The 72,089-nt window shown below is 40.0% G+C and overlaps 4 protein-coding genes across 5 annotated transcripts; 3 read left to right on the top strand and 1 right to left on the bottom strand.

The window, feature by feature from the left end:
* Positions 1 to 1,177: 1,177 nt before the first annotated feature.
* On the bottom strand, positions 1,178 to 1,977 carry LOC128743192 (uncharacterized). The gene is made up of 3 exons (XM_053839720.1): positions 1,633 to 1,977; positions 1,452 to 1,553; positions 1,178 to 1,387 (listed from the first exon to the last, which is right to left on the bottom strand). The coding sequence occupies exons 1-3, from the start codon at positions 1,879 to 1,881 to the stop codon at positions 1,247 to 1,249; spliced, it is 492 nt and encodes a 163-aa protein (XP_053695695.1). The 5' UTR covers positions 1,882 to 1,977; the 3' UTR covers positions 1,178 to 1,246.
* Positions 1,978 to 2,522: 545 nt separating this feature from the next.
* LOC128744646 (zinc finger protein swm) lies at positions 2,523 to 17,609 on the top strand. 2 transcript variants are annotated; one of them, XM_053841800.1, is made up of 4 exons: positions 2,523 to 2,634; positions 4,541 to 4,650; positions 4,726 to 5,651; positions 13,672 to 17,609. In XM_053841800.1, exons 3-4 carry the CDS (start codon positions 4,986 to 4,988, stop codon positions 16,351 to 16,353), a joined length of 3,348 nt encoding a protein of 1,115 aa, XP_053697775.1. In that variant the 5' UTR covers positions 2,523 to 2,634; positions 4,541 to 4,650; positions 4,726 to 4,985; the 3' UTR covers positions 16,354 to 17,609. The 2 variants fall into 2 exon arrangements, with proteins under 2 accessions (XP_053697775.1, XP_053697776.1); XM_053841801.1 differs by lacking the exon at positions 4,541 to 4,650.
* A 9,104-nt stretch (positions 17,610 to 26,713) lies between these two features.
* Positions 26,714 to 52,561, top strand: LOC128742289 (G1/S-specific cyclin-E). Its single transcript, XM_053838615.1, has 8 exons — positions 26,714 to 26,824; positions 27,589 to 27,824; positions 42,578 to 42,671; positions 45,170 to 45,737; positions 46,068 to 46,255; positions 46,348 to 46,775; positions 46,840 to 47,071; positions 52,187 to 52,561. Exons 2-8 carry the CDS (start codon positions 27,811 to 27,813, stop codon positions 52,388 to 52,390), a joined length of 1,728 nt encoding a protein of 575 aa, XP_053694590.1. The 5' UTR covers positions 26,714 to 26,824; positions 27,589 to 27,810; the 3' UTR covers positions 52,391 to 52,561.
* A 3,266-nt stretch (positions 52,562 to 55,827) lies between these two features.
* On the top strand, positions 55,828 to 56,319 carry LOC128740233 (keratin, type I cytoskeletal 9-like). Its single transcript, XM_053835766.1, has one exon. The coding sequence runs from the start codon at positions 55,828 to 55,830 to the stop codon at positions 56,317 to 56,319; it is 492 nt and encodes a 163-aa protein (XP_053691741.1).
* The last annotated feature ends 15,770 nt before the right edge of the window (positions 56,320 to 72,089 follow it).

Below are 72,089 nucleotides of genomic sequence, written 5' to 3'. Positions count from 1 at the left end.
ATACAATGATATCAGAGTCAAAGGAATCAGAATCAGAAGGTACGGTATAGTTTTTTAAAGTTTGTTTTTGAGTTTATCGCCTCGTTTATCACTGCCATCGAAAGTTTGGTGAAAATCAATTTTGTAGATAATAATTTTCCTTGGTTGTTGAGAAAACTCTATTGCATTGATATTCGGACCAACACTTATCAATTTATAAAACAGTGATGTCCGAGAAAATCGAAAAAATTTTCCCCGGCCAAAAAAGTTGGCAGTTTGTTTAGCGGTAGCGGTACATATATTTAGCGGAAACTAACAAAAACGCTAACGATTATAAAAATTAGCGAAAACGCTAACCGATAACCAAAATGTTAGCTCAGCTAATTAGCTATTAGCTAATTAGTGGAATTGTGCCCACCTCTGTCTTTATGGAACTTCAAATTTAAAGTAACTGATAAATATGATACACAGCGCACAGGCAGTTGGATAATTTATTGTGTAACAAATTTTTGAACATTTGTAAACGTTCAGTCAGGTTTAACACTTTCTTTTGCTTACTGCATCTCAGCCAAGAAAAATTTGAAAAAGTGGTTGAATGCCCTCATTTGTAGAGCTAGAAATTATTTACAAATATTGCTGAAGAAAGTGAAGTTTTATCTTTTATATTTACGGTGCTATAGGGCTGCAATGCCTTTAGCAGCAAAAATAGCATACTTTTTGCTACCAGCAGGATAGCAGCTTTAAAGCACCATAAATACAAAAGATAGCAATGCTTACTCCAACAATATTGCAGATAATAACCAATTCTACAAATGCCCCACACACTATCTTTTCAAATTCTGCTTGTCTAAGGTGCAGTATTCAGAAGAGTAAAATCGAAACGAAAAAAGCGAATCAACCCTGTCGAGCATATTTCCATTCGTAGTTCTACGTCGACCATGCTCCTAGGCTAGCACAGACCTTCATACTTTTGAATGTTTATAAGACCACATTAATGTGTTTCCTGGTTCAAGCTTTATGGCAAAAGTATTTTCCAAGCATCGAGATAGCTGGAATCATTTTTACTTCATCATGTGTATTAAGGCCCAAACAGAATACTGCGTCAACGCGTCCGTCGGCGTCATTCTGACAGTTTTCCCATGGGTTTATTGTCAAATTGACGCTGACGGATGCGTTGACGCAGCATTCTGTTTGGGCCTTTATTGACAAACCAATACACAATATATTCAATCAAGTTTATTCAGAAACTAACAATATTTGGTCAGGTTCAAATCGGTGACTTCTTGAAACCGCGGTTGGCATAATCATCGGGACCAGAGCGTTGGGGAAAATTGGGATAGCCTTCATCACCAGGAACTACAGCTTTCCTAGAATGAATTACGCGCCAGCCACCTTTTCGGGTCCAATCCTACGAATAAACATTCATATACGTGTGGCAACAAACAATTTATTAATAAAACATTTATACATACATTTTGATTGTATTTGAAGTAGTATGCAGTAGCATATATCGCAAATGCTGCTAACGCCGTTTTTCCTGTCCAATAGCGCACAGCATGAGCCCAGTCCATACCCTAGGGAAATAACATTGTTTGAATTATGAAATTACATAATCGCAGACAAGCCAAAACTATTTGATCTGTAATTTTTTACCATAACTGGTGTCAACACTTTTTGAACCACGTCCAATGGAGCGCGATACGCGCGGCGAATCGGGTTTAGCCTTTCTTTCCAGTATTCAGGAACGTAACGGGGTTCATTGTGGGACAACACTTGATCCTTTAGCCATTGCGCTCGCCAGGCGCGCTCTTCCGGAGTCATGTTGAGCAGGCGCTCCCGTTCACGGACCATACGACCTGTGATGGTCATAGGCCTAACGCCACCCGTATTGGATGATGCCATCGTACCGATCAGAAACGCTTGATACTGGAACTAATAAAGATATTCCGCTTCCGATGATTTCTCGGTGCCACAGTGATCGAACTCGCTTTTACTTGTCACCACTCACCAGTGCAAAAGAAAACAATCAGAAACAGCCCTCCGAGTTTTTGGAGCCAGGGAGATAAACTTGGCATTGGGGCTATCGATATAGTACGTTTCATCTCTAATCACGCTGGATATTAAAAAAGTTACGTTTTAGCAGAGTAAATATAATAATTTAAAATGTACCAAAAAATCGATAATCGAAGGTCGTGCATCAAGATCTGTATAAAGAAATAAAAAAAACGCATGTCGCCTATTTATTCTACAATGTTAAAATCAGTCACTTATGACATCATATATATTTTTTAATTATTACGTTATATTCAAATAGCTCATTTAATGAAAAACTTAACGAAGAAACTTTTAGCACTGGACAGCTTGTTTGACATCTCAAATCGCCATTTTTCGGGAATTTTCGGGGCGATTCGCCTTTGCTTGCAGGCTGAGCAAAAATAAGAAAGACAGTAACTAAAGAGCAAGTGAGTGAAGTGCATTTTCTTACTACATTGTCAAGGTATAAATATCAGAAGAACACAGTGAAAGGTTTCTCAAGGAAAAAAATAGTAGTTCTATTCTGCGCCATTATTGAAATTACAATTGGCAGGATTTGCTGTCGTTTTTGCGTGGCAACGGATAAGTGCGAAGATTATCTATCAACCGTTGATCCGGCAGGTGAGTTTTTATCGGAGTCGCAGCATGGAGCCATTTGTTTATCGAGCTATTTTTATGTAACAATTCAACCTCCCTGGTCAGGCATATACAATAAATTTTTGATCGAAGCAAGAAATAAGAATGACACGAAGGACGGACAATTGCGAAGAGATCAGTGTTGCCATTATTCATTCATATCTTTAGTATGCATTATAGAAAAATATTTTAAATCTATTTGGTCTATTCCGATAAAGCCATCTGTTATCTGGGATATTTGTTAATTGATAACAGTTGATACTCATACGCTCGTGTATATAGTAGATTGCGTATTAGTACATTTTGAATATTTTCAATCATGAAATGGACCATTGGAACAATTTAGAACCCTCTTATATTGTACAAATTTGGGTTCTGAGCAGTTTTAGTTCAAAAATTGACAAACTTTTTACGAGTAGGTTATTTTTCACCGTGAATAATTATTGCTAGCTACAGTAACTAAAACGATAAATCTGCTCCGAATTTTTCGCTTTAAGACAATTTAATCCCGACAAATTTGTGTGAAAATATTTACGAGTACAAATAATATGTGATATTCATACAGTCTTATTGCTCATTCAGGAGTATTCGTGTTAAAATTTTCACGTGGTCCACGTGTCATTCAGGCAGCTTATATGGTATAGTAACATCGGGTTACATTCCTCAACAGATAATATAAAAGCCAAGACAGCAAACGTGACATTAAGGATTATTTTCAACTAAACTAAAGTAAATATGTAAATTACATACATCATCCAGAAGTTTAAAAAAATGCGAAGACTTTTTTTTAATATTTTTGATATGCTTTTGCATCTTGATATACGTTTAGGCAGATAGATAGACTGCAGTTTTGTTGTACGGTTCATACTACAAACACAACACGATTGTAAGGAACGTGCTATTTGAGCCACAAATAAACTTCGTTTGCGTATATGTTCATGCAGTTTGCAGTCATCATTGAATTTTTGAATTTGTTAGGTTCTTTTTGTTGATGAAATTAATTTTAATCAAATGCCGTGTTAGGAAATTTGAAATTGTAGACGTGCACGCAGGAAACTAATTTAAAAATGCAAAAGTATTCTGTATAAATTCAACAAAAAATACTGTCGACTCAGTGCTTACTAGAGATGGTCGGGTAGCGGAAAATTTGCCCGAAACCCGCACCCGTACCCGTACCCGCCGGGTTCGGGTCGGGTTCGGGTATTGAAAAAAAATAATTTGCGGGTTCGGGTCGGGTACGGGTTTTTAATTTTTGTTTTTGAAGCCGGGTACGGGTCGGGTCGGGTATCTCTATTGACCACATTTATCACTAAAGATGGTCGGGTACCCGGGCCCGTCCCGTACCCGACGGGTTGCGGTCGGGTTCGGGTATCAAAAATAATAAACTTGCGGGTTCGGGTCGGGTACGGGTTTTAAATTTTTTTCTTAGTCAGGTTCGGATATTCAAATTTTCATACCCGACCATCTCTAGTGCTTACCCTGATATTTTTTTGATTTTAATTGTTTGACCTTTAATAAGGTTTGTTATTTCAATAAGGTTTGTTATTTATAAAAATAGCTATTTATAAAAAGAAGCTACAGCTTCTATCAAAAAAATTGTATAGTCAAAAATAAGTATTTTTGGTTTTATTAACGATCTAGTAGAAACAAAAGGAATATCAATTCAGTTTAATTTTTTTTATTCAAAAATATGATACAATAACTGATATTGTTGTTTCTAACTTTCATCATTTTTCTGCGTGTAGGTATTTCTTTTTAAACAAGAATTCAATAAAAATAAATATATTTGTTACATTTATTTTACAAATAAAAAATGCGAGTTGAACGTATTTATTTCTCCGATTTCTTCTACGCAAATGTCTAAACTTAAATTGGCTTGTTTATTTGGCAGCACTGACTCGCGACTAGGCTGATAATCGAAAAAGACACGAGTGAACGAGTGTGGATGGAAAATCTTTTCATCAATTTAGCAAGTTCTTAGTGCGTTGATTAGAGATAAAGGTTACTATTTAGTTAATTGTTTTGCTGGTGGTGCGAATTAAATAATTATGCTTAACAAATTCATTTTTATTTCAGATTGGGCGAACATTTAGGAATCTTTCGGTGCGCTTTTACTAAAGTGGAAGAAGAAGAAGTGCGAGTCGTAGAAGGAGAAATTTTTTGCAGCAGCTGCACGCATACACATTAACGGGTGAGCAGTATTACACAATACAACGAAACTACCGTGCGGATTTTCTTGCTGACGACCAACGTGTTGTGTTTTGCGGGAGAGTAGTTGATTCGTCATTCAGGAGGTCAGATATAACATCGAGAAGCAAGGAATATCAAAGGCAACGATGCACATCAACAATCCGGACGCACTTAAGGCCTGGTTAACTGAGGTCTTGGAACCGCTATGTGATGCAGACCCCGCAGCGCTGGCTAGATACGTGCTAGCCTTGCTGAAGAAGGATAAACCGGAAAAAGATTTACGCGATTGCATGAAGGAACAGCTGGATGTGTTCCTAGGGCAGGAAACTGAACCGTTTTTAGAGCGACTGTTTCGTTCTATCAAAAGTGAAGAATACATCAAAATTGCACAGGCTAAAGAGGCCGCAGCAGCGGCTGCAGCGGCAGCAAGTGCACAACAGCAGTCTTTGGTGAATCAAGCACAGCAAACCCCAATTACGACAGAAGATGCTAAAGTACGCATTAAGCGAGAATTTACGCCGCCTTTACACGAAAATCACATCAGCAGCAGTAACAGTACCAGTACCAGCACCAACAATACCAAGGCCCCCAAAGATGCCCCGGTGGGAAATGTTCCCTCTGGAGAGAAGCTGAGAGATACTGTCAACAATGCACCGGTGGACAACAGCAGTGAATTGTCCAGCAGTGCCAGCAGTGGAGTGTTGTCCATTTCTGCCGCCACCACCAGCCTAATTTCAACTCCAAATACCACCACCACCAGCAGCGGCGGCGGCAAACCGCTGGTCAAAAGTTCTAGCAGCAAAGATGATCATGTAAGTAACGATATTGAAATGTGTTAAATTTATTCTAGCGATCGAGGTAACCCTTTCAAACTCGGTAAAAAGTTATTCTTTTACTATGACCGAATGTGTATAAAATTTTATACTGTCTGTTCACCATTTTAACGGAAAACTACGTTTTTGTTTACTATTTTGGGGTGCACTTTAGAAGTAGGTATAAGAAATGAACATGAAAAGTGGTTACGTTTTGCACACTTATAACTCAGCCGTCTTAAATGGATTTTCAAGATAAGTACATATTTGCATCGATCGATCAGAAATTTTTCTATGCATTGATTGATATAGAGAATATAATAAGAATTAACGAGCTACTATTGAAATAAACATTAACATCAGGCACACAAGAATGAAAGAATCAGTCAATTACATGTAAGCACGATTTTACCTCCCAGGCCTGATACGACAATGTTATACACTTGCGGTTTGGCTCACTTTGATTCTAAAAAAAGTGACAGAATCTTTCCGTCCCATACGGTTAATGATTATTTATTCAAATTTGATGTTGATATCCTAAGGCTGTGAACCATTTCGCGAAATTTTTAACTTTTTGGTTAAAATTTGACAGTTCGATGGTTATTTCTCCTTGAGTGGTTAAAATCTGTTCAGAATGTGAACCATTTCATATTTGACGGATTGATAGTTTTTTTGCTCAATGAGAGCATATAAGGTGAGGATGAAAATATTGTTTTTTCTGTCCGAGTTAAAATCGGAGGAATTTTTGATGTTCATTTGCTTTTATTTGATAGATAAAATTCATCTCATTTCAACCCGGTTTGTTTGAACAAATTTATAATGCGATAAGCATCCATACTAATGTAAATAAAAATCTAACGAAAAATCAGTGAAACTTGTCGAAGCTCTCTTCCTCACCTGTGCATATCTCATTGGCTCTCAGAACTTGGTTAAAACTAACCATGCTCTCGAGCAGGGTTATTTTCGGAAAACCATCGAACTGTCAAATTTTAACCAAAAAGTTAAAAATTTCGCGAAATGGTTCACAGCCTAAAAGTCAATAATTTTGCCAAGGTCTAAAACTATCCTCCTGGGTGAACGTGATGTCACGAAAGCAGGGCTGTCCTGCACTCAGTGCACCTATTTTGGTTATTTAACTGTAACACCTCAGCTAAGCAAAATTTGAAAATGTTGTTTGGAGCATTTGTCGACCAACATTGGAGAAAGGCGGATAAGCCAAACGTCAAACAGACCGAACGAGAGTTATTTTTTGCTAGAGCAGCATAGGAAAATGAACTCTGTTTGACAGTTGGCTTATCCGCCCTTTTCTAATGTTGTTCGATATTTATAGAGTCAATTGAAGATAGAATTAAGAAAATGGCGAATGTCGCAAGCGTAAACAAACCGAGTGAGGGTTGATTTTCCTATGCTGGTCCAGCAAAAAGTAACTCTCACCCGGTTTGTTTACATTTGCGACATTCGCCCTTTTGTTAATTCTATCTAGAATTATTATCCACCAGATTGCTGAACTAAGTAAGTATTGCTATATCTTAAGTATTAACGGCGCACTCTTACTTCACACTGGGTGGTGCGCAGAGAGCGCTCTTGAAGCACCGCTCAGTGTGGACTGGGAGTGCATCGTAATTACTTAAGATAGAGCAATACTTAGTTCAGCAATCTCATGGATAATAATTGACTGTATGAATGCCCCATACATAACATTTTAAAAATTTTGTTTGGTTGAGGTGTTACAGCTAAAAAAGCAAAACAGGTGCCCTGCAAGAAAGTAAATCCTTTCCTTTCAACCGATTACCGTGAGCCCCCGTTAATATGGAAGACATCTCGTTCAGATTAGGCGAGTTCATTTTTAACATGAATATTGTCATTTTTTTTTTCACACGCGCAAGGCGAGCACCATCTGATTTTTTTTTATTTAATGGAAACAAACGTTTTAAAAAACGTATCAGATGTGGGTGAATTCTCAGCGTCCAGAATGTAGAGGATAAGAAATTTTTTCGGCAGTTTCAACTAAAACGGTCTATATTGTGTGCTGGAGAGAGGTAAGTTGCATATGAACTGCTGGGCAAATGAAGTAATTTGCGGTTTCGTCACTAACTAGAATGCCATTAGCTTACTTACTTATGAGTCCACGTCCGCCGGTCCGGCAGAACAAAGGGATGAAATCAAAGATCTCCACTGCTGACGGTTACCCGCCACGGCTTTTACCTGTCGCCAGGACAGGTTCTCGTCTACAGCCCGGATGTCGTTGGCTAATCTCCGTCGCTATGAGCCTCTGGGTCTGCCTCTTCTACGTTGTCCTTGTGGATTCCAGGCGAGTGCTTCTCTGCAAACCTCGTTCGCTCCTTTCCTCAAGGTGTGTCCGATCCACTTCCACCTACGTTCACGAATTTCTGTGGCTATCGGCTGTTGATGACACCGACGATGGAGTTCCTCATTGGATATCCAGTTATCAGGCCACCAGGCACGAATGATGTATCGCAGGCACCGGTTAATGAATACCTGCAGTTTTTGTGTTGTCTTCGCTGAGACGCACCACGTTTCGCAGGCATACAGCATTCCGGATTTAACGTTTGAATTAAAGATTCAGGTTTTTGTACGTAGAGTGATCTGGTTTGAGCACCAAATGTTTCGCAGACCTGCAAAGGCACCCCTGGCCTTCCTGATCCGTGTGGCTATATCAGTTTTGGTACCACCATCGGGCGTTGTCTGGCTACCAAGATATTGAAAGGCGTCTACCTGCTCAACTTGTTGTCCCGTTACTGTGAAGTTGGTGGAATTGTCATTGTTCACTACCATAGACTTAGTTTTCGCTACATTGACTGTAAGACCTGCTGCCTGGGAGCTCTCGGAGAGGTCATCTAACTTGCTCTGCATATCGTTTCGGCATTGTGCGAGCAAGACAATGGCGTCGGCTAGGTCGAGGTCATTTAGCTGCTCCATCGTTAGAGGATTCCAAGGCAATGCTCGATTTGGTCTACTGTCAATTGCTCCAACTAATATCTCATCCATAACGATGAGAAACAGAAGCTGTGATAAAATGCTGCCCTGTCTCACGCCAGCAGTAACCCTTATGGGGTCGGACAAGACGCCGTCGTGCAAAACCTTGCACGAGAACACCTCGTACTGAGCCTCGATGAGATGGACTACGTTATCTGGAACTCCTCTACGCCTAAGTTCGCCCCAGATGTTTTCGAGGTTGAGTCGGTCGAACGCTTTTTCGAAGTCAACGAATACCAGCAGAAGTGAGTCCTGGAATTCGTTAATCTGCTCCAATAAATATAATGCGGAGCGTTGCGATATGGTCTACACATGATCGGTCATCACGGAATCCAGATTGCTGCCGCTGGAGAGAAGCGTCGATCTTCTGGATCCGGTTGAGGATTACCTTACAGAGTACTTTGAGAGTAATACAGAGCAACGTGATGCCACGCCAGTTACCGCATTCAGTTAGGTCTCCTTTCTTAGGGACTTTGACCAATATGCCCTGCATCCAGTCCACCGGAAAAGTTGCGGATTCCCATGTATTGCTGAAAAGCTGATGCATCATCTGAGCTGACAAAGATGGGTCAGCTTTGAGCATTTCGGCTGAAATACGATCTATCCCTGGCGCTCTATTGGATTTCATACTCTTAATGGCTGCTACAATTTCACCTAGCGATGGCGCCTCCGCTGCTGGTTTTGTTGGTCTCTGACATTTGAAACTCGGAAGAGTTGTTCAAAATGTTCAGTCCATCGCTTAAGCTGTTCTGTACGGTCAGTCAGTAGCTGACCAGCTCTGTTCTTTAGCGGCATCTTTGCATTCATCCTGGCACCACTAAGGCGACGACAAATATCGTACAACAAACGGATATCACCATTGGCGGCAGCGGTTTCCCCTTGTTCGACCAGGGAGTTAGTCCAGGCTCTCTTGTCCCGCCTACAAGCACGTTTAACAGCCCTCTCCAGTTCGGCGTATCGTTGACGGGCAGCTGTCTTAGTCGACCTAGTTCGCGCTCGCTCAATGCCGGCTTTCGCCTCTCTCCGCTCGTCGATCTTCCTCCAAGTTTCATCCGAAATCCACTCCCTCCGCCCGCTGCGCGCTTTGCCGAGGGTTTCATCACTGGTCGTGATGAAGGCGTTCTTGATGCCGGTCCGTTGCTCTTTGACGGTTCCACTAGGTGGCAGTTCCGAGGCTCGAGATTCAAGTTGTTCGACAAAGGTCTTTTTCTCCTCAGGATTCTCCAATCGGCGGACGTCGTAGCGGCACCCAACTTTCTCCTCCCGTCGTTGGACACGTGCGACGCGCAGACGTATCTTAGCGATAACAAGATGATGGTCGGATGCAAAATCAGCGCTGCGTTTGTTGCGTACATCAAGAAGGCTCCTTCGCCATTACCGGCTGATGCAGATGTGGTCGATTTGGTTTTCCGTTCGGCCGTCGCGGGAAACCCATGTGACTTTATGTACTGGTCTATGGGGGGAGAGCGATCCACCAATGACCATGTTGTTATTACCACAGAATTCTGTAAACAGCTCCCCGTTTTCGCTCATCTCTCCTAGGCCATGGTGTCCCATGACGCGTTCAAGGTCTGCGTTGTTTGAGCCAATCTTCGCGTTGAAGTCGCCCATGTGGATTTAGAGATCCCCCTTCGGGATTTTCTCAACCGCGCTGTTCAGCTGGCGCATAGCACTGGATTGCTATTTATTAATTGCTTCGCTCATTTATCGGTTCCCACTTGATCAGAGCCGCATGTGCCCCTGGGCCTCTCAGTAGGAATCCAACTCCTCTTTATCGAGTAGCATTTTCACCTCGTATGCCAGAGTAGAGCAAGACTTGCCCGGATGATGTCCTGTGTTTGCCACTACCCGGCCAGCGGACTTCGCTCAGCCCCAGGATTTCAAGCTTCAGGCGGCTAGCTTCCGTTGCAAGTTGAGCCAGCTTGTCCTGCTTAGCAAGGGTCAGTATATTCCATGCTCCGATTCGTATCCGTGTTTTCATGCTAAAGGTCGTTGCCAATAATCCAGCGGGATTTCTTAATTTTAATGTGGGCGGGAGCCACTGTGGCCCCTTTCCTGTTACCATAATGACATTCGCTGGGGCTGGTTTATGTAGGAGTGAGAGGGGAGCAAAGAGTGGAGAAGAGGATCCGGGAGTTTGAAATTTGATGTTGCTGATATTGTTCCTACTGCAAACAGCCTCAGCGAGGGCCCCAGCTAATGTCAAAAAATCTTTATATGTGTACGTGGTGGAATACTTCATGGAAACGTATTAATATTGCGGACAGTCCACCTTCTTAGACTCCCACGCGAAAATTATTGGCGTGATTATTTTCTGCGTGTCCCACACATGTTTGTAATTTAGCAATTTGAACAATCAGGTTTTCGTTATTGCCTCCCCACTGCACCCCTCCTTCCTAAAAAGCATATTTTCAATGTATTTGATAGGACTGGTTGGGTAGGACTCGTAAAATTGCTGAAGGCACAATATTTTTTTGCTTTTTTTTTTAATTTGGTCAATTAACGTGACCGTCCATTGCATATGATGCTTGATCATTTTTTAATATGATCGCATTCATATTACCAGGGTTTAGATTAAAAATGTTGAGTTGGCAGGACACAACGGGGCATCACGGGGGACCAAAATATTATAAGATTTTATTCGAAACTGAAGTCTTGTATGAAAACGTGGTTCACTGACTATTCGAGCATGTGACGTGTGGCAGAAATTTTCAGAGAGGAGAAGTGCACTCAAAGACTGCTGTATTACCTGACTTACAAAGGATATACGTGCAGGGTGGCCACGTATTCGAAAAAAAGTCGGGAATTGTTATTACATTAAACTTGTTAAAAGTTGCACAAATAACTATTCGATGTAAGAACAAGATCAGAGGTCATCAAAACGATTTGAACCAACACGAAACCGCAAACTTGCTTATGTGTGCATGTCCGCCAGTCCGGCAGAACAAAGGGATGAAATCAGAGCTCTCCATTACCGACGGTTACCTGCCATGGCTTTTACCTCTCGCCAAGACAGGTTCTTGTTTACAGCCAGGATGTCGTTAGCTAAGCTGGGTCGATATGAGCCTCTGGATCTGCCTTTTCTACGCTGTCTTTGCGACTTCCAGTCGAATGCTTCTCTGTAGATCCATTTGGTGTATCCGATCCACTTCCACCTGCGTTCACGAATTTCTGTTGCTGTCTGTTCTGTTGATGACATCGACAATGTAGTTCCTCATTGGATATTCAGTTGTCAGGTTACCAGGCACGAATGATATATCGCAGGCACCGGTTAATAAATACCTTTGGGTGAACTAACCACCGATTGAAAGCCACAATAAAAAAGTTAATAAATAAATAAATAGTAAATACCTTCAGTTTTTGTGTTGTCTCCTCTGAAATACACCATGCAATACGGATTTAACGTTTGAATTGAAAATTCGGGTTTTCATTTGTCTGGCTATATCATTCTTGGTACTACCATCGGGCGTTGTCTGGCTACCAAGATATTGAAAGGCGTCTACCTGCTCAACTTGTTGTCCCGCTATTGTGAAGTTGGTGGGATTGTCAGTGTTCACTACCATAGACTTAGTTTTTGCTACATTGACTGTGAGACCTGCTGCCTGGAAGCTATTTGAGTGGTCATCTAACTTACTCTGCATATCGTTTAGGCGTTGTACAAGCAAGATAAAGTCGGCTAGGTCGAGGTCATTTAGCTGCTCCATCGTTAGAGGATTCCTTGGTAATTCTCGATTTGGTCTACTGTGAATTGCTCCAACTAATAATATATCATCCATAACGATGAGAAACAGAAGTGGTCTCACGCCAGCAGTAACCCTTATAGGGTCGGACAAAATGCCGTTGTACGAGAACGTTCCGTACTGAGCCTACAACCTCGTTTAGTAACTCTCCAATTTGCCGTGTCGTTGGCGGGCAACTGTCTTAGCAGTTTGCGCTCGCTCAATGCGGACTTTCGCCTCTCTCCGGTCATCGATCTTCCTCCAAGTTTCATCCGAAATCCACTCCCTCCGCCCGCTGCGCAATTTACCGAGGATTTCAACACTGGTCGTGGTGAATGCGTTCTTGATGCCAGTCCATCACTTCTAAAAACGTGATTCAAACTTCGAACATTTTAATTTATCTAATATTTTGAAATTATTCAAGAAATATTGTATTTCAACTATGTTTAGTACATATATATTTTGCACTTATCTGATAATCGCGAAGTGAGAAAGTAAAGGTTGGCGTTTGCTGTATAACCCGCACTGCGTTTATTCTTGCTATAATCGCTATTGAATTTTATGCGATATGCTTATTGAATTTTATGCGTGCTTGTGTGTAATTGGATATCCTTCCTTCAATGCTTTTCTCTACTTTATCCATCCCGTTCCACATGACAGCGCTGTCCCCAATTATAGCACTGGCGCAAATAAGGGTTTAATTTTTGCACTGTCAATAGGCCATATCAGGATAACATAGAATTCAGCATGAAGAAAGGGTGGTAAGGGGCCTGAGAATAAACCCATGCTAAAGTCACTTTGACATCGAATGGCCTGATTCTATTAAGATTCGAACCCATGACCATTCGCTTGTCAAAGCAGACATGGTAACCTTGCGGCTACAGAGCCCCCGTTGTTCGAAGTTTGAGACTATTCTAAGTTTGAATCAGAACGGTAGTCATGCGCGTTATTGAAAAAAATTGAAATAAGTCAAATAAAATATGATGTTAAAACTCCTCACGTTCAAGCCTTTTCTGGGGACTCTTGCAAACTGACTTTAAAAGTAGTTTTGGGAACAGCCTTTAACTCTTTGAAGCGCTATGATATGTCATTATAAACTCGTCGAACGTTGAAAGTCTGAGCAGTCTGATATTGCAACAATTTTAAAAACACCGCAGGGAAGTAACTTGGTATTAACGCTCTTTTGGCTGTTAATCCACTTGCAAAGTGGTAATAATCTATTTGTCAAGCGTTCATTCTGTCTATCTATTCTGGTCTAAGTTCCCACTAAGTAAATGATTTTATTTCGTCTAATCTTCTTACAGAGCAAAGAGAGCCGAAACCGAGGCCGCCGAATATCGAATCGATCCCGATCCCGTTCCCGCTCTCGATCTCGCTCGTTTGAGCGATCTCGGGAATCGAGACGTTCCCGTTCTAGAGATCGTCTTCCGGCACGAGATTTGGTCCGGGAATCGGCGCGAGAATCTGCTAGAGAAAAGTCCAACCGTCAGTATCGGAACAAGTCGCCGGTTGGTCGCGGTAGTGGCAGCGGCAGTGATTCATTCCGACGCTATGAACGTAAAAGTCACGCTTACGAGAGCCGTCGTGGAGGTGCAGGGAACGCTGGCGGTACTGGCAGTGGTAGCGGAAGTGGCAGCGGAGCGAGGGTTGTTAATAAAAGCCTGTCGGGTAGTCGATCACCATCACCTAATGCTGAACGTAGAAAGATCGCACGTTCAGAATCACCCGCACCGACCGCAGCAGCGATTGTTGTGCCACCAGTAACTACCATGGAACATACACCGGCAGTTGATGCATCATTGCTAGGTGCAAAACGGCAACGGTGCCGTGATTTCGATGAAAAAGGTTATTGTATGCGAGGTGAGACTTGCCCTTGGGATCACGGAGTAGATCCAGTTGTTCTAGAAGACATCAACAATCCGGCGTTGATTACAATTCAGTCAGCGGCGCAGATGCGCACTGGTCCAATCCACCCCGAATATAGTCCGGACGCTCCAGAATTATGGAATAGACCACCAGTTTTCCCTGCAGGACGCCCGTCGATTGCGCAACGTTTGGGTAACATTTCTGGTGTTGGCGTCGGAGGAGGTTTTGGTCCGCGAGGCTCACTAAGTGGGAATTTCAGGGGTGTAGCGCCCGGAGGTTTTCCAACAGGATTCCCCGGAAACCCGATTGGCGCAACTCCTCTACAAAGAGAGCTAATCTCGGTACCGGTTGTGGATGCCAATAAAGGAGGCGATGTATCGGCCCAGCAACCAAAGCGAAGGTTTGAGCCTGAAGATGCTGTAGCCATAGCTGATGGACACGTAAAACGCAAAATTCCGCTAAACAATCGCCTAGGACCTAGAGTTCCTGGAGGTCATCAAATGATTGGAACGGGAGTAGGAGCCGTGAATCCACAACAAAATTGTTCCCTTGAATTGCGTAAAATCCCACGAGGCCTAAACGCGATTGCTCACCTGAACAATCATTTCAGTAAATTTGGGAAAATTGTCAACATTCAGATTAGCTATGATGGCGATCCAGAAGCTGCAATTGTGACATTCTCTACTCACGTCGAGGCAAACGTGGCCTATCGCAGCACCGAAGCAGTGCTCAATAATCGCTTTATCAAAGTGTTTTGGCACAGTCCTGGAATTGGATCTGAGCAACCAGCAATTACGCCGGCGGCCAAAACGGAGCATTCATTGCGCAGATCCTATCCGAATCAGTACAGCATCAATAATCTAACGAACCCGATAACAAGCAGCAATAGTGTATCAATAGCAGCAACTACCCCCACGATTACTACTCCAGCAACTGCAAAGGACACACCAGCTGTTGTTGGTAGTGAGGGAGAAAATGCTGCAGGCGCCGCCATTACAGCCGCTCCAGTCGTAACGTCAAATACATACACCGGCACTGCTACTAAGCTGATCAATACAGTAACGACTCCGTTGGTTTCAATTGGTAACGCGCATCAATTACGGATGAAGAACTCTAAGATTAACCGGGCAACAAGCGACCTTTACAAGAAAACACAAGAGATCACTCAAAGCCTGCAGAAGCGGAAAAGCGATTTGCTGCAGGGTTATCTTAAGGAGTTGCGCTCGATGGTTGGGATGTATGAAAAAACTGACGCTCATGATCCTTGCCGCGTTAAGCTTCTAGCTACTATTAAAGAATTAGAGGCAAAAATTGACGCTCTGAAGAAAGAAATTTCCATCGAGCAAAATCAAATTGTTGCTCAAATGTTGCCAAAGCGTAAAACTAAGGAACAACAGAAAAAAGACATGCTAGATGCTGAACTAGACATGATCGCCCAAGAGCAGCGTACCAATCGGTCCCCTGGGACAGGGCCGGCACCCTCGCCGATGGTCGTTAACAACAAGCCACCAGTGTACAATCCGCAAGCAATTCGTGCGGGACGTCCGAACAACAACCGAGTTGCTCCAGTTGGTTCAACCAGCGTTGATAGACGGCCAACGACACTCGCTATTACCGGGTTCGCTCTAGAAGATGCTGATGCTTTGTTAGGACATTTTAAACATTTCGGCGAAATCACTAAACACCAGTTGGACAACACGGTTCCATCGCTGATGATAAGTTATTCTATACGACAGAACGCCGAAAAGGCACTGGTCCGAGGCAAAGTTTTTCGGGACATCACTCTTCAAATTAGTTGGGCTGCTGTAAACAACACGGTACCTTCTTCGGTAACTGTCGGAACCGGGGTGACTGTTGTTGGCGATGATGGTAAAAGCAAACCGGTGATGGGAGCCACGGCAGCCGTTCAGGACAAGTCAGTCGGAAACTTGGATGATTCCGAGAAAATAGATGGAGCGGGTTCTACGCTTACCGGTACCGGAGTGGATGCCAGTTCCGTAGCATCCTTGGACAATCTGACGGAAACGGGCTCGATGGAAGAAACATCCGAAGTGCGACTAGTTGAAGAGGAAGAAGAGGAAGAGGATATGGAGTCCGAGGACCGCTCCTGGCGCCGTTGATAATTTTCAATTGTCGTTATAGTTTGCGATTGCCAACAGATTAGAAAGCAGCAGAAGCGAACTAAATACAAATTAGAGAGAGCCATCACCCGATTCGTAGTTCACAAAAAAATGAATTTTCCTTTCATTGAAACTTTTGTAATTGCGTTTTTAGTGGATTTGTTTTCAATTTATTCTTCAAAATGTAGGTTTAAGAATTTTTCAATCCCAGACATGTTTTTTTCTTTTTTTTTTTGTTATCTACCTTTTTAGTCGACAGTTTTGTAATATTTTGAATTTGTTGAAGCAGTTTGATAAATAAGAAACCCAAAGCGAAAAAATAACTTCTGAAACAAACCGGTCCAGCGTCATTCGTACGACCTTTTATTTAAAATTGAGGTTTTAGGCTAAATCGCATTAGTCGTATAAAATGTTCTTTTTACTCAAAAAAAAAGTTGACTGACGGATAGTTGCGTTGTTGCAAATTGGCACTGAAATTCGATTGTTTGATACGATAAAAGCATGTTTCGAAACGAACACTAATCAAATGCTTTTACATACACCATGAAAAAAAAGTAAAATGATGATAGTTTTATTGAGTAAAGTCTAGTAATTGAGCTATGTAATATCTAATTATAAATATATTCAAATCTATAAACTTATAGATGTAAAAGCTAGTGTTGGTAAAAACAAAACTAATAAACCCTAAGTGTACATACAGTGATTTGTAATCCTAACAACTTGCTGCGCGAAATTGTTGAGGTACAGTCTTAATATATATAAAGTATCGCAGTAAGAACAAAGCGTTGGGAATGTCTCAAAGTAGACACTAATCCTGAGTCATCCATCGCACCGAAAGCTGTTGAACGAACGTGACTTCTTGCTGCTACAAAGGATTCTGTGAACATCTGCTTTTCTGTGTTTTTGCTTTTTGTTTCGTATTTCTTTACAGGTGGAGCAAACAGGACCATCGACTTCAAAGCTGTTTTCACATATCCACACTGGCATTAGTTTTGTTAAACTTTAGACTAAATGTTATCTTTATAGTAAGCGAACTCTTCCTGTATTGTACTAAACATGATTAAAAATATGCAACACAAAAAATAAGTTAAAATAGTTGCCGATAAAGTATTGCGAAAAATGGCTAAAAAACAAAAAAAGCAAAATTTCACAGCTATCAATAAAACAGTGACAAGAAGATTTACGAGTGACAAATGAATAAAAAATAAAGCTTGATTTCAAAAGAGAAAAAAACGAAACTCGTAAACAGAGTTCAAGATAGCTATAACATAAAAATTGTGTTTTATTTGTTTCTCCGCATGCGATTCTTCATCAGTGTAAGCTATGGCATTGGCATCGTAATTCTGCTCCCTTGTTTGTGATTATTGAACACTTCGTATGTCAAATTCGATCGAATATGCTTCAACCATGGAGTATATTCTGCAAAGCGAGTGACGTGAGAAGCAAAATTTTGCTGCGCATCCGCGTGAGACCGATACATGAAATTATCCAGTGAAGTACCGTTCCTACTGGTTCTTGGCCATTTTTGTAAAGTTTCGTCGTGAGTCGATCCTTTTCGGTGACTCTATTATTCTTCAGCTGACCGTTTTCTCGCCGGATCTCTGAGATCGGGAGTCGACACGCCTATAGGCTATCCTATACGTTAACTTTCGCTCTATTTCCTTTTGTTATATCGCAATTGAGACACCTATCGAATAACTGCTTCTACCCACCAATCACCTCGTGCTCGTTTGTGACCAGGTTTTCCTCCTCGTTCATATCATATGTCAGACTTCGGTGTATATCCTTTACGAGATTGGTTCACCTTCTCATAGAACTTACGCGTCTCACTAGCCTGAAATAGTTGCAGCTCTCCTTCTGGCGCTTTGCGGCCTCACTGATGGTCGATTAGGTTCAATGTTTGTTGGTCAGGTGGTTTTGTGGATCTTTGCGGGGAAAGAAAGTGTTTCTGATCACCAAGCCTCAGGAAGCTGCAAAGTTGATGCGTCGCTGGCCGTTATCGATATACATTGCTTCCCTGCCGATCTGCGCGTTCATGTCCCCGATGACGATGATATCCCGTGGCGTCCAGCTGGACATAGAAAGCTTTATTCTCATCGTCCGGCCTGCCTTCGTGTGGACAGTGCACGTTTATGATGGTTTATGACTCAACACACATATCCTCTCGTTGATCGCCTTCCAGTCCATTTCGCGATCCTGCATCTGCCCATCACTATAAAGCCCGTTCCCAGCTCGTTGGTTGTTTCACCGTTCTGGTAAAATTGGGCCTTGCCGCCACAGATCCTCCATACCTTCTCGCCTTTGCGACAGCTCTCCTGTAGAGCCACTATGCCGAACATTTGCGGTTCGAACTGAACGAGCAACACCCTGTCGCCATCCATGAGATTTAGCGATTTACAGTTCCAGGTACCAAGTCCCCATTTCAAATCCTTGTTTCGTCACCTTTGTCCATGCTAAATGTTCCGAGTCAAATTTTCTTGAAAGGAAGGAAGAGTGAGAAAACCTTAGAAGGGACTCTGTTCAAACGTAGAAAAATGAAAACGTAAAATAGATTCAACTTTGTATTTCAAAAACCGTAGAACGTTCGCGTTGGACAATTGTTTACAGGTCTGCACACACTGGGTTTTATAGCCATAAAACTTGTCAACTGTGTCCTGCGCAGGTAGGATTTTTGACGATGCTCGACGACGGCTAAGTAGCGTTGTCCTGGTAGACGGCGAAGATGGCGACGTCACGGTCGAAGGCGGTTGACTCTTCGCCGGATGTTCGTGTGTGTATTGGCCGAAACTAAAGGTGCAGAGGGGGTTCGGCTGGACGGAAGACTTCCGTTTTTAATACTCACGAGAGCGACGCAATGACTAAGGTCATGCGTACCCGGGTCATGTCCTTAGCAGAGGCCAACGTGCCCGGAAGACCCCACGTCCTACGTTTACGTGATAGATCTCCCGAAACGGAATGAAACCCCTACCTCAGACTCGACAAAAGGCACGCAATTGACGACGTGTCCTAATTGTCGGCCCTCGGACTTCGGCCACGGAGTGTAATGTTAAAAGGGCCGGTAAAACACGCGCGACAATTGACGACCGCCGTGTACACTTTTGCGAACGCAAACTTAGCGAAAAACACCACTCCTCCGTTTAACTGCCACGAAGGTGGGCCTTAACAAGACACACGTACGAACCGTGGCACTCCAGAATCCAGCGAAAAAGAATTCCGTACAAAAAGCGCCTGGAGCGCTGCTGTCCAATGCGAGCGAAAATACGTAAATATCCACACCACATTTTACACGAGAATTCGAAATTTACCTTTGTACAATTATCGTGGTACACTTGAACAGAGTTCACTTTCAAGGCTTTTTCAGCAATCCAAGAAATAACGCTACAGTAGAATAAATCATTTAATTAAACTCAATCACAATTAACTGAACTGCTTTGGTATCTTGGTTCAATTATTTGAAAAGCACAATAACCCTTTGGTTATTTTAAATCCGAATAGCACAATATTTGCTAAAAATTAATACAGCGCAATAGCACTTTTAAGAACTTCTATTCACCAGCCGATACGTAAGCGAAATGGACGAGTAGCTTCAATATTCTAATTCATCTCGGTTCTTTTATTTAAATTTTAACGGTTTCTAGACAGCATACCCAGGTAACCAATAAGCATTTCCAATGCAATTTAAAAGCAAGCCAATAAGCATTTAAGTTGCCTTAAATGCTACTTAAATGCTATTTTGGCAAAATATGCGGCTACTTTACTAGTTATTTTTTGCTGGACCAGCATAGGAAAATCAACCCTCACTCGGTTCATTTATGCTTGCGACATTCACCCTTTTGTTAATTCTATTTTTATTTTCTCTTACACACCTTCAGCAGCATACTACTAAAGTGACATCTAGTGGTCGTTACCGATTTATGTTTTATCGAGCTTTACTTTTATGATACGAAATATTTCACGCATGCAACTATAGAGCTTTCTGACAGCTCAAGCACCCACACTAGCGAACACGAAATACGCGTGTTGTACATGTTGTTTGCCTCATATGAAGTATTCCACCACGCACACATATAAGGATTTTTTGACATTAGCTGAGGCCCTCGCTGAGGCTGTTTGCAGTAGGAATAATATCAAAAACATCAAATATCAAACTCCCGGATCCTCTCCTCCACTCTTCGCTCCCCTCTCACTCCTACATAACCGATCCTCAGCTAATGTCATTCTGGTTAGTGACGAAACCGCAAATTACTTCATTGGGGAACAGCTGATGCTGGAGGAACAAACCGAAAAATAGCGATTACAGTGGACCCCCGTTCGTTTGAACGATTCCTCATGCAAACTAACGGGGTTACTTTTTAATTTGAACAACTGGTAACCCAAAATATGCTGAAACCTGTGTGAACTGGCCGCCCTGCTCTTTGTTATTGTTTTGGTGGTTTGTTTTAGTTGGCAGTTGCAAGTGCGAATATTGCATTTTCCGATCAGATTTCTCTCTTAATCGTTAGGAAAACGAAATGTGAAACCGATTAAACACGCTAGGTTAGTACAAACGAATCGTGTTTATGTGCATTGTCTGCATAAACAAATAATGTCATGTTGAGAATGACATTTGAACCATTTTTAATTTGCACGTCGTGCAAACCAACGGGGTTCAAATTAAAAAGTGTTCAGATTAAAAATGGTCAAACGAACGGGGGTCCACGGTATTAGTTGTGTTGCTTCGTTTGCTACACTGCAGAGCACATACAGCAAAGTTTCGTTAATTGGTGGTTCGTTAATTGGGCGGTTCATTAATTGGGCGTTCGCTAATTGGGCTATGTGACAACTTGAATGTCAAAATTGTATGGAATTTTCGAGTTTAGAAATTTCTAACAACTGTCAGTCGGCCCAATTAGCGAATCAGCTGGAGTGCAGTCGTGGCCCAATTAACGAATTCAGGCTGTATTTTAGTCAAATTTATCATCCTGTTTCCAATTCAAGCACACATTTTGAAAATTTGCTTGCATTTAAGCCAGCGGAAGACGAAAATCATTCTGTACCTTGGTGACAACGGAATGCATCTCTTTTGTTTACTGTTGTTGTTTGCCTCATTTTCAAGCACCAACACACACAAAACTGTAAAGCTCTATATAACTCATCGCACGCGACTTACAGTATGAGCGTTGTCTACATTCCGGCGTTACCCGAAATAATTTGAACGTGAAACTTTTCACATCACATTATCTAAATTTCGGCGTAAAATCCACAACATGTTACAGGAGGTAAAGATAAAAGTTATTTGATAAGAGGCTAAGGACCACTAGGGGGGTCTGTGTTACACATTATCCAGTCGTACATAAAGCCCTATATAAATGTATATTTTTATAGGGCTTTAGAGAAAAGTGGTTCATCCAGTTTTGCCGTTTCAGGCAAAAGGTAAGACAGTAATATGGAACATGACAAAGCAGGTATAATTTAATTGTTAACCTGTTTATTGCACGCTTCTTGCTGCTACAGTCCGCTGCTGCCACCCTCCAAAAAAGGAGGGAAAGCTGCGAATCGGTACAAAACCGGTTTTTATTCGAAACCTCTGGCAGAAAACCTGAAAAGCGAAATTTCTTCCAGAATCGGATGTTCCCGCTTGGGCGCGTCCGGCAGAAATCGGACAAAAATCTGGCAGCGAAAAACTGTTTCTACCAGACATTCTGCCGGATTTCTGGGGCCGCCGTCACCCGTGAAAACTGGCAGAAATGCAACAACCGATTCTGGCGGAAATTTCGCCTAACGGTTTTGTTTAGATTTTTCTGCCCGATTTCTACTAGATTTCTGCCGGATATGTCGAACAGAACCGGTTGGATGTTTTTCGTTGGTTTGCATTTTTTGTTTTAATTGAAGATAGAATTAACAAAAGGGCGAATGTCGCAAGCGCAAACAAACTGAGTGAGGGTTGATTTTCCTAGAGTGACTATATACAGAGTGGCGACATGTCATCCCAAAAGTATGCAATGCTCTAGCAATGCTTATTTTCTTTCTCTTTCCTGCATACGCGTTGGATTGGTCGTCTGCTCGATTGGAATGACACTGACAGATAATTACCATTCCAATTTTGACATTGTCGCTACTCTATATATAGTCACGCTAGATTTTCCTATGTTGGTCCCAGAGCTGCCATAAATACGGATATTTGTGCATGCATAAATTTGGGACCCTACCGTTTTCTCTTGAGTATTTTATTTTCTCGATCTTATCGTTTAAATAACATAAATGGTTAATGGAGTACTTTAAAATTCAGGAACACTAGTAGAGCCAGAAATCACAACAACTGAAATAATTGATGGGTCCCAAATTTATGCATGCACAAATATCTGTATTTGTGACAGCTCTGGCTGGTACCGCAAAAAGTAACTCTCACTCGTTTTGTTTACATTTGCGACATTCGTCCTTTTGTTAATTCTATCTAGAATTATCCAGCAACAAAAACAAAACTAAATCAAGTTTAATCTTACATGTATCCCGCATTGTGCACTTTACTGGACACCGCAGTCTACAAGTGCGACAGGCACAAAAACGGCGACAATGCGAATGCTGTGAGTGAGAAAGAGAAAGAGTGATAACTGCAATGTTGCTGTTTTCTCTTGTCATATACATTGGCATTAGAGAAAATAATCTGGATTATTCCAGGTTCAGCTGCAAAGCACAATATTGTTTTCAACACAACAAGTAGGAAAGAAACGCCAACATCGGAAACTTTCTGAACAAATGTTTTGTACCATCATACACATATGCAAATATTATGTACTTTGTTTTTGATTCTAGTCCAGTTGCATCGAGGCTGTATGCGTGCAAAAAAAAATTAAATCTTAGAGAGACTACTGAAACTATTTTTACAAGTACATTAAAAATGTTCAAACCTTAGATCTGAAACTGAAACGAGAGGCAGCGTGGTTGTTCTGCTTCAAAATGTCACTTTTAGCATTACACGATTATCATGAATCACTAAAGATGAACCAGTCCTGAATGTCAAATTCTGCCGGCGCCATATTGGTTCTGTTTGATTTCTGCCAGGCTCCGACTTTTTCGTAAGCGGGGGTTATAGAGCTTTCTGACAGCTCAAGCACCCACACCCGCTTACGAACAAGTCGGATGCCTGGCAGAAATCGAACAGAACCAGTCTTCGTTTTTCGCTCGATTTTCTTTATGTCAAATGTGACACTTTGAGGCAGGAGAAAAGTGGTTCATCAGTTTTGCAGTTTCGAGCAAAAGGTAAGAGAATAATATGGAACTTGATGCAGGTATCTACCTTTTCGCGTGCCTAATGGCGGCTAGTTAAAGCCCTATAAAGATATACATTTATAGGGCTTTACGGCTTGTGGGTACAACTATCGGAAAAAATAACATGCTTTTGGCAACTCTGCTCACGTCAAGTTGACATTTTCGCCTTGCAAAACTGTCAAGCGTGCGTTAGCAAAGTTGCCAAAAGCATTGAAATATTTTCCAAAAGTTGCGCCCCCTATCCGCCATTAAGCACGCGAAAAGGTGGATAATTTATATTTTAACCTGTTTAATGCACACTTCTTGCTGCTATAGTCCGCTGCTGCTACCCCCCAAAAAAGCAGGAAAAGCTGAATCGGTACAAAACCGATTTTTATTCGAAACCTCTGGCAGAAATTTCGTCCGTTTTTTTTTTTGCTGGATTTCTGTTCGATTTGCTAGGTTTTACCTCCAATCCTACTGTTTTACCCACCCCATCGGCAGGCAACCATGTTTTCGCTGCCAACATCTCGTGTGTGCAAAAATGAGATAGCATGTCAGCACTGCGTTTCACTCAACTGCCAGCAGTCTGATTTGGGCCCGCTGTCAAATTTTGAGCCCAGGACATGCTGTCGCTGACGTTCACTGCAGCTCGTTATAGAGATGTCGATGGGGTGGTATAAAACCATCCAAATGTAAGAACCCTACAGCAGAAAACCCAGCCAATGTAAGCAAAATGTGCAGGACGATGGATTTTAAGGGATTTTCTTCTATGTGTCATGTCAGTTCGTCAGTGGTAAAACCATGGGTAAAACCAAGGGGTCGGACACTCAGCACATAATACCGCGGCACTGCCGAGATATCAAACGGCACACCTCTAAAGCCTTATAAAAAAAACATTTATAGGGCTTTACACACCTTCGGTTCAATTTTTCATATGAAATGGGAGCACTGCCAGTTGTCAAAATCATCTCGCACGGTTGCCAGATCTATCAGATTTTAATGAATTTAACAAATCTTGCAGTTCGGCACTTTCGGTACAGCATCGGCACAGTTCGGCTCGTTTCAAGTCGCCTAGCATAAAAACGGCTGTGCCGAGTGACCGACCCCTTGGGTAAAACACTTTGAGATGATTTGATATTCACATCAGCTCATCGTGAAAGCCGTGAATGATTGACAAATGAAACAAGATTATCAATATTTGCACGTTTAAATTCATGTGTAAGATCTCTTGGTAACGCCGTGTCTATTTTTAGCAATGTACCTGTAGAATTTAAAATTACCTTCGCGCTGTTTCAAATCCAGTCAGAAATACACCAAAAGTTCTATGAGTTGTAAAAAATTTACAACTTTGCTCTGGTATTGCAGATTGCAGGAAAAATCCTCACATTGCGGTTATCTTGACAGCTGAACCAAACCACCAAAAGATAACCCAAGGGGTCGGACACTCAGCACATATTGCTGTTGCAGTTGAAAACCGTAATAATCGACTCGCGACATTCGCTTTTATTCTTGTTCTGTGTGTCGCAACTACGTCGCACGTGGTGCGCTGTGATCGCATATTGATGCGCTATACAGCGCACCACGTGCGACGTAGTTGCGACACACAGAACAAAAATGAAACCGAATGTCGCGAGTCGATTATTACAGTTTTCAACTGCAACAGCAATAGTGCCCCGGCACTGCAGAGAATTTAAACGGCACACCTCTAAAGCCTTATAAAAATAACATTTATAGGGCTTTACACACCTCCGGTTCAATTTTACATATGAAATGGGAGCACTGCCAGTTGTCAAAATCATCTCGCACAGTTGCCAGATCTATCAGATTTTAACGAATTTAACAAATCTTGCAGTTCGGCACTTTCGGTACAGCATCGGCACAGTTCGGTTCGTTTCAAGTCGCCTAACATAAAAACGGCTGTGCCGAGTGTCCGACCCCTTGAGATAACCGCATGATTTATTATCCAGCTTTTCACGAGCCATAATGGCGGACGTGTTCGTAATATTTGAACAGCATTTTTGACATTTCCTTAATACATCGCACGTGCTCTTTCCGTGCATTCCTTAAGTTTTACCGTGAACGCGTGGAAAGAAAACGTGCGATGTACTAGGGAACTGTCTAAAATGCTGTACAAATATTACGAACACGTCCGCCATTATGGCTCGTAAAAAGCTGGATAGTAATTAATTATTTGAAAATTTACCAAATCAATTATTTTCCACACCCCATCGACATCTCTATATCGAACTGCAGTAAACGTCAGCGACAGCATGTCCTGGGCTCAAAATTTGACAGCGGGCCCAAATCAGACTGCTGGCAGTTGAGTGAAACGCAGTGCTGACATGCTATCTCATTTTCGCATACACGAGATGTTGGCAGCGAAAACATGGTTGCCTGCCAATGGGGTGATTTTCCACCACAAACACGTTACAAAACGTATATTTTGTCGAACCACAAACCAGAAAACCTAAATTTTAATTTTGCGGTTGTCTCGCGGTTATCTCCTGAGCGCGTTACCACCGCCGCAGCAGGATTTATTATAATCGCCGCAATATAAAATTAGATTTACAACACCGGTGCGGAAACGTTTTTCTGTTTGGTCTAAAAATTTGGACCAAAACCAGGATTTGGATCACCGTAGAAGATGCCCTTAAGCACGCGAAACGGTGATGGATAGCCTGACGATACCCCAACCCTGCACGCTGAATTACGTAATATTTAAATGGCACCAGATTCCTTTTCCCCTTTTTTGTGTAAGAGAAAGATAGCCATGGAAAAAGGAGAAATAGACATTATTTGTCCCGTTTTCGCGAATATAGGTTTTGTTTGTTGGTCTTCTTCTCCCGTCTACTACGCTGTGGTAGGAAAGAAACAGGAAACGTAGCCTGCAAGCAGCTGACAGTATTTATGTTCTTGCCGGCTATTTTGTGCTCTCGCGCCTAAACAGCTTGTGGAGTGTTGACCGTGTTGACTTGCAAGTTGTTTTCATTCTGGAATCTCCACAGGAGGACTGTAGATTGCCACCGTCGTGCATATCGATAATCATTTTGTGCCGAGCAGTCCTGATCCTTCATCGGATAGAAGTGTTGATGCTTCGTGATGATATAGAAAGTTTGTACAGTGGAAAATGTAGATTTAGAACCAGTGCGTTCTTGCAAGGCAGAAGAAATTTCCCGTATTGCAGACAAAATTGTGAATTACCTGAATTACATAGTGTGTTCTTTTACCGTTCCAACTAAAGGTAAGGGTACTTACCAAAGAAGCCAACCTCGAAGTGAATCGGACGATCGCGAAAAAAGCCTTCCAGTTTATGTATAAAATTTGTACTTATTCAACATTGTGGTGGATAAATTTCTGCAGTGAAAAATATGGCTTTCTCTCTAAAAGCCCTAAAAGCCGAATGGTTAATTCTTAAAGTGACTCATGCAATTCTACTAAGTGTTTAACATTTGAAACAATATGCGAAAAGACTAGAAATTTAAATCGAAATTTGTTTCAATATCAACATATTGAACCTGTTGAACGTTTTGGTGCGAGGAGAATTCATTCATAATTTCTGCTATAAGTTCTTTGCGAATTTCATGCAAATAATTTTATTTCTAAAGAAAGGTATTGAATAATTTGTGCAATGATGTTCGCGCCCAAAATGACATTGGTTTCTTGAATGTCTTCTGCTTTTTCACAATCGAGTTGCGTGAATGTCTATAATGAGTAGCAACAGCAAGTACAGCGAGTGACGATAAAAACTCATTTTGTGTCAGAAGTGGGAACGTGTCGCCTCGTTCGAGGAGTTTTTCTCTGAGGCCCTAAATCGAAATTTATCGGTATCAAATCAGGCCGGTTTGTGATTTTTTTGAAAGTATAGAATACGCCCTACGTAACACCGGTAATATAAAGTCAAAAGACGCAGATACCTAGTGAAATCAGCCGAGCAAAAATTCTTTTCCCGTAGCGACGTAGCAGCCATTTAATTTTAAGCTCCTCCATTCTCCCGCTTTTCTACAGGGTCTTTGTGCGAGTGTGTGTTACGACTAAAGTCGAATTCCTGAAGAAAAGTTAAAACCCCCGATGTGGAAGATTTTCCCAGTTTAGCAGAATAGTGTATGAAATCAGTAACAAAGTAGTGATTACCGGAAACAGATAGGATTTTCGTCTGGCAACTCAGGACGGTACCGGAACTGCTTTGTTTCGGTTTTCCTGGGGAACCTCCATTGCCGAGACCCGACCATGGATATGTATAGGTAAGATATAAGTTTTGTACATCTAAATTTTCTACCTGAGCTCATTCCTTTTTCCAGTTTCTACTTTGTTCTGATCCTTCGTTTTAGAAGGAGCTTTCCTGGAAAAATATATCCTTCTCTAGGAGGGCCTTACTGTTAGGACTGCACGTTGAAATTTTATTCTAACTAAATTCACTACAATAAGAAATTGTTACCCAAACCTTCCCATTGAAGATTCCTGCGTAAGGATTCAACTTGGTCCCTGCGAACCTGTGATTGAAGCAATTGCAGCCGGTTCTCATACACAGTATTGACATTGGGTTCCATTCCTGATCAAATCGAAGGATGGTTTTGTGTAGAATATTAACCCGAATGTTAGTGGGATATGTTCCACAACTTGCAAACTAACAAGAATATTCTCTTAGGTATAATCACTAAATATTGTAGTAAAACCTATTATGAGAAACAGGCTTGGTGCGCGCTTTTAGCCTCGATGCTGCTCTTTTGACCATACCGACTCAGCCAAACAGAATTCAGAAAAGTGATTTTTGGGCACTTGTGAACTTGGTTATTATCTACAATGTTGCTGAGGGAAGAAGGGATATATATTTTGTATTAACCTTGATATAAGGATGCCACCGTGTTGCTAAGCAAAAAAGCGCCATAAATATGAAAGATAAAATTATCAAAGATTTGTTGGCTGCAGTCAGAATCGAAACGAAAAGACTGCTAAGCACGATGAGGAATACTGACTATTTTTAAATGTTTCTTCCGGTAACTAAAACTCATGTTGAATTTTAAAATTAAAGCAAACTCATCCGCTTACGCTTTTGGCTGCTTTACTAAAATACAGATGCTTCAGTAAATTCAACCCTTAACTTACCGTTAATTACAGTGCTGAAGATGGAAATACAAAAGTTTCATTTAGTTTAAAGTTTGCTATATGGTAACGGGTCATATATTGCTATTTCCAACTCCATCTAGCAAACGCTAAACAAAATGAAACTCTTGTACTTCCACCTTCAGCACAACCAATTAGTTTGCCAAAACTTCAGCAAAAGAACATTTTTCGTTTATTTTAGTCAACCCATTGAACTGTTAAAAATAGGTTAGACTGACTTTCTATGCCTGTTAGACAATCGCCATTAGTTTGTTACATGAATTCAATTTCGTCTATTATTATATCTGTTCATAAAAAGATTTCATAGAAGGATTATTGATAAAAAAGGATTGTAACTCGTTACCAATAGGTAGTCTTTTCTAATTCTGTAGTTCCATGTGTTTTCTGTACTTATCATCATGGCTGAGCTACCTTGTTTTTCGAGCGTACACCAGCGCGTATTTGTGAGATCTGCTATTGCTTGACAGCGCGCCAAAATTTCCTTTCATTTCCCTCCTTTTCATGATAGACATTGGCGCTCGATTTGCCATCAGAAATTTTGTTTTTGCTGCTGCTGCTACTATAATTCCACTCTTCGTTGCGCAGCACTGCACGGGAGGTTGAGTAACATTGCGGGACTAGCGGACTAGAAGATATGAAATTGTGAGGTGTAGCAGATAATAATACCTGGATACTGTCAAAATCAACTACATACCTACAAAGTGTACCTACTAAGAAAGTAGTGTGCTTGAAGCGTTTGCTTTTTGATTAATTAAAGAACACATTACATACTTTTGATTGCAATATATAAACTCGCACTCGCAATCACCTGAAACAGGTTTGCTGCGCGCACTTTTGTTGCCCCCGTAGACGAGTCTCACTTGCAGGTCATTTCCTACCTAAGTCAGATCCACGTAGTCATACGTCATCCCGCTCAAAAGCAAAAAAAAAAAATCGTGACAACGGCATTTAAATCTTGCCCCCCGACTACGAATGAGAGAATCGAAGTAAAACGCTATAAAAACAGAGAGCGATTCCGATGGGCACCGCGAGTAAAAGCGCGATCCATGGCGATGATGAATGAAAACAAAGAAGCGTAAAGTGTTTTACTATCAGAAAATATTTCTCCCACCAGCGCGCAATCGAACAGCAGCTCAGCAGTCAGCAGGCACTGCTTGCTGGCATTCGAAAAAGATGGTAGAATCGAAAAATACGGATCAAAACCAGACGAGCAAAGAAAAGCGCGCGTACATATTCCGAATCTGCGCGCGAATGTTGGCACCGTGAAATCTCTCCTCGATATCAATCGGGCACATGTTTTCCTCCGCCATGCCAAATGTTTCGCTGGCAACCCGTGATGTGTCGTATTGGCGCGATTTTGTCTTCTTAGTATTTAGTGAGGTTGAAAGGTTTCATTTCCTGTTCGTTGCGATGAGTAGCTATTTCTGGATCTATTTACCTATTGTTAAAATTTATAAATTTTTCAAATGATGAAAATTACTTCACCGAGAAAGAGAATAATTAATTGGTTGTTGTTCTATCAGCTAGTACAACTGTTTGTTTCAAATGGAAAAACATACCGTGATGTGCAGTAAATTTTCAACAACAGTTGGTCGGTGTTAAAATTTAAAAATTTAAATGCAAAATTAAAAAAAATGAGTTAATGACAAACGATCAAGAATTTTCTAAGTTACATTCTGCTCTAATCAGACTGCATAAATGTTGCAAACAGCCGGAGTTATGAGATGATTCCAAATGACTGATAGCTATAAACCATACAGAGCAACAAACGCGTTTTTCTCGAAATCAGAGTTTTGTCACTTGGTTCGGTCTGACTTAACACCGACCAGTTGATCTACGAAAAATGCATAAATGCACATTACAGCGTACAGGACACCATCCCCATTACGCAAATCAGTTCCTATTTCATCACATCTGTGGCATACAACTTCGAATAAGGTCCCCTTTAGCCTTCTATCTTGCAACATATTTGCCACAAATCTGATGAAACAGGAAAACAATTCACGCAGTAAAAATAATTGCTGTATGCATTGGGACCATTTCACTAGCCCCGTAATTGTGCTGTACTCTAATTACCGGTCGGGAAGTGAGTTGATAGAGAAGTCTAATGACTAAAGACGGTTGTACCCATGGCTTTTCTGTGTCCCATAATGCTGGAATGCGCTATAGAATGCTTCAGGATGAAAATAAAAGGCCGTAAACAGCGAGTAACATTTTTAAAAGCCTCAATTTTCAAAAGTTATTGTAAGATTGTTAAGATAATCAGAAAACGATTCATTGACGGGATTCCACGCAAGAAGCCCGGGGAAAGTAGATACTGCTGCTAACATCACGGTATATTCATAATTGCTGAACTTTAACCAAGTTCCACGTTAATAAGTCCATCTAAAACTAGTGTGGATCGATGAAAATAAAGCTACCGTCATCCGGGGATACTTGCAACACCGGGGTTACTTGCAACACTTTGGCGCACCGCACTTTTGACAGCTCTAACGCATTTGTTTGTTACCATAACCAATTGTACCCAATAGCATTTTAAAGAAGGGACGTTTACCAATTGTTTAGTTAAGTTTAATCCATTACATCATTGTTTTGCTTGTTTTTATACGATTGGAAAGTAATTTCACTTTCAGAGTAGGAAAAATGGATGTGCAAAGTTGCATCAGTTCATTGACATGGAATTATTTTTTATTGTTTGGTTCCTGTACACAATAAGTGCATCATATAAGCTAACAAATAGCAACTTTGAGCTTTGTATATATGTTGAACTTGGAGAAGAAACGATGAATTCGTATTGTTACTTCCAATATGGCGCGGCTTGCAGCACTTGTGGAAATGAAAATTATCGTAATAGACAGTATGTACAAAATAAGTTTGCATTTGCATGATGGTCTTTTGTCTACCACCATCTCCAGAAAAATTAAAATTGTGAAAAATTGCACGTGCCTTGAAACGGCAATTTGAAGTTCGCCGATATGCTGCATTTTCACCGAATATCTTTAAAAAAGCGATAGACGAAATTGGAAAACAAAAAACGCCTCCAGTATTTCTTGTTTTGCTACAAATACAAAATCAAAATATCACAAAATAGTCATTCGCGGTTTGAAATCAGATATAAAATCATAAGAAACGCAAAATCAGAAAAGTGTTGCAAGAAACCCCGTTTATTGGGTAACTTGCAACACCCCTATTTTCGGTTCATTCTACAGATTCATTTAGTATATTTTTTCTCATAATCATAAATCAAAAGTACTCACCACTATACAAGTTTTGGCTACCTACACTTGGACCTAAACGATATACTTCGAAAGTTATACTAAGTCAAAGTTCAAAAGTGTTGCAAGTATCCCCGGATGACGGTATGCTATTTTGGTCAGGAGGTAAGGGTATTGGGTATGCTAGTTAGACAATGAACTGAACTGACGTGAATGCGGTTAAGACGGTTTTTTGGATCGAGCGAAGCTGTGGTGTGTTGCGAGGGTTTTTCTTCGGTGCCATCTGCTCGTTATTGGCAGCATACAACTCCCACTCCATGATTTTCGACAGCTTCGAAAGTTTCGTATGCTGGAAATTGTCTTATACTGTTCCTCTTACGGTTGCTGTATAAAACTCTTGCTCAGGAAGTTATTTCCTTGACGTTGATTTTGTCGGTTCCGCTTGAAAACACTGGGTACTGGGGTTTGTCTTCACTGAGGATTCCGGCAGTCGATTTCCTCCAATCTAGGCTCCCTAACTATCGAGAAAACGTCTCCTGGACTCCTTTATTGGTGACAGTTTATTTGGCCACTTTCAACGAATCCACTAGTTTGACGTGCAAGTAGTTTAATTTTTCGTGCGATGTGCGAGAATAATGTTGATAAGTTGCTCGTCTTACTTGGACGCTATTTTGATAATTTGGGAGACAGTTGAAAACAAATTAGATGCATTATTCTGCGCCAGGGCTTCGACCAATCCTTCTTTTCTACCGTAGTCACACCAACGCACAGTGGGGAATCGCTGGCCAGCAGCCAAAAAATGAAAGTTCATTTCGACTCTCCGTTGTATTTTTCCTGTGATTCTATACTATTGAAGTGTTCAAATCCAAAATTTTAGATCAATATGACAAAATTTGAATTTTCTATGAATCTTGAAAGTATGCTATTTCAGCATGTTTTAGCGTTTTTTTGAAAAATAATCCAATATTTCAAAACATTCTGGAGGTCTAATGGTAGCTCGGATTTCAACGGTGTCTAAGGAAAAGTTCTTCAAAAATAGTGCTGAATAAAGCCCATTGATTGAGTATGCTGTAATTTTATCATAGTAGGGGCATTAGGGGCATAATGAGCACCCTAACTTGTTGACTGATTTAAGCACCCAAAATGACGGAATTTTTAAAGTGTCGTCATTGCAAAACATACATTCACTATCGATAATTAAAGGCGTACTGTTAACAAATTAAAAAATAATTGATATGATGACGAAAATTGCAATTTAAACTAATGCTTCAAAAACTAAAAATCGGTCAGTGTGTGGGGCACAATGAGCACCCCCTGGGGCATAATGAGCACCCTTATAAACACATGCTTGAAGAATGTATATAAGAACAACAACCACACACACACACACACACACACTCACACACATGCATATACACATACATAAACACATACATACACATATACACATACACACCCATACATACACAAACATAAAACGTGTCAAAATGCCGATAAAACTATTGACCGCAAGCCGCTTAAAGGCAATTAAGCCGCGGAGGTTGCCTCTGGAGCACACAAGGAAAGTTTCGGATGACGCTTAAGCTAGCTGTGTTTTAGTGTTGAAGACATATGCTTTTCCGTTTCCCTCTACCAGCTGGTATACGAGGGCTCTGATTTCACGGGTAGTAAATACCGTAGCATCGAACCTCCACCTACAAAATATGGACCACCAGCTCTTGTTCTGCAGCGGGAGCGAAAACTGTTTTGAAGGAATCAATTTGGTCCACCTCCTGCTCCGAAATTGCCCTTTCGTATGGCCTCACATTCGTATGGCCGCGCTAACGTCTGCCGCAGAATGCTGTGGTACTTGGCGACTTGTTTTGTGAGTATTCCGTCTCGCCTTAGAGCGGTCAAGGCCACTTGCAAGGCCTTTTTTGACCAATTATGTCTTCCGGATTCTCTTGGCATATTTATACCATCACTGTAAACAAGCATTGACGCGATAAACAAAGAAACTGACAGGTTAGTTAATGTGACATAGTGCTCGTTTCACCCCAGCTAAGGGTGCCCATTTCGCCCCCACTCAAGTAGTTAAAATAAAAATGGGTTTTTACACTAATTATAGTATAAAATCAAAACTTCAATGAAGGTGAAATTTGAGATACAATGTATACATCATGCTGTAGTGTGCACTTGATAGTTTAAAATATTTAAATGATCGTAAAAGCTTATTTGGTAGTGCACCAAAATTATAATTTTTTCAGCGTCTGAGAACCAAGTTGAGTTTTTTAATATAACTCCGTGTTTTAACAGCACAGATCACTCATTTTTTGATAAATAGATACTGTAGTACCTACAGCAGTGTTTCGCATGCCATATGATGTTATAAAATGCGTACTTTCGTAGAAAAAAGGGGTGCCCATTTCGCCCCGGGTGCTCATTATGCCCCTAATCCCCCTATGCCACAATTTTAATTTTCATTAAAAAAGTGCCATATTTTCGCGTAAAACACGCTTAAAAGTTTTGAAGCTAAGGTTCGCCACTATTGACACTACCGGTAAAAGTTGGCGTAAAATATGAGCTTTCAAATGGATATAGTCTCATTTAGCGCAGAGTAGCGCAGAGCACAGATGTTACGCTTGTAAGGCTACTATATCAGAATTCAACAATATAGACAAAATGCAAACACTCAAAGTAAACGTAGGATATCTTAATTATGGGATATCTCCTTTACATGGTTGGATGAGCTGCTTCGAATGTATGGTCCATATTGCATATTGACTAGATTTTAGAGGTTGGAGGAAGTCTGGAGGATACAGCGATAGTAATGACGGAAATACAGCTCAAAGATCTTATGCCAATCCTGGTATTAGTTCTGAAATCACGGGTATAGATATGAAATTAATTAAAAGATTGAGAAATTTTCTTATAGCAAGTTCTTGAACACATTATTTCAGAAAAAATGTTTGTATACCAAAAACCTTTATGTCAGGGTATAGTCTCATATAATACGTCCACTGCAATGCAAAGAATTTGAATTCGCGGTTATAAATGAATCTAGACCACTATATTGCTGATAGGACGAATGACAGAAGAAGCACAAAAATAAGTTTTTTTTTGTTTAATTATAGTCACTTTAACAACTCGGGTCATTCGTGACTTCTGCGGGGTTGGGAATTGAACCACGGTCCTCGGTGTAAGAGCCGTGAATGCTAGCCACTACACCGGTATTGACCCTCACGAAAATAAGGTTATTGCCTTATGCTAAAAATAGTGATAAATATACAAGACAATATTTTACATGCAAAAATGAGTGTGAAAATACAAATCGTGATAGAATTGTTCCTCTTCTTATTTCTCCGGATAAAGCTTATAGCTTCTTCGAAACGGAAAAATGTAATTAGAAAAATCTTTCTGAGAACGCTATATTACTATTGAAGACGAAACGTGAAGCGAGTGATTCTGCAGAAGGAGAAAAAGAAGAAGAAGAAGAAAAAGAAGAAGAAAAAGAAGATGGAGATAAAGAAGATTAAGAAAACTAATAAGGGGAAAAGTTTTGATTTTTGATTTGATTTTAATATTGACTTATATGGATTTTGTGTTGATTATTAAAGCTCATACTTGCTTTGTATTGTTTTATATAATGTTTTATCCTGCAAAAATCCATCTGCAATAGTTTTCCAAATGAGCCTCATTTCTTATACGTCTTTTTACTTAAAAAATACTTGAAAAATAGTTGAAAATTCTCCCTAACATGAAAAATATACGTTCTAATGCAAAATAAACCTGAAATTCGGGCTCAGCATCCCAAAATTACTTAAGAACCACATTTTATCCTTGATTTAAAGAGATTTTTTTACTTGGCCAGCATTTGTATGGAGTCGCCCCACTGTGCAACGCGCATTCAAGTTCACACCGTCCGTTTAGTGATGGAATATGAACGCTATGCATAACATAACTGGCAGTTTGCTCAGTCAAACGCCGATTGCACGCAGTAGAACGAACGCGTTCTAAAACTTTTTAACATTTTCGTTTCGATCAAGTTGCCTTTACCGTTTGGAGCAGCGATTGACTGCAAAACAGGCAAATGACTGGCAGTCACCACTCTAACGAAAAGCAACCGCACAATCGTATGATTCAATACTACAAAAAAACAACCACTACATGTGCATGGAAGAAGTCGGTCGGACTCCGTCCAGTACAAACGAATATTTTGCTTGCTTCGGACCGACGTCCGGGTGACAAACTATTACCGTGAGCAGCCGATTTGGAGACAAAAAGAGAAACGAAAAAATACGTCACCGTATGCTTCCAGTCAGTTTGCAGTTTATATTCTCAAAGCGCAAAGCAAACCGGGAGATCGACTGTTGGCTTTTGCTGAGATGCCGCATGAATTGTAAGACGGCAGCAGCGCAAGCGGCAGATTGACTGGATTCAAAAAACAGTCAAATGATCGTTCAAAAAGCGGAGTTTGAATGCGGAAAGTTCGCATTCACGGCAGTCACATTCAACTTGCGATCCCTTTCAAACCAAGCCCTGTTCTGCGCACACACCTAAGGGATTTTCAGGGTTTTTGAATGTACCGTGCAAGCACCATATTCAAGACAATGCCTAACGTTGGACAGCTACACATTTTTTCTTGATTATTGATAAAATGCCAGCTATTGACACAATTCAAATTTCTACTTCTTATAAATTATTCCTGTCTACAATTATATCTCTCATGTCATTAAACAACGCTGAACGTAAATGAAATAATGAGTTAAACCGAGACGACGATATATTGAAATGCGAACAAAGATGGCTGCTTTGTAGATTGCCTAACAGCATTTAGATTAGCTAGAATTTTGTAAATATTTAAGAAAAATTTGCAACTGTGCAGAATTAAGTACTGTTGGAAACACTGCTTGAGGTTGGGATTTCTAGAGGGTGGAGATAAATAAGTGATAGAAGACAGAATAGGAAAAGTAAAAGTTGTCAAACGAAAAAACAGGTTAAGTGAGATAGATTGAGAGACATTGAGAAGGTTGAAATAAATTGAAGGTAAGAAAGTGATTAAAATAAGTTGAAGCCAAGAAATGGATTGAATACATTATATCGACGATAAGGTGATTAAAAGATGTATAATTTACATACTAATTGAACACAACAAACTATCCCAAGCAACAATGTGAGTTTTATCGTACTCTTATGGTGGTCTTCAAGAGCAATTTTGGTCTTAAATGCCATCATAAGAGTATAATAAAACTTAAATTGTTACTTGGGATATTTATATATCAGGTACACGGAACAGAACAATCACGTTAAAATTTACAATACCATAAACGCAAAGGTTAAAATTACATATATCCTATGCTAATTATAAATAAATTAACTCTCTACTGGCTAGTACTGGCACGGTACTTACCTAATTTTCTTAAGTTTATCGATCCTGCGCCGAACGAATTATGGTCCTCCAGTACTGTCGGTCCAGGGATGCCGTTCTCCAATCCTTTGAACACCAGTTGAACATGCGTCGTCCTCGACAGCGCATATCGACCGGGCACGGGGTCTGCCCCGAAGTTTACGGAATTTCTCCCTACTTCATATCGTTTCTCATTCAACTCCATCTCGGCACCAACACCATTTGGACTCCCATATTCCCTGCCAGCAACCAATGTACTTTATTTTGACGTTGTTATTTTGACGATGTTAATAGTCAGTCACAATCTCGCTGCTTCCCATTCTACTGTTCTACGGTTGATTCCGATGATATCGGCGTCATCCATAAAACCCAGTAGCATGTGAGATGTCGTGTCTCGTTCCTTTCCACGTTTGCTCTCGGTATTGTACCTTCCAAGGTAATGCTGAATAACAGGTTAAATAGCGAGTACATCCCCTTGCTTCAGTTCATCCACCATCACGAAAGTGGCTGAGGTAAACCCTGGTTCTTCTGACGCAGCGCATTTTGTTTGAATGAATCGTAGGCCACATCTGATCTGTCGAAGAGTGACCCTCACGAAAACCAGCTTAGTACTGGGCGACGAAGGACTGCGCTAATGATCTTAGTCTACAACAGGGACCGAAACGGTTACATTTTTTCTATACATTTGCCAGTATGCAGCGCCATGTCAGAATCTCAGCCAATACCGTCGCTCCGTATTGTTTCTGCATAGAGAGAGCCTATCTCTTGATGTGTTGAAACTAGTTCGAATACGTACATGATAACAGGCAAACATTCTTATATGTCCGGTGACCAGCCACGAAAAGTGTCGCAGTATATAAATGCCAAGCATTAACTGCTTTTTGCTTACAGTTCTAGCTGGAATAGTGTGGACAAGCGAAAGCGAATTAGGTGTAATTATAGATGCGTTTGTCACCTAAAATTTATGTAATGAAAATTGTTGCATTTTTACACGATTTTGTGGTTGATCACTACTTTTAAGATGTGGTAAGAATAGATGCAGTAGAGTTCGGTAGAGCAGTAGTGCACCGAAGTGTGTACGACAAAACGAGCGAGCGATAAACGATAGTTCTGGCATTTCTTCTCGGTGCGTGTGTACTAGAAATCTGCCGCATGACTGATCGTGAGAAATAATATCACGTGTCTTCAGATTTTGGTCACCAACCAGTATATTTTACGTCCCTGGTCTACAGAGCAGGTAACGGAATGTATCTTATAGGCAGAATTGAGCAAAGTAATCATCGATAGTTTTTACACTCGATTCGAAGTCCTTTTTTTTTTAAAAAAAATGTGGCCATCCAACCACTACTCCCGCATTTGTTTTTCCTCCAAGTTCCTGACAATTATCCGGTGTATTGCTTAGTACAACCGTTCACTCCCCGTTTTTATTAGTTCAGCAGGGATACCGTTCTTCCCACCAGCCTTACCGTTTTTCAGCTCAACACCTTTTTAACCTGCTCTCCTGTGTTGGTGGCTCCACAGCTTGGCCATCGCTCACAATGCTTATCCTGTTTTGCTGATCTCCGTGTTTACCTCTCTATTCAACAGTGTCTGGAAATGCTCCTTCCACCTGGCTACTACCGCCGTTTCATCAGTAAGCAGGTTGCCAGCGCTACCTTTGTACATCACAGGCGTGACCAAATTCCCGCACCTCACCGTGTTGTAGAAACTTTGTAGGTTGTTACTGGCGAATCTCGCCTCTGCTCCGACGAGCATGTGACTCTCGTACTCGCGTTTGTTAGACAGTGGATTCTTTTTTTCACAGCTCTAGTCTAGTCTCTCTATACATTTCTCTGTTCTGACGTATAGTCGCAGAGAGCATGCGATTCTTGGCTCTCTCACCCTAGCATTTTCGTCATTGAACCAGCTATTATGCTGTCTTCCACGCGTCGTACCTCTCACAGTATTCCAATGGCTCCATGGAAGTTCCTACAGAGACTATAGATTACAGAGGCGCCGAGACACTCAAAATCCGCTAAATTTTGAAACAAAACGGAGAGTACCATCATAAATAAAGATAACACTCCGCTCTCGTTCAAAATTTAGCGGTTTTTGAGTGTCTCGGTGCCTCTGTAATCTATAGTCTCTATAGAAGTTCCTCCACGGTTCATTTATATCTTCTTCTCTTTCTTCCTGCTGTCCTACGATTCTTTGATCAAGCTTTCTAGCGTCATCTGCCGTCAACCGATGGATGTTGAAACGTAGCGTCCTCCCAGTGCGAGCTACGTTCAAAACCTTGCGCGAATCCTTTATTTCCTGTATGTGGACTTATCACTGCGACCAGTATCGTTAATCTATTGTGATATCGCCCGATTGCTGTATAACCCGCAATTCCTTAGTTTTGCTGTAATCGCTATTGGGTGAGCGATTGCTTATGCTTATTGAATTTTATGAGTGCTTGTGTGTAATTGAATACTCAAAGCCTTCTCTACTTTACTCACCTCGTTCCACATGACAGCGCTGTCCCCAATTATAGCCATGCATGGCGCAGATAACCAGTGCATTTTACTATAAGAGTTATTTTTGCACTGTCAATAGATCATATAGGCCATAATTCAACATGAAGGAAGGGTGATGAGGGGCCTGAGAATAAACCCTTGCTAAAGTCACTTTGACATCGAATCGCCTGATTCTACTAAGATTCGAACCGATGACCATTCGCTTGTCAAAGCAGACTCGGTAACCTTGCGGCTACAGAGCCCTTCTGCGCGAATCTTACACACAACGAGATAGTGGTCAGAGTCGGTAGTTGATCTCCAAAAAAAAATCGTACATCGAAGACATTAACAAAGTGTTGACCGTCACCATTTGATAGCCTCCAGGTGTGTTTTTTTGAATACATATTCAGACTTGGAAAATAGGAGTACAGTTTGCCATTCCTCTGGTCGCGGCAAAATTTATGAGCCTCAGACCGTTATCATTGGTTGACCTTCATCTGACTGCGTCTTTTAATAACAGGACGGAAGTATTCCTTCCTGCTGATCTACGCATTTGCATCTTTGATGATAATTTTCGCGTCAAGTTTTGGGCACTCTCCATAGGTCCTCTCGCGGGCTGTTGTAGAACTCGTCCTTAGCATCATCGGATTTATCATTTGTCGGTGCGTATACATTGATTAGGCTGTAGTTGAAGAATTCGCGCTTAATTCTCAACACACATACGGTCTTCTACGAGCCTCAACCGGAAAACTCGTTGTTTTTGCTTTCCCAACACTACGATAGCGACTTCATGTTCTGCCTTTTGACCTCCACTGTAGGAGATTTGGTACTCCCTTTCTCCTGAATTTGGCCACCGAACTTCCTGAATAGAAACGATCTCTACTCCGAGCCGATGTAGCTTTCGAGCAAACAAACCAGTTCGTGCCGGTTCACGGAGAGATCGGACATTCCAGGTACCAAATTTCCAATCGTTAACCATTAAACGTTTCCTTGTTCTTTGCCGTTGGTATAGGAGACCGATCGATCCTTGTGGTTTTTTCATTTTCGTTTTTCGTGGTAAATGGGAGTTTTGTTATACTACCTTACCGGGGTCGTCATAATACCTACATCCCGTTGGTGGGTCTGCCATCCTAGGTATACCTGGCGGGATATAGCATTTAATATTCAGCCGCTTGCTCTGACGCTATTGGAGCCGCCCCTCACCTGGGGAACAAGCGCTTAAGTTCGCACCTCCCAGCCTATCTACTCCAGTATATAGGGTAAGGTGGTGCACAATGCACCGCTTAAGCAAAACATCATTTTGCAGAGCAACGGCGTGTTTATTCCACGTTTTTCAACTTCTAGAAGACTTTGGGATCTTTTTTGCACTTACTCCTGGTGAAATTTCCTAACAAAAACCAGTATTTTTTGTTATTTTTGACGATTTTTGGCAAGAGTCAAAATCATTATGTGAGGCAGAACGCCAAAGCCTGTGGACAAAACGCACCAAGTTTGCCCAGCTAGGCGTTAAACGCAGCCAAAAAATTTCCCATTCAATCACGTGTTGTTTAAAATCCTAAAACTAGGATGCCGCAATGGCGGAAGCGTTCGTTATAGCATTTGTTACATACGCTTGTTTGCTGGGATACAATGGGTTCATATCTCAACATAATTGGCAATAAAATTTAATCATCTACTTTTCTCCAACTGATGTGCGATGAAATATTGTAAGTTAAACAATGTACAATTAGGTTTAAGGCAAATTCTAAGTCCTATACAATACATAATATTGCTACATTTTTAATAAATAATCCGAAACAAAAGATGTACTGTAAATTAGAAATAATTTATAACTGTTCGATCCCGCTGTGATGCATTCTACCCCTGTTTTGTATTTTGAAGTTTTTTGCAATATATGTGAAAAATATGCATAGTTAATGCCGTTTTTGTGATGAATCATCGAGTATGACAGTATATCAATTAGGTAGACTGTATTTATTATGAAATTTGCATACCGACTAGTGGTAAAAGCTTAAGAGAAAACCGTGATTTCTTACATGTGGAATGAGATCGCGGATAATCGCTTGATTTTATTGGATGTGGCTATGTTTGATGCTTTTACATTCTACACAATTATGAATTAGCGTGTTTTACACCAAAATAAAACGCGCATTCATAATTTTACCAAATAGTTTCCGCGTCTTTAAACAATTAATAGCATGGGTCATTCTACACCCCCATTTTCTTTGGCCTCATAAGCGCGCATAAATTATGTGCCATTTTCTTATGTTTATTCCAACTAAATGTATGTAAACAAAGCAGCAATCAAAAATCTACCTTAAAATGATAGTACATACTACCTGCATTTTATCTGCAGCAGGCAACATACACAGAAATTGCTTAATTCGTTTTTCGACCAATTTTTACTTTTATTATATAGTATAACAAACGTACAAAATAAACAAGAAGGTCAGGGGGTCAAATTCCGTTAACGGAATGAAGCGTCAGAACTTTGCTTTAACTAGGTATACCTAGATTTCGTCGTAAAAATGTGGGGCTTTGTAATCGCCTCGATTCTGCATTCCGATCGGGCTCGTTCCGATCAGAAACGTCCCGATCGACGTGTGTTATAGCATACGATGTATTCCGATCGAAGCGCAATTTCCGATCGGATCCGGCTCCGATCGGTATGTAGAACAGAGACGAATAACTACCGTTCAAAATCTTTTGGATATTGAATTTTTTGTAACTTCCGTTAGTTCTAAGTTTCGATAATCGTTCTTTAACATATGTTTCTGTTCTCTATCTCACCGCAGTTCCGAGGATGCCAAGGGATCGTCTACGTCAGATAGTGTAAAGCTGCCCAGAACAAGGAAAGGACGAAAGCGAAAACACAGCTCGGATGAAACGGTGAGTTGCTTGAAAGCTAGTAGCTACTTACACAAAAATATCCTTTTATGGCGCATGCGATGATGTGTATTGGCCGTTACACAACTCGATACTCGATGCGTACGCGTAAAGTCGTGTCCTTGCGCAGAAGGACTATCGAAAAAGGAGAAGCATACGATAAGGAAATGGCTGACAGATGTTTCCGTTGTTTAAAGACCGAATGGCGTTCAAGAGCGAACTGAATCCATTAAACGTTTATTAAAAATTCCTCAGTGCAGCACAAAAAACGGCTTTGGCCGTATGAAATAAATAAAATTTTGAGAAATTCTTGAACTTTATAGATGTAATTGAAGATCAAACAATTTATAATTTTAGGTTGCAGTTCTGATAACCTTTTCTAAATATTTGTTCTGTCTAGGACGAAACACTCGTACCTGCAAACGGTTGCAAACATAGAGTTCATTCAGCAGCGTGATTGTGATTGAAGTCCTAAACAGTATGAGGAAACTAGTTCCAACTATGCTGAGGTTTGACATTTTGTCAACAAGTGTTTGCCTTTCTCATGCTTTCCTGTGCTGTTCATTGAACTGAGCATGAAAGTGTCTAGCTAGAGCACTGTGCTACCTCTATGCCTATACCTAGCAGATTTTTGGCGCTCTTTATCGGCGTTCCTCCGGCATAGCGAAAGAAATCTGTTGACTTTCCCTCCAGATTTCTTCTCCCAGTTTGAATGTTGTTATTCTCGGTTAGGTCAATCTTCGTTTCCTTTCCTTGCCTTTGCTTCCCTTGCCAAAAAAAAGAAATCCACTGCTTTATAGCGGCTGCCTGCCATTTTCTGTGAAGACGGACGGGGTGTGCTAACTGAGAAAGCGAGGAATTTAAATTTTAAACCTTTTAAGCACATAAAGTTGGAAACGAATGAGGAACCAAAATAAACAAGCCGAAAGAGCTGGGCATTTTTTGATGGTGGTGGCAAAGGAAGTACAACCGGTTCTAGAGTCAATATTAATAATCTTTATTTGTGGATGTTTAAATATCGAACAATAATTCTACTGATAATTAAAGTAAGCACACCGGATATTCTGGCATTTCAACAATATTATTATAATATAATAATACATATATAATAAAGTCATATTCCTGTTCTCTTAATTTCTTGTTGCCTCCTTTTTGCTGATTACTGATTTCAAAGGTTTTAGAGAGGGTTTTGATAGTGTAATATACTTTGTAAGTTCAATATTCACGGTACCTTGAGAGTTTTTATATTCCATCTAAATTTAAAGAACATTAACATACTGATGTGACTAATGTCCAAGATAATGTATAGAACGCCTTATGCTGGTACGCATAAAGATATTCAAGTTTATGATTAGGTATGTGTTTTTTGCTCGTGTGCCTCTTCATTAATTTGCTCTGTATAGAATAGAGGTCGTTGAATTGGGCACGGTTGTTTCCAGTTTTTTTTACTTGTTTCTTCAGAATCGTAATCCTGCTTATTACATTTGTTCAAACTATTTAAAGCACATTCTCGATGTTCCAGTCCAGAGTTACAGCCAGTAAATAGCGACACACACTACATTCAGCGATAGTTTATCAGATTCGTTCGTTTGTATATAAAACAGCATATGAAAATAATTAGAAACTAGGGGAATCAAACAGCAGAACCCTATATTTAAAGCCGATAAAGGATAAATATCATAGCGCTGGAAATAGGCTCGCATGGTTCGCTTCCCCCTAAAGTGTTCGTGTGTATTACATTTTACTTTCTGAATGCATCGGAATGATGTTGCCATTTAGAAGGGGTCGAAACTGTAGGAAGAGCGCTGAAAAAAAATATTCATAACATATTGTGTATGCGTATACTCGGGTACATAGAGTAGAGAAAGCCAACGCCGGCCGCGTAGAAGTACGGGAATTTCCCGCCAAAATTAACCGCTGCTGTAATATAGACAGGGAATGTATCGATTTACGCAACGCTTAGTAAACTTTTGCTCGTTATAGTTGGGTTTAATCAATAGAATTTTAGACTTAAATGTCAGTTGTTTGTTTGGTTTGTATGACCTTGCAGTTCACAATCACAAACAGAACTTTTTTGAGTTCATTACAGAGCATATTTGACCGCTCAGGATATCGAGAATATACGACCATATTGATAAACCGGTTTTAAAGGGTCTCAAAATTTGCCACAGCTGTCTTACAACTACAACGAAATTGCTGGAACCTAAAGTAATCCTTTTTGATTTGGATTACACTTTATCTACATTTATGACCGGAATGATAAGAGGGAACATGTACCTTGCAGAGCATAATTTTAGAGTCAACATTTTGCCAAGAGACCCGAATAAGAAATTAAAGGGTAAATAAAATAAAGCATGGTGCTAAGATGCATGTTTATTATAAACAAGAGAGATTCAAATTTTGCCGTCAGCACGTAGAAGTGCCTATGTTATTTTAACTATCGTAAGAACAGTCTATCGTTGTTGCTAATATTATCATTTATTTCCTTCTTATTTCTCCAGTGTACAGAAAATCAACCCTTCGCCAAACGCAATGCCACCGCCACCGACAGACAATCGCCGATCGCCGGTGCGTCCGCCCCGGCCATGTCTGTGCCCAGCGTGATCAGCACGGCTGCTTCCAGCAACAGTGTGGCCAGCACCATTCCCAGCATCCCGGAGTATATTTCGGATACCCAAAGTTCGTCCGAATGCTTCTCGACGGCGGCTGATCTTGATAATATCCCGCTCGTTAGTCCTTCCTCTGTAAATAGTAATATTCTAAGTCCTACTTGTGATGGATCCCGCGGCAGTTGGAACATCAAGGGTGAAACAACGCCAAATGGCAATAGGAAATCCTCGTCACACAGCAGTCAGCATCATAGTCATAATAGCAGTAGTAGTAGTAATGACAATAGTTCTAGTAAATATTCCAAATTGCACTGCTTTGTGACTCCGTCGTCAGAGCTGCGGTCCTGTCCTTTGCCGGAGTTCTCCTGGGCCAAAAATCGTGCCGTTTGGGAAATCATGTGTCGAAAGGATGAGAAGGCGTCTCTGGAGCGGGAACCAAATATGTTCGATCAGCATCCAGGTACATAATTCGCTTTTATGGTTTCCCATCATCACCTTCCTTTGTTCGTTTCACTAACGGTAATGACGGATGGTCTCTATGAAAGAAAAAAGATCTATAAAAGACTAAATCTTTATCCAATACCTGACTCAGAGGAGCCTTTCTATTTTGTATTGAATGAAAAAAGACGAAGCTTCATCCTACTTTTTATTACTTTCCTATATTTTACCTTTTCTTTGTACGGAATTAAAAGGCCTGAGTGTTTCGGTTAAAAGCCCTCCCATCAAAGATCCTTCGCTTGTCAGGTCAATAATTCATATTTTTTCTCTTTTGCACCTCCGCATTTTGCAGGGCTGCAACCTAGGATGCGAACCATTCTGCTTGACTGGCTGATCGAAGTATGTGAAGTGTACAAACTACACCGAGAGACGTACTATTTGGCTATCAATTACATTGACCGGTATCTTAGCCGGAAAAAAGGACAGAAGAAAACTCACCTGCAACTTCTGGGCATAACCGCACTGTTTGTAGCTGCTAAGGTGAGTTGACTTAAACTTTTATAATGTTAATTCGTGTTTTGCTACATTTTACCTGAGCTGTTTTTTAATCACAAATCATGGATCCACCGCAGGTCGAGGAAATCTACCCTCCGAAAATTGGAGAATTCGCGTACGTCACGGATGGCGCCTGCTCCGAGGAGGACATCCTTCGCGAGGAGTTACTGCTGTTGCATGAACTTGAATGGAGTATTAATCCCATTACCATAATGGGATGGCTGGGGCTGTACATGCAAATTCACGTCACCAATCGGCAGTCGGAATATATACCTGTTTATTCGGGCACTAGCAGCAATGGAAGCGCCCGGAAGCAGTCAAAGCAGTCAGCTGCAAAACATCAAACCGAAAAGAGTCCGGTTGATACTTTTATATATCCGCAATTCTCCGGTATGGAATTTGCACAAACTGCCCAATTGATAGATCTTTGTTCGTTGGATGTGGGTCTAGCGAACTTCCCCTACTCTGTGATTGCTGCGGCTGCAATGAGCCACACATTTGATAGGTAAGTAATGTTTCCAAGTGTAAGCCTCTTTTGAATCTAATGTTGTTAACATTTGTGATCACAGGAAAGTTGCTGTTAGTGTATCTGGCTTAGACTGGGACGTAATAGAGCCTTGTGCCAAGTGGATGGAGCCGTTTTTCCTAGTGATTTGCGACGAGAATGAAGTCTCACCGCTGGCGCTGCTCGAGTCGAACGAACAAGTTAAAGGAAGCTACGGTCTGGCGCACGTCTGTCCTAATCTGGTGACCGATAGTTCGCACATAATTCAAACACACACGATCTCATTGGATATGTTTGTGAGTATGACATTCCTGGCATTTCCACGCAAACTGCGCCCGAAAATGATTTATTCCAGAATGACCATTTCCGATTTGGCTGAATGACTATTTATTCTGACCATATATTATGATATTTCACACTGTCTTTATATAAATTATCATTAGAGTGTATGCTGTATACGTGTATATAAACATTATATAATTTTATTTATTTTTTTTATTCTTTTTGTGCTGTAAAGATCATCCATTATATTAAACAAAATATAAAGTAGAATTCGCCTTAGTAGAATTCGCCTCAGTAGAATTCGCCAAAGCAGAATTCGCCTTAGTAGAATTCACGAACAACCGGAAAAGTTTGGAAAAATTACATTTGCTTCTACTTTATACCTACACAGTTACATTTTTGTCGTTTTCCTGTCTATTCGAGCTACCGTTTTTAAAAATATTTCATTAATCAATGTTAATCATTCATAAGATCCAATAAGGCCATTGCAAATTATTTTTGAAGTTTTTGAAGTTTGTATATGTACCTAATATAAATTTCCAGCAGTCAAAAGGGCTCTTTGAATAAACTTTTCGTTTTGTTCAAATGCCTTATTACTCACTTATTTTAAGTGTTTACGGGTCACTCACAGGTACAAGAAAAGCTGTCGAGCAGTCAGGCAAAAGGCGATTTCGGGTGAAGACTAAAGCCTATATATTTTTGTTATGTGGTATATTCCTCGTATGTATTGTATACTCAAGTACTTTTTACACGGTTTTGTTTTTTTCGATTATTAAGAACGGGGCAACTTAGGAACCATTCATTTATTTCTCAATACATTTGGGACCGGCCCGGCATCCATCACGTAGTTTATAAATGGTCCCGTTATTTTGTACTCGAAACAAACACACCGCGTAAAAAAGACTTTAGTGTAACTAAAATCGAGCCCCCTCATAGGTACTGTGATAGTTGAAGAAACTTATTGCTAACAAAATTGGTTTTCTACAGGGTGTTAGGTAGCTTAGTGCAGATATTTCAGGAGCAGATAGAGGACCATACTTGACGAAAAAATCCTCCTACGCATATGGTCAAATCTCAATCGTTACAGAGTTATGTAGTAAACTAAAAATGTTTAAGTTTTTAGTTCTGTTTTCCTTAAATTAGTTCTAGTACAAAAACTATCCTAGCTAGCTCAATTTTGTTACTTTCATTCGAAAGCTAAGAAAATTTCGTACTGTTAATTGCTCTTAAATCTCCTACTTCATGAAATTTAGTAACCTTTTAGAAGCAAAAAGCTTTGAAATGGGTGTTTCTCTAGGCGTTTTTATAAAATTTCTCCTAAAAAGGTGTTTTATTTACCAATTTGAAACTATGGTACCGTTCTATAATTCGTTCTTTGACGTGAAACGCCCATCTCTTTTAGTTTCGTTGCATTTTAATTTTAAACGGAAACGTGCTGAGTGTTAAATTAGTATCTGAAAACTATCACAAATTTCTAAATCACACCCCGATTATACGCTCTGATGGGTACGGTAAACAATGAAAGCAACAAATGTATGGTTCGCCTCCACTTTTGCTTGCGCAATACTGCAAAACTCAAGCCTCTTCTACACCTCTACGGTGACATGAAGCTGGGCCGCAATTTGCCTTGTGTTTGTTTTGAGAAGTCTGTCGAAAGGTCTGTTTCGTTATTGTTTTCCATATGCGTCGTCAGACCGTGTCCGTTGCACGCGATGATCTAGTGTGCTATGCGTGATGTATGTCCGTGCAGTTTTCAGAAACTAATTTAACACCCAAAACCATACCTTTAAAATGAAATTGCAATGAAACTGCGAATCTTTGCACTAAGCTACCTAACACCCTGTATATTATTCTTGTTTGATTTGTTCGGTGTTTTCAGCGGACGTTTCGACCTACTATGCTTCAGCCATGAACATTACTACTACCATGAACATTATGACTATTATTACTAACTGTTACTAAGGCTATAATTTCTTCTAGTTGTCCTAGTTTAGTCATTTGTCCGTTGAATGTGTCGTTGAAGTTCCCGTATTTTCGTTCTAAATTAACCGTCCGCTCTTGTCTGCTCATTTTAATATGGAATATCTCTGCTGTGAGTCTGTCTTATTTTCAATTTTTTTTTCAAAGTCAAAAGTGTATCCTTCTTGAATTGTATGTAGGGCTAAATCTGTCCTAGTTTCTGTCTTACTAGCGTCATTTTTGTGTTCCGCTGTGGTGTGTCTAGTCCTGTGCCTGTCTGTCCTGTATATCCCCTGTTATCTCCTGCTCCACACGGTATAGAGTATACCACACTCTTTAAATTTTGCAGCAGGAATCGGATCTTTTAGCTTAGGCATGCTTGGCATACACTTTTCGCTTCGATTTTGCTCTTTTGATTACTGCATCTCAGCCAAGCAAAATTTGAAAAAGTGATGTATGGGGCGTTTGTAGAATTTTTTATTATCTACAATATTGCTTACTTCACAATATTGTGCATTTTGTATTTATGGCGCTATAAGGCTGCTACCCTCTTGGTAGCAAAAAGAGCGCTCTTTTTGCTACCAACGGCATTGCTGCCCTACAGCGTCGTAAATACTAAAGATAAAACTGCACTTTCTTCAGCAATATTAAAGATAATTACTAGCTCTACAAATGCCCCATACACCACTTTTTCAAATTCTGCTTGGCTGAGGAGCAGTAATCAAAAGAGCAAAATCAAAGCGAAAAGTGTATGCCAAGCTGAGCTTAGGTATTAAATATTTTGTTTTTTATTTGCCCCTAGGTTTTGCGCCTATTAAATTATTCTTTCTAAGAGTATTTGATATTTTCTTGCCTATCTAGAACAAAATTGAATAGAACGACACTCGACTCAGACCAGCAACGTTCCATATTACCATAATGAGAGGACAAGGGTGGACGGTTAATTTAGAACGAGAATTTCAGCGACACATACAACGGACTAATGACTAAACTACGACAACTAGAAGAAGAGAAGAAACAACAGCTTTAGTAATAGTTACAAAGGACGAGGCAGTGAGAACAGATGTTCAACGTAAATTTGTCTTGACAATAGTAAATTGTATAAAATACTTCAATAAATGTAATCATGTTTTCGAAAACAGACCCCGATGGAGCCTGCAAGTCGCAGAAAAAATACGTATCTGTCGGAAATAAAATTAATAGTGGAATTTAATCGGGAAAACAGTTTTCTTTTTGTTTAACTTCAGTATTTCGCTAAGACGCTCCAAAAACTTCAGCTGATTTTGTTTATTAACATAGGAATACATTCTGCTTTGAACAGAACTAGCTCGTTATTGAAAGAAGATTGATTCGTTTCTGCTGCAGCATATAGGAACAAGGCATACTAATATTGATGCTTCAACATTTACCACAGTTACTTAACGTTAGAAATACAAAAAAAGCAAAACTAAACCTTAATCGGCTTCAAGACATTACCCTTCTTTATCGATAGACTTCGCAGCCGGTTATTAGAGTACAGGACAATTACGGGGCTAGTGACTCTAGCAACATTAGAGATACACTTAGGCGATTTTGTTCCGATTATCTCCGTTATAGTGAATCCAGGTTATCGTTGTTTTTTTTCTACGATTCGACGCATGCGGATTCAACTAGTATGTAACTGATTTGAAACGATGTTCCGGAGGTAGCAGTTGGAAGACCTTAAAAGTGCGTAACTGCCTTATATCTCACTTATCCATGCAGTTCAGGCTCATTTGTCTTTCGATCTCGAAAAAAGCGGTACGATGGATTGCAAATGCCGTGTGTGGAAATTTCCTTGCAATCTCCACCTTAAATAGGTGTATATGTCTTTGCAGTTGGGGTCTCAGAAGTGCTTACGGTGAATCAGTCAACGAGCTATGGGGTTTAAATCTGCAGTAGAATTTGGTGAAGAAGCTTGCTGTTTCCGTAAATCGTCGCTACAGCGCAGCGCACGGTTAACCACCTATTCGTAATTCTCCGCAGAAAATAGTTTTGGGGGCTCTTTCGCCAGGCATTCTGACCATACATTAACTACCTATATCAGCAGGTTTGCATACTTGGTGCAATTCGTGTTTCATGGATGTATTAAACGCTGCACTTTACGCCCAAAAACTCCGATTATTCGTCAATCAGCTCTCTTTAGTGCCCATGCTTTATGTCCGCAAAGTACGTTTTTGAAACCTACGTAGCTTTAGCTGGTTACGTAGTCCGAAAAAGGTGATGGTAGTAACTACAACTCAGTGTTTGACTTGACGGACCATACCATATCGCTGTCATCTGAATTCCTCGACCACTTTAAATCGTTCTTCTAATTGTTTTGAAGGTGTCGATGATGAGCCACAATCTCTCAGATTGAGCAGATACAGGAGAATATTTTTAGATCGTCGGCATATGATAATCGTGGTTCTTCAAGCACGACACTCACATCGTGCAGGAATATGAGCGGTCTGATATGACTGCCCTGCGGAATACTTGCAGTCAGTGTTGAAAAATTCATAGCAGCAAAAAATTCATGTGATTTCAAGCACCATGAAATTTCAACCTTGATCAAAAGCGCCGAACTCACATATTCATTCACAGCCAATTCGGCTCCTATTGAATATTTAATAGACAAGTACAAATGAAACTTTAAAAGTAATCATCAGCTTTGAAGTGAAGCGGTGCTATTGAAGTTGAAATCGAAGCGCCACGGCTTCATTTTTGAGTAACGATTTGCAATTGAAGCTTACGTTGTCGGGCCCTGACTGACCGTCAATCAGAACATGATACATGAAAATGATGAAACAAGGTAGGATGCTTCTCATTGGCCGATGCATGAAGTGAGTATCTTTCAATGCAAGGATTGAAAAATGAAATGCGGAATACACAGAAACAGCTGGATAATATCACAGTAGAACAAAATGTTGGTCACAATACAAATATTAAAAATTCACATCTAGAGGACATAAAAAGTTTAAATATTGTTAGGTAAACCATTATGATGTGTAATTGACTACTCGTTTCTAGTGGATATCTTTTTGCCTGTCAATGTGCCATAAGTAGGATTTTCAGTCAATTTGAGGATGGTCGATTCAAAAGCTGATTTTTTCAGATTTTCCATGGAAGTTTTTGTTTTAAAAAATTCTCTTAACTGTATCTTTACTTCATAGGACCGTGCCGCACTGCGCCGTGAACAGTTGGAAGCTCTAGCGTGCATTGTACAACAGGAGGCTTCACCCGGTACGCTCTATATGCAACTGCTCGAATCGGACGGTTTACTAACGCCACCAGCTTCAAGCCGCAAATCTCTGGAATCAAGTGGAAATCACAACCCACACGAGAGAGAAAACAATGCATTGTCTAATAAGACTTGATAATAGGTACTTTGATTTAGTTCTACACTTTCACCTGAATTTCGTAGCCATTTGTGACTGTAATTTATTCGATATTATTTTGCCGGCTTAACATTAGCTTCCGTAGAGTTAATCCGCATTTCGGGAGAGTTTGAAATTATTACGGAAGCAAACAGTACAGACAATCGAATATATCATAATACATCGCACAAGAACTGCTTCGTGACACAATCGTGCCTGTTGCGTCACATTCAATGTGTCGCGTTGCATTCGGGACATCTTAACAGCACATTCACAGTACCCCGAGGCGTTCGATGCTTCTTTGTTTGTAGAAAAATTCTCGTTCCAAAAATTGTTAATAATTATAAAATCATTCACTCACTGTCGGCGTCCTTTATCTTAATAAAATACTATTGATCGTTTATAATAATAGTCAACTATTAGAACTGCAATGTTCAAACAAAGGAGAGCCTATCATCTGTGTTCCATTGTGATAAACAATAATTCAATATTTTAGGTAAAATCCAGGCAAATCCCACTCAAAACCTATGATCTTTTGGGTCAAGGTCTAGAAATTGTGTCATGATAAAACCAATATGTAGCACTCAATAACCGCTAATTTAAAATCGCTTTATCGTTCCACCGTAGACAATGTAAAATTACAACACTCAGTTTATTAGTAGATGGGCGTTGATATCTAGTGGGCAAAATCTTTAAAGCAGTGTTTCGTTTCTTTTATGATCTATAATAACAATTTGATAAATCATTACTTAGAAATATTTTCGTCAATATTGGACCCAGTTGGACACCTTTGGAATCACTCCACCAAATATTCCTTCCTGTTCCTCCTTATTAATCTAATTAATTAGACCAATTATCCTACTAATACTTAACACTCCATCGACCAGCTTTTAACAAACACTAATGCGAAATTCCTTGATAAAATGCGTCCGATCCTAATAATATATAATAACCCCCTGAATGCTTTTCCCACTGACCGTGTAACATGGTATCCAGGCTCTGTAACCATTAATACCTACATCCTTTAAGCCACCAAGGTGTCAACATGACACGATCAATCTGATAGAGAAATGGATAACGCTCTTTAAACGCCTTTTATTATTAGACCTGACAGGACTAAGAACTGTTACGCAATAAATGCTTTCATTTAAGGCTTTATTTTTACTGTTGAAATGCTTGAAATAACGAACGATTCTTTTTATCGCGGTTGTACTTTTAATTGTTAATGTCTGAAATACTAAGCCGAACTATTAAAATGAAATTTTATTGGCTACAACAGCGCTCCTTCTAACATTGTACTACTGTTAAATTATTGAGTTAGAGGCCGATCTTTTGATTTTAGAGAAAAAGGATGTAACGTAAGTGTACCGTTGGAACAAAGTTGCGGAAAAACTCATATTATTCGGTACATATTGCTAATTTAACTGTAAATAGTGAAATACAGCCCAGGTCATATTGGAACGTTGTTCCTTTTAGGTGTAAAGGTGAGATAGACTAATCTACAAATAATAGCCATAATGGCCGTGCCGCATGATCTTTAATAAATACTATCACTTACGTAAACGTACTGGTTTTACTTGAATCAAGAGGTATAGGATGGTTTACTAGTAATCATCACTACTGTGCATTTCGATCAGAAAAGTCTGGTTCGATAGATTTCGAAAATAGTAACTAGTGAAAATTTTAAATCGTAGCAGCTATCAGCTCTTTTTTATATGAAAACGTTATTTCATTGGTATTCAGAATAACGACTCTGATCGAAGTGTAGAATAAAGGCTCATATTTCGATAAAGTGGAAGTACTTCTGCATTATTTATCCAAAACTTAGAAAGAAACTCCAGTAAATTCGTCTTGCATCTTTGCTTTAAAAAATAAGCAGGTGCTAACATTCCGTTTTCGAAGCTTGGCCTCCTGGTTTTGTTCAACAGACTTCGCAGCCAGATATCAGGGTATTAAGCCCCAAACACAATGCATACGGATTTTACTACGTTGCGGCAATTTGACAGTTTTTCCACGGGTTTTCTGTCAAATTTCCGCAACGTTGTAAAATCCGTATGCATTGTGTCTGGGCCTTTAGGAAAATCGCCGAGCGTCACACTACGAACTCAATGCATCTTAAATTATCTAACTAGTCGATTCAATTAGTGTTGGGGATATTTGTCGAGGCAGTTCTCAGGAAATTATTAAGACAATCGTTTGATGTTTTCCGACGTTTCAACATTCTGTAGTGCCATTTTCGTTGATCGTCTTGTGTTTTATTGGGAAGAGTTCTCACTACCATAACGGGTTAAAGTTTGGCCAAAATTGCACAAGATTCATGTGTGCCTTAATAAATGGTAGAACGTGTTTTTCCATGCGCTCTTGCTTAGATACCTTCGTGTCTAGACGGTCAAGACAATGCAATGATTGTTTGTTGCGTTCTGTAAACAACTATCTGTGTGGTGTAAATATATTTGGGTGATATGGACTGACTTGTTTATATGTTACTAAGTAACACAACGAATATATTATAGTCACAGCAACCACGTTTATTGATTCTACAAGTGGTGTGCAAGACATGAGGAGAATCGTCCTCTTTCATCATTGGACTTCTGACGAGGTAAGTTGTACACTACTACCGGTCTCAATTGGGTGGTCTTAGTCCATAGCGAAATTAAGCGCCACAAAAATTGGGGACCGTGACAGGACTATGAAAAAAAATACGGAAATTCAGTGTGTTATGGACTAAGACCAAGATTTACCTGGAAGAGAAGCGTTTACAAGTTATTGATTTTTCTCGACCATCCCGCGATAGCGGTGTAGCGGTTTCTTTTTTTTGCCTTTGGCAGTAAGGTGCAGAAAATTCGAAAACAGTGAGTTGTAAGAAATTCTCCTCAGTGCGGGTTATTTTCCGGCAAAACAAGTGTTCGATTTTTTTCATATCGTGGCCAATGCAGAATTGTTCTTGAAGAGAAGACAAAAAAAATCTCACCGGAAGAAAATTCATCTTAAGCTCAATCAATAGGTGGAAAACGGCAGACGGAAGCTGCGGCATTAGTCGCCTTCGACTATAGTGACAAGTGCGAGCAATTATTAAAAAAAAATGAAATAGCAGATCAACAGTTATTCATCAGAAGATTCGATCAGCTAGGATTATTTCTACGAAGTGGGCTAACCAAAGTGGTTGGTACAGGGTCATAAATCTTTAAACGTTCTGCTGCAGTACAGTGAAAAAGATAAGAGATCATTGCGCTGATAAAGAGACAATCTCTGTCGGTGCGTTATTCTAAATTGCTGACAGGAGCACGAAGATAGATGAAACGGAGATTCTGTTGATTGACTATGGTTGCAGATTGCGGAAACATATTTAGGAAAATTATTGTCTTTTAAGTGTGTATGCTGTGCTGTGTTTATTATTTTGCTTATTTGTTTCTCTTCTGTTTTGACCAGTGCTGCAAATGATTTGTACAAACTGTATTCTGCATCACGCGAGAACTACTTTTGAAAGTAAAATTATTAATGATCACCAACAAAGCGAGTCGGAAAGACCGCGTGATGGCGGGTCGGAAGGACCGCGGAATGGCGGGTCGGAAGGACCGCGCAATGGCGGGTCGGAAGGACCGCGCAATGGCGGGTCGGAAGGACCGCGCAATGGCGGGTCGGAGGGACCGCGCAATGGCGGGTCGGAAGGACTGCGCAATGGCGGGTCGGAAGGACCTCGCAATTGTGGGTCGGAAGGACCGTGCAATGGCGGGTCGGAGAGACCGCGCAATGGCGGGTCGGAAGGACCGCGCAATGGCGGGTCGGAAGGTCCGCGCAATGGCGGGTCGGAAGGTCCGCGCAATGGCGGGTCGGGAGGACCGTGCAATTGTGGGTCGGAACGACCGTGCAACTGCGAGTCGGAAGTACCGCGCAATCGCGGGTCGGAAAGACCGCACAAAGACGGGTAGGAAAGACCGCGCAATGGCGGGTTAGAATGACCGCGTAATGACGGGTCGGAAGAACCGCGCAGTGGTGGGTCGTAATAACCGCGCAATGGCAGATCGAAAGGGCAGCGCAAAGTGAATTGAAAAGACCGCGCATAACGACGCGCAGGGCGAGTAGAAAAAACCGCGTAGAAGGCAACAAAATAGCTCTGTATATAAAGTAAGTCAGGAAGATTGTACACAGATGCCTTTAGATGATCGTCACTCTCTCATTGATTTATGTTGTTCGTAAACCGCTCAGTGCTACCAACTAAGCAAAATTTCTCAAACACTGCGTCCGGTGCTAGTAATGTTTTATGCACCTTGGTGTGGTCTCTGTTAAACGCTCATGTTAAGCCTCATCAGCTGCTAGATGAGTTGAAACCTATAAATATCCTTGCAGCCAGAAATGTATATCGACCAGAGAATTCCATCATCCGTAAACAGTATGACATTACCAGTTTCCGAACTTTGCTTTATTATGAAAATGGTTCCTTGAAACATACGTACGAAAGTAAAGCTGGAATAGTCAGTGTTATGGAAAACCCAAATTCGCCCCCTCCAGCACAACCTAAACATATTGGGTATTAAAAGTGTACTTTGAGATTGTATATTTCAATAATGTTAATTTTGAGTCAGCATCAAAAGATGTATAATCTGCCCTGGTTATGTTGTATGCACCTTGATGTGGTCATTGTTAATGGGTGATGAAGATTTTTATCAGCTTCTTTACATTATTGGATTAATTCACACATTATGATTCATATGGTTTCAACAACGGTACTGAAACTGCGTTCAAAACTAACGTAAATTGTACTTGGTAAGTTTTCCCTTTTTGTTTCAGTTGAAAAATGTTAAAAGCAAATGAAAAGTTCGGGGCGCGTTTGCAGACGTATAACGATCGTAACTAAGTTACCCATGACTTAATGCACAATATTTGACAGCCGACTTTCAACGAAGGGTGCCATTTAAGAATATTTTAATAGCCCATTGTGAATTAAAACGTACACTGTTAAACAAATTAGCGGTTTATTTAAAAGTTTAGTTAAACTGCACCTGCTTTATTTTTTTTTGAGAAAGGGGGAGATGTGTGGTGTAAATATATTTGGGTGATATGGACTGACTTGTTTATATGTTACTAAGTAACACAACGAATATATTATAGTCACAGCAACCACGTTTATTGATTCTACAAGTGGTGTGCAAGACATGAGGAGAATCGTCCTCTTTCATCATTGGACTTCTGACGAGGTAAGTTGTACACTACTACCGGTCTCAATTGGGTGGTCTTAGTCCATAGCGAAATTAATGGCCACACACTATCTATAGGTAAACAACTTTTAAAACTAAATTTCGAAAAAAAGACTATTTACAAGAATAGTTAAAAGTTTCTTTACGAACTAAAGCAATAGCCTCGGTGTTGGAAACAGAAGTTCACTAGCGAGATTGAAAAGATGGATGGTTGAAACGACGCGACTGCCTATATATCAGGTACTGTGAAAGTGACAAGCTGTATGTCATCCTATATGTTGATAATCTTTTGATTTCTGGAAGAAAGTTGGACTCCATTAACAAATTGAAGAAAAAGCTTTCTTCAGTGTTCGCAACGACTGACTGCGGAGCGCTAAGGCATTTTCTTGGAATTCGAATCGAATACAACCGTAGTGAAGGCTTATTAAAATGTCGCAAGAAAGCAGTATCATCGAGATTCTGGACCGTTTCGGCTTGAGTAAGTGCAATCCGACTAGGACTCCAAAAGAAAAAGGTATCCAATTGCCTTTTAGAGGGCTAGTTCCGCTGAACCGTTTCGGGAATTACTCGAGAGCCTTATGTAGGTATATAATGAATTGTGTCAAACCCGATATCTGCTACCCACTAGGGTACCTTGGTCGATTCTAGCATGATTTTTCAATTGTACACTGGAAAATATTGAAACTAATGGTATGATACTCAAGCGGGTCAAAAACAGTAAATCTCGTTTATCGTAAGAAAAGTGATACAGAAGCACTCATCGGCTGTGCTGATGCGGATTGGCCTTCCGACATTTAGAATCGAAAGTCGATAACTGGGTTCTGCTTAAAAGAATATGGATGTATTCTGCAGTGGCGCCTCGTGGGGGTTTAGCTTACCTGTTCAACCAGCGAAAAATGCAAATTAATATACAGCTTTTTTTATTATCGCATTTTTATATTTTAATCATAAAACAAACATTAGGGGTTTTCACCGTAGCGCTTGCTATGTTGCGTAAACGGTGTATTTCATGTATATACTGCCGTAATCCGCATTGCAGTTCCAGTTTCTATGGAGATGGAACTGTTATGCGAGTAGCGGCGGTATAAATACGCAATACTCCGTATTCGCAACATAGCAAGTGCTACGTGAATATCCCTATTTATTTAAATAGCAACGGAATACGACGGTTTACTTTACCAGCAAACTCGTCTCTGAATTTTAATTACGAACCGAAAACTTTTCGTTCAATTTATTTACCTATTGAACCAAATTCAAGAATTACCATCTTACTGCGATGCGCGCACAAACCCACATCACACGCACCACAAGCAACAAGCAATATGCGTAAGTTGTTCAATGCTAAAGATGAACGAGTTAACCCTTTATAAGGCAGTGGCAACTATATTGCCACCAACAATTTTTTTTTATTTTGCTTCTATAAATTATATTAATTGCCGCGGCCTTATAAAGGGTTAATGAGAAAATTTTGCGAATAATGCATGCCAAATTGCCAACCGCGCTCTATTTTCAAATCCCCTTCGTACCAACACGTTGTTCCTGGTGCTAATCTCTAAAGCAACGTTCAAACGTCGTATTGAACGTTTTGCTCATTAGCTTCCTAACTAAATAAAATATGGAATCAAAGCGTAGGCCATAGGGATATGTGGTAGTAAGTTGTTCAATGCTGAAGATGAACGAAACAATAAAGCGCCCGCGCTTTCGAGTAAAAGCTGTGTCACATTCTCTTTTTATCTCCTTCGTACCAACACATTGCCCCTGGTACTAATTCAGTATCAAGAATTAATACCAGGAATAATGTGTTGGTATGCTTGTGCATTGAGATCTCTAAAGCAACGTTCAAATGTCGTGTTGAACGGTTTGCTCATCAGCTTCGTAACTAAACTAAATTCGTATTGCATTGCATATGCGTCGGTGCAAACGAAATTTTGTCGGGCTGAATTTTGTTTGCCTGTCCTATGAACAGATTGAACATGCGGACTAGTCGCCACTGGTATTCTGGAGCAGCAAGAAGCAAACAACCGTTTCATTGTCATTAAGCGAAGCAGAATATGTCGCTTTAAGTGCAGCAGCAACAGAGGCCGTTTAGATCAATGAAATTCTGGAGCCTGTAAAATTCGCCAAGCCTGTAAAAATCCACGAGGGCAATAAAATTTTAGGCCGAGAAAGTGCCCAAAACCCATTTTAAGCATGTTTTGTCGTTCATAAGCAGGCTTCATTTGTGATATTTTGATCAGTACAAGTTCTTTTGATTACAGCGCATCAGCTAACCATAATTCGAAAAAGTAGTGTAAAGGGCAATTATAGAGTTACCTATTTATCAACAATACTTTTGAAAAAAGTGGCCTCCCAGACCATCAATTAATGCTCATTTAATGCTCCAGGAAAAACATAACTTCGATAACTTTGGACGTCATTTTCCATAAAAAATTGAGCAAAAAAGAAAATGTACTGCTAGCTTTAGATAAAGTTAGCAGGACAAAGTTCGGAAATGGCACTTCCGGTGCAGATAGAGCTACCCAAGTACGACCATCAATTAATGCTCATTTAATGCTCCAGGAAAAACATAACTTCGATAACTTTGGACGTCATTTTCCATGAAAAATTGAGCAAAAAAGAAAATGTACTGCTAGCTTTAGATAAAGTTAGCAGGACAAAGTTCGGAAATGGTACTTCCGGTGCAGATAGAGCTACCCAAGTACGACCATCATTTAATGCTCATTTAATGCTCCAGGAAAAACATAACTTCGATAACTTTGGACGTCATTTTCCATGAAAAATTGAGCAAAAAAGAAAATGTACTGCTAGCTTTAGATAAAGTTAGCAGGACAAAGTTCGGAAATGGTACTTCCGGTGCAGATAGAGCTACCCAAGTACGACCATCATTTAATGCTCATTTAATGCTCCAGGAAAAACATAACTTCGATAACTTTGGACGTCATTTTCCATGAAAAATTGAGCAAAAAAGAAAATGTACTGCTAGCTTTAGATAAAGTTAGCAGGACAAAGTTCGGAAATGGCACTTCCGGTGCAGATAGAGCTACCCAAGTACGACCATCAATTAATGCTCATTTAATGCTCCAGGAAAAACATAACTTCGATAACTTTGGACGTCATTTTCCATGAAAAATTGAGCAAAAAAGAAAATGTACTGCTAGCTTTAGATAAAGTTAGCAGGACAAAGTTCGGAAATGGTACTTCCGGTGCAGATAGAGCTACCCAAGTACGACCATCATTTAATGCTCATTTAATGCTCCAGGAAAAACATAACTTCGATAACTTTGGACGTCATTTTCCATAAAAAATTGAGCAAAAAAGAAAATGTACTGCTAGCTTTAGATAAAGTTAGCAGGACAAAGTTCGGAAATGGCACTTCCGGTGCAGATAGAGCTACCCAAGTACGACCATCAATTAATGCTCATTTAATGCTCCAGGAAAAACATAACTTCGATAACTTTGGACGTCATTTTCCATGAAAAATTGAGCAAAAAAGAAAATGTACTGCTAGCTTTAGATAAAGTTAGCAGGACAAAGTTCGGAAATGGTACTTCCGGTGCAGATAGAGCTACCCAAGTACGACCATCATTTAATGCTCATTTAATGCTCCAGGAAAAACATAACTTCGATAACTTTGGACGTCATTTTCCATGAAAAATTGAGCAAAAAAGAAAATGTACTGCTAGCTTTAGATAAAGTTAGCAGGACAAAGTTCGGAAATGGTACTTCCGGTGCAGATAGAGCTACCCAAGTACGACCATCATTTAATGCTCATTTAATGCTCCAGGAAAAACATAACTTCGATAACTTTGGACGTCATTTTCCATGAAAAATTGAGCAAAAAAGAAAATGTACTGCTAGCTTTAGATAAAGTTAGCAGGACAAAGTTCGGAAATGGCACTTCCGGTGCAGATAGAGCTACCCAAGTACGACCATCAATTAATGCTCATTTAATGCTCCAGGAAAAACATAACTTCGATAACTTTGGACGTCATTTTCCATGAAAAATTGAGCAAAAAAGAAAATGTACTGCTAGCTTTAGATAAAGTTAGCAGGACAAAGTTCGGAAATGGTACTTCCGGTGCAGATAGAGCTACCCAAGTACGACCATCATTTAATGCTCATTTAATGCTCCAGGAAAAACATAACTTCGATAACTTTGGACGTCATTTTCCATGAAAAATTGAGCAAAAAAGAAAATGTACTGCTAGCTTTAGATAAAGTTAGCAGGACAAAGTTCGGAAATGGCACTTCCGGTGCAGATAGAGCTACCCAAGTACGACCATCAATTAATGCTCATTTAATGCTCCAGGAAAAACATAACTTCGATAACTTTGGACGTCATTTTCCATGAAAAATTGAGCAAAAAAGAAAATGTACTGCTAGCTTTAGATAAAGTTAGCAGGACAAAGTTCGGAAATGGCACTTCCGGTGCAGATAGAGCTACCCAAGTACGACCATCATTTAATGCTCATTTAATGCTCCAGGAAAAACATAACTTCGATAACTTTGGACGTCATTTTCCATGAAAAATTGAGCAAAAAAGAAAATGTACTGCTAGCTTTAGATAAAGTTAGCAGGACAAAGTTCGGAAATGGCACTTCCGGTGCAGATAGAGCTACCCAAGTACGACCATCAATTAATGCTCATTTAATGCTCCAGGAAAAACATAACTTCGATAACTTTGGACGTCATTTTCCATGAAAAATTGAGCAAAAAAGAAAATGTACTGCTAGCTTTAGATAAAGTTAGCAGGACAAAGTTCGGAAATGGTACTTCCGGTGCAGATAGAGCTACCCAAGTACGACCATCATTTAATGCTCATTTAATGCTCCAGGAAAAACATAACTTCGATAACTTTGGACGTCATTTTCCATGAAAAATTGAGCAAAAAAGAAAATGTACTGCTAGCTTTAGATAAAGTTAGCAGGACAAAGTTCGGAAATGGTACTTCCGGTGCAGATAGAGCTACCCAAGTACGACCATCATTTAATGCTCATTTAATGCTCCAGGAAAAACATAACTTCGATAACTTTGGACGTCATTTTCCATGAAAAATTGAGCAAAAAAGAAAATGTACTGCTAGCTTTAGATAAAGTTAGCAGGACAAAGTTCGGAAATGGCACTTCCGGTGCAGATAGAGCTACCCAAGTACGACCATCATTTAATGCTCATTTAATGCTCCAGGAAAAACATAACTTCGATAACTTTGGACGTCATTTTCCATGAAAAATTGAGCAAAAAAGAAAATGTACTGCTAGCTTTAGATAAAGTTAGCAGGACAAAGTTCGGAAATGGTACTTCCGGTGCAGATAGAGCTACCCAAGTACGACCATCATTTAATGCTCATTTAATGCTCCAGGAAAAACATAACTTCGATAACTTTGGACGTCATTTTCCATGAAAAATTGAGCAAAAAAGAAAATGTACTGCTAGCTTTAGATAAAGTTAGCAGGACAAAGTTCGGAAATGGTACTTCCGGTGCAGATAGAGCTACCCAAGTACGACCATCATTTAATGCTCATTTAATGCTCCAGGAAAAACATAACTTCGATAACTTTGGACGTCATTTTCCATGAAAAATTGAGCAAAAAAGAAAATGTACTGCTAGCTTTAGATAAAGTTAGCAGGACAAAGTTCGGAAATGGTACTTCCGGTGCAGATAGAGCTACCCAAGTACGACCATCATTTAATGCTCATTTAATGCTCCAGGAAAAACATAACTTCGATAACTTTGGACGTCATTTTCCATGCAAAATTGAGCGAAAAAGAAAATGTACTGCTAGCTTTAGATAAAGTTAGCAGGACAAAGTTCGGAAATGGTACTTCCGGTGCAGATAGAGCTACCCAAGTACGACCATCATTTAATGCTCATTTAATGCTCCAGGAAAAACATAACTTCGATAACTTTGGACGTCATTTTCCATGAAAAATTGAGCAAAAAAGAAAATGTACTGCTAGCTTTAGATAAAGTTAGCAGGACAAATTTCGGAAATGGCACTTCCGGTGCAGATAGAGCTACCCAAGTACGACCATCATTTAATGCTCATTTAATGCTCCAGGAAAAACATAACTTCGATAACTTTGGACGTCATTTTCCATGAAAAATTGAGCAAAAAAGAAAATGTACTGCTAGCTTTAGATAAAGTTAGCAGGACAAAGTTCGGAAATGGCACTTCCGGTGCAGATAGAGCTACCCAAGTACGACCATCATTTAATGCTCATTTAATGCTCCAGGAAAAACATAACTTCGATAACTTTGGACGTCATTTTCCATGAAAAATTGAGCAAAAAAGAAAATGTACTGCTAGCTTTAGATAAAGTTAGCAGGACAAAGTTCGGAAATGGCACTTCCGGTGCAGATAGAGCTACCCAAGTACGACCATCATTTAATGCTCATTTAATGCTCCAGGAAAAACATAACTTCGATAACTTTGGACGTCATTTTCCATGAAAAATTGAGCAAAAAAGAAAATGTACTGCTAGCTTTAGATAAAGTTAGCAGGACAAAGTTCGGAAATGGCACTTCCGGTGCAGATAGAGCTACCCAAGTACGACCATCAATTAATGCTCATTTAATGCTCCAGGAAAAACATAACTTCGATAACTTTGGACGTCATTTTCCATAAAAAATTGAGCAAAAAAGAAAATGTACTGCTAGCTTTAGATAAAGTTAGCAGGACAAAGTTCGGAAATGGCACTTCCGGTGCAGATAGAGCTACCCAAGTACGACCATCAATTAATGCTCATTTAATGCTCCAGGAAAAACATAACTTCGATAACTTTGGACGTCATTTTCCATGAAAAATTGAGCAAAAAAGAAAATGTACTGCTAGCTTTAGATAAAGTTAGCAGGACAAAGTTCGGAAATGGTACTTCCGGTGCAGATAGAGCTACCCAAGTACGACCATCATTTAATGCTCATTTAATGCTCCAGGAAAAACATAACTTCGATAACTTTGGACGTCATTTTCCATGAAAAATTGAGCAAAAAAGAAAATGTACTGCTAGCTTTAGATAAAGTTAGCAGGACAAAGTTCGGAAATGGCACTTCCGGTGCAGATAGAGCTACCCAAGTACGACCATCATTTAATGCTCATTTAATGCTCCAGGAAAAACATAACTTCGATAACTTTGGACGTCATTTTCCATGAAAAATTGAGCAAAAAAGAAAATGTACTGCTAGCTTTAGATAAAGTTAGCAGGACAAAGTTCGGAAATGGCACTTCCGGTGCAGATAGAGCTACCCAAGTACGACCATCAATTAATGCTCATTTAATGCTCCAGGAAAAACATAACTTCGATAACTTTGGACGTCATTTTCCATAAAAAATTGAGCAAAAAAGAAAATGTACTGCTAGCTTTAGATAAAGTTAGCAGGACAAAGTTCGGAAATGGCACTTCCGGTGCAGATAGAGCTACCCAAGTACGACCATCAATTAATGCTCATTTAATGCTCCAGGAAAAACATAACTTCGATAACTTTGGACGTCATTTTCCATAAAAAATTGAGCAAAAAAGAAAATGTACTGCTAGCTTTAGATAAAGTTAGCAGGACAAAGTTCGGAAATGGCACTTCCGGTGCAGATAGAGCTACCCAAGTACGACCATCATTTAATGCTCATTTAATGCTCCAGGAAAAACATAACTTCGATAACTTTGGACGTCATTTTCCATGAAAAATTGAGCAAAAAAGAAAATGTACTGCTAGCTTTAGATAAAGTTAGCAGGACAAAGTTCGGAAATGGTACTTCCGGTGCAGATAGAGCTACCCAAGTACGACCATCATTTAATGCTCATTTAATGCTCCAGGAAAAACATAACTTCGATAACTTTGGACGTCATTTTCCATGAAAAATTGAGCAAAAAAGAAAATGTACTGCTAGCTTTAGATAAAGTTAGCAGGACAAAGTTCGGAAATGGCACTTCCGGTGCAGATAGAGCTACCCAAGTACGACCATCAATTAATGCTCATTTAATGCTCCAGGAAAAACATAACTTCGATAACTTTGGACGTCATTTTCCATGAAAAATTGAGCAAAAAAGAAAATGTACTGCTAGCTTTAGATAAAGTTAGCAGGACAAAGTTCGGAAATGGCACTTCCGGTGCAGATAGAGCTACCCAAGTACGACCATCAATTAATGCTCATTTAATGCTCCAGGAAAAACATAACTTCGATAACTTTGGACGTCATTTTCCATGAAAAATTGAGCAAAAAAGAAAATGTACTGCTAGCTTTAGATAAAGTTAGCAGGACAAAGTTCGGAAATGGTACTTCCGGTGCAGATAGAGCTACCCAAGTACGACCATCATTTAATGCTCATTTAATGCTCCAGGAAAAACATAACTTCGATAACTTTGGACGTCATTTTCCATGAAAAATTGAGCAAAAAAGAAAATGTACTGCTAGCTTTAGATAAAGTTAGCAGGACAAAGTTCGGAAATGGTACTTCCGGTGCAGATAGAGCTACCCAAGTACGACCATCATTTAATGCTCATTTGATGCTCCAGGAAAAACATAACTTCGATAACTTTGGACGTCATTTTCCATGAAAAATTGTGCAAAAAAGAAAATGTACTGCTAGCTTTAGATAAAGTTAGCAGGACAAAGTTCGGAAATGGCACTTCCGGTGCAGATAGAGCTACCCAAGTACGACCATCATTTAATGCTCCAGGAAAAACATAACTTCGATAACTTTGGACGTCATTTTCCATGAAAAATTGAGCAAAAAAGAAAATGTACTGCTAGCTTTAGATAAAGTTAGCAGGACAAAGTTCGGAAATGGTACTTCCGGTGCAGATAGAGCTACCCAAGTACGACCATCATTTAATGCTCATTTAATGCTCCAGGAAAAACATAACTTCGATAACTTTGGACGTCATTTTCCATGAAAAATTGAGCAAAAAAGAAAATGTACTGCTAGCTTTAGATAAAATTAGCAGGACAAAGTTCGGAAATGGCACTTCCGGTGCAGATAGAGCTACCCAAGTACGACCATCATTTAATGCTCATTTAATGCTCCAGGAAAAACATAACTTCGATAACTTTGGACGTCATTTTCCATGAAAAATTGAGCAAAAAAGAAAATGTACTGCTAGCTTTAGATAAAGTTAGCAGGACAAAGTTCGGAAAAGGCACTTCCGGTGCAGATAGAGCTACCCAAGTACGACCATCAATTAATGCTCATTTAATGCTCCAGGAAAAACATAACTTCGATAACTTTGGACGTCATTTTCCATGAAAAATTGAGCAAAAAAGAAAATGTACTGCTAGCTTTAGATAAAGTTAGCAGGACAAAGTTCGGAAATGGTACTTCCGGTGCAGATAGAGCTACCCAAGTACGACCATCATTTAATGCTCATTTAATGCTCCAGGAAAAACATAACTTCGATAACTTTGGACGTCATTTTCCATGAAAAATTGAGCAAAAAAGAAAATGTACTGCTAGCTTTAGATAAAGTTAGCAGGACAAAGTTCGGAAATGGTACTTCCGGTGCAGATAGAGCTACCCAAGTACGACCATCATTTAATGCTCATTTAATGCTCCAGGAAAAACATAACTTCGATAACTTTGGACGTCATTTTCCATGAAAAATTGAGCAAAAAAGAAAATGTACTGCTAGCTTTAGATAAAGTTAGCAGGACAAAGTTCGGAAATGGCACTTCCGGTGCAGATAGAGCTACCCAAGTACGACCATCAATTAATGCTCATTTAATGCTCCAGGAAAAACATAACTTCGATAACTTTGGACGTCATTTTCCATGAAAAATTGAGCAAAAAAGAAAATGTACTGCTAGCTTTAGATAAAGTTAGCAGGACAAAGTTCGGAAATGGTACTTCCGGTGCAGATAGAGCTACCCAAGTACGACCATCATTTAATGCTCCAGGAAAAACATAACTTCGATAACTTTGGACGTCATTTTCCATGAAAAATTGAGCAAAAAAGAAAATGTACTGCTAGCTTTAGATAAAGTTAGCAGGACAAAGTTCGGAAATGGCACTTCCGGTGCAGATAGAGCTACCCAAGTACGACCATCATTTAATGCTCATTTAATGCTCCAGGAAAAACATAACTTCGATAACTTTGGACGTCATTTTCCATGAAAAATTGAGCAAAAAAGAAAATGTACTGCTAGCTTTAGATAAAGTTAGCAGGACAAAGTTCGGAAATGGCACTTCCGGTGCAGATAGAGCTACCCAAGTACGACCATCAATTAATGCTCATTTAATGCTCCAGGAAAAACATAACTTCGATAACTTTGGACGTCATTTTCCATGAAAAATTGAGCAAAAAAGAAAATGTACTGCTAGCTTTAGATAAAGTTAGCAGGACAAAGTTCGGAAATGGTACTTCCGGTGCAGATAGAGCTACCCAAGTACGACCATCATTTAATGCTCATTTAATGCTCCAGGAAAAACATAACTTCGATAACTTTGGACGTCATTTTCCATGAAAAATTGAGCAAAAAAGAAAATGTACTGCTAGCTTTAGATAAAGTTAGCAGGACAAAGTTCGGAAATGGTACTTCCGGTGCAGATAGAGCTACCCAAGTACGACCATCATTTAATGCTCATTTAATGCTCCAGGAAAAACATAACTTCGATAACTTTGGACGTCATTTTCCATGAAAAATTGAGCAAAAAAGAAAATGTACTGCTAGCTTTAGATAAAGTTAGCAGGACAAAGTTCGGAAATGGCACTTCCGGTGCAGATAGAGCTACCCAAGTACGACCATCATTTAATGCTCATTTAATGCTCCAGGAAAAACATAACTTCGATAACTTTGGACGTCATTTTCCATGAAAAATTGAGCAAAAAAGAAAATGTACTGCTAGCTTTAGATAAAGTTAGCAGGACAAAGTTCGGAAATGGCACTTCCGGTGCAGATAGAGCTACCCAAGTACGACCATCATTTAATGCTCATTTAATGCTCCAGGAAAAACATAACTTCGATAACTTTGGACGTCATTTTCCATGAAAAATTGAGCAAAAAAGAAAATGTACTGCTAGCTCTAGATAAAGTTAGCAGGACAAAGTTCGGAAATGGCACTTCCGGTGCAGATAGAGCTACCCAAGTACGACCATCATTTAATGCTCATTTAATGCTCCAGGAAAAACATAACTTCGATAACTTTGGACGTCATTTTCCATGAAAAATTGAGCAAAAAAGAAAATGTACTGCTAGCTTTAGATAAAGTTAGCAGGACAAAGTTCGGAAATGGCACTTCCGGTGCAGATAGAGCTACCCAAGTACGGCCATCATTTAATGCTCATTAGATGCTCCAGGAAAAACATAACTTCGATAACTTTGGACGTCATTTTCCATGAAAAATTGAGCAAAAAAGAAAATGTACTGCTAGCTTTAGATAAAGTTAGCAGGACAAAGTTCGGAAATGGTACTTCCGGTGCAGATAGAGCTACCCAAGTACGACCATCATTTAATGCTCATTTAATGCTCCAGGAAAAACATAACTTCGATAACTTTGGACGTCATTTTCCATGAAAAATTGAGCAAAAAAGAAAATGTACTGCTAGCTTTAGATAAAGTTAGCAGGACAAAGTTCGGAAATGGCACTTCCGGTGCAGATAGAGCTACCCAAGTACGACCATCATTTAATGCTCATTTAATGCTCCAGGAAAAACATAACTTCGATAACTTTGGACGTCATTTTCCATGAAAAATTGAGCAAAAAAGAAAATGTACTGCTAGCTTTAGATAAAGTTAGCAGGACAAAGTTCGGAAATGGCACTTCCGGTGCAGATAGAGCTACCCAAGTACGACCATGAAGTAATACCGTAATCCCTGAAGTAATACCGATAAGGTGGTTCCAGGGGGGATTGAGGCTGGAGACTCGAGTAGGGTTTTAGTGGGTCTGGATCTTCACGATCTTCACGAGATACCAAACCCCACACCCTGAGCTGTCTTCTCAGGTGTCTGATAGCAGATTTCCCTACTCGTTAAAAAAAAAAAAAAAAAAAAAAAAAAAGTACGACCATCATTTAATGCTCATTTAATGCTCCAGGAAAAACATAACTTCGATAACTTTGGACGTCATTTTCCATGAAAAATTGAGCAAAAAAGAAAATGTACTGCTAGCTCTAGATAAAGTTAGCAGGACACAGTTCGGAAATGGCACTTCCGGTGCAGATAGAGCTACCCAAGTACGATCATCATTTAATGCTCATTTAATGCTCCAGGAAAAACATAACTTCGATAACTTTGGACGTCATTTTCCATGAAAAATTGAGCAAAAAAGAAAATGTACTGCTAGCTTTAGATAAAGTTAGCAGGACAAAGTTCGGAAATGGCACTTCCGGTGCAGATAGAGCTACCCAAGTACGACCATCATTTAATGCTCATTTAATGCTCCAGGAAAAACATAACTTCGATAACTTTGGACGTCATTTTCCATGAAAAATTGAGCAAAAAAGAAAATGTACTGCTAGCTTTAGATAAAGTTAGCAGGACAAAGTTCGGAAATGGCACTTCCGGTGCAGATAGAGCTACCCAAGTACGACCATCATTTAATGCTCATTAGATGCTCCAGGAAAAACATAACTTTGGTAACTTTGGACGTCATTTTCCATGAAAAATTGAGCAAAAAAGAAAATGCACTGCTAGCTTTAGATAAAGTTAGCAGGACAAAGTTGGACAGAACTGCCGGGTTCTGGGAAAATTCAGAAAAACAAAGCAAAAATCGCATGTATAGCAAATTTAAAAAATAAAAAAAAAACTTCCCCGCGTCTGGGCAGGGATTCGAAACTATGTCATGTCGCATGCTCTGCAGCTAGTGTAGCCAGTGAACCGTTGACGCACTTAAGTAACTGCGTGCAGAATGCGTATTTAATTTAGGTCTGTCAGTTCGAGAAGTGAATTTGTGCGTACCATCGGCAACAGTGAGTTTAGATTTCGCGCTTATTTTTCGCTGCGTCTATGCAACATGTAGGGGAACAGGTGCTAAAATGCCATGTCGGAACAAAACGCGCCACTGTAATAAATTTTTAATTTTTTGTATGATTTATGTAATACAGGAAACTTTTATGATACACACGAGTTAATAATGAGAAATAGAAGCGAATAGCACCATAATTACTGTTGAAAAGTGTATAGATATGCGTATAATATTGCAGTGGCGCGTTTTTCCCCAACTGGGAATTTTATCCAGAATTCCCCTACTAATTTTTGTATGCTTGGCGACACTCTTGGTTGTAGGGTAGGTGGGGGTGATTCTGACTATGATGTGATTTTAATTTTTTTTTCTCGAAAAGTCTAGCAGTTTGTCTGATTTCTCACCAAACTCCACTCGTTTGATGTCTAGTTGTACCATAACTAACGTTAACTAACATATTGTGCTTTGCTTCGACAGTGTCGTAAACAAATCACCTACCTAAGTGTATTGCTGATGTTAGTTTGCCCTCTGATGTTTTAATATTTTTACAGTTTTGCCCCAGTCTCGAGAAACAAAAAGTGGAAAGTTGTTTTCAAGACACCGCATGTTTTACGTAGGACTACGCAACGTTGAAGTAATAAGTGCTGGTAGAAATCACGAAAAGTATGAAGGTCCGTGCCTAGATTCACTAACTAGGGCCTCACGTTGGACCACGAATGCCGGTTCAATTCAACAAATATTGTTAGAGTTCGTCACCGTGAATTTTATGTATAACTTTAGTTGATTTTTTCGGTGAAAATAAAAGCTATGATGCTTTCAGCGGACATTTCGACTTACTCTCCTTCAGTCATTGACTACGCATTAAACATCTATTCTCACTGCGTCGTCCACTATAACTATTACTAACTGTTATAGTTATAGAACAATGTGAGAAGTGAGAATAGATGTTTAATGCGTAGTCAATGACTAAAGGATAGTAAGTCGAAACGTCCGCTGAAAGCATCATAGCTTTTATTTTCACCGAAAAAAACTCAATTCGACAAAGCTTGACATTTTGCAAAAGTTTGTCACGTAAATTTTTAATTTACTGTATTGTAATAAATGCACTCAAACATTCCAATAAATTTGATATCAGAAGACAAGTTCAAATTTCCTAAATGCTCGTGCTTTGTATATCTGTTATATCCATTTCTTAGAGTTCGTAGGTTCACCAAGAGTTTCATCAGGCCACAATCACACTTTTGACGTAGGACTACGTCTTTGTTTACTATACTAGGACTGGGTAGCACTTTGTAAAAACGAAAATAGAAGTGTAACGTTTGAATGAAAGATTTCAAATTGTAATAACTTCTGAACTACTGCATGAAACTGAACAATTTATATGTCGTTGGATAGATAAAGTGACCAGCAATTTTATGGGGAAGCAATTTCAAGAAAGCAATTTTAAGGAGGGCGTAAGAGGGGGGTTCTTATTCAACTAACTAATCAAGCAAATGGAACCAAATTTGGCATGTGGAGGTTTCAGAAGGCAGGATTTTTTCTATGGTGTACTGAGACCCCTTCCCCTTCTGAGAGGGGGGGGGGGGCTCCCATACAAACTCATAACTCGAGAA

The sequence above is a fragment of the Sabethes cyaneus genome, chromosome 3, assembly GCF_943734655.1.
Source record: "Sabethes cyaneus chromosome 3, idSabCyanKW18_F2, whole genome shotgun sequence".
Taxonomy (NCBI): domain Eukaryota; kingdom Metazoa; phylum Arthropoda; class Insecta; order Diptera; family Culicidae; genus Sabethes; species Sabethes cyaneus.
This window is presented reverse-complemented; position numbering and strand designations above follow the sequence as displayed.

Bases quoted from the DNA above. Each gene is read 5' to 3' on its own strand.
- LOC128744646 (XM_053841801.1), top strand. From the start codon at position 4,986: ATGCACATCAACAATCCGGACGCACTTAAGGCCTGGTTAACTGAGGTC. The intron at 5,652-13,671 runs GTAAGTAACGAT...ATCTTCTTACAG, and splicing joins CTAGCAGCAAAGATGATCAT to AGCAAAGAGAGCCGAAACCG.
- LOC128740233 (XM_053835766.1), top strand. From the start codon at position 55,828: ATGATTTGTACAAACTGTATTCTGCATCACGCGAGAACTACTTTTGAA.
- LOC128742289 (XM_053838615.1), top strand. The intron at 42,672-45,169 runs GTGAGTTGCTTG...TTATTTCTCCAG, and splicing joins AACACAGCTCGGATGAAACG to TGTACAGAAAATCAACCCTT. The intron at 46,256-46,347 runs GTGAGTTGACTT...GATCCACCGCAG, and splicing joins CACTGTTTGTAGCTGCTAAG to GTCGAGGAAATCTACCCTCC.
- LOC128743192 (XM_053839720.1), bottom strand. From the start codon at position 1,881: ATGGCATCATCCAATACGGGTGGCGTTAGGCCTATGACCATCACAGGT. The intron at 1,554-1,632 runs GTAAAAAATTAC...TTATTTCCCTAG, and splicing joins AAGTGTTGACACCAGTTATG to GGTATGGACTGGGCTCATGC. The intron at 1,388-1,451 runs GTATGTATAAAT...GTTTATTCGTAG, and splicing joins ACTTCAAATACAATCAAAAT to GATTGGACCCGAAAAGGTGG.